The sequence below is a fragment of the Lissotriton vulgaris genome, unplaced genomic scaffold (genome assembly GCF_964263255.1).
Source record: "Lissotriton vulgaris unplaced genomic scaffold, aLisVul1.2 SCAFFOLD_721, whole genome shotgun sequence".
Classification (NCBI taxonomy): Eukaryota; Metazoa; Chordata; class Amphibia; order Caudata; family Salamandridae; genus Lissotriton; species Lissotriton vulgaris.
Window position 1 is genome coordinate 3360 of NW_028246456.1, and position 72089 is coordinate 75448.

The window sequence follows — 72089 nt, forward strand, 5'->3', positions numbered from 1 at the left end:
TGGGGAGTATAATAGGCATTGAATCAAATAGTGCACATATAACAGCTCCTTTATAAAAACCTGAGTGAACGAGGAGTGGGCTATATGATGGAGCATAGTGATATAAGGGGAGTAAGTGAAATAATCATATACAGAAGGAAATGACACAGGCTCTTCACCTACGTGTTATGCACATTATGAAAAATAAATAAGGGGTGATGCATTGCGCAGTTTTCCTAAACATCTAATACCGACTACTAAATGTGAAATTTCATGTGAGGGGTATGTTGTCGTAGCCTAAAGAGGCAGCTCACTAAAAAGTCCTTCAATGTCACACATAGACCTCTCACAATAAGACACCTGGGTTCAGATCGCTTCACGCTACACATTCTGAGATAAATAAATAACTCATGTGGCTTCAAAGTAACACATGGGTGGGGCATATTATCAAGGGGGTTTATCTCCGCTTTTTTGGCTTTAAAAGCCAAGAAAGCAGAGATAAAATTATCTCCCTATTACCTAGCTGTCGCCAACACCAGTTAGCGACAGCTAGTAGGAGATAGCGACCATCTTGGGCCCCACTTTGCATGTCAGTGAAATTTATCACGAATGACATGCAAAGTGGGCGTGCCAAGATGTTAGCGACATATATGTGGAGTTAGGTATTGAAAATCTTGACTTACATGTTGATACTTTATTTTCGTTATTGTATCCTCGATATTCTGTCCCACCGATATTGTGGGTTCAATATTCAGGTTGCACAACAGTAAAATCATAACTGCAGAGAAACTCAGTTACTACTAATCTCAGAGAAAACAAATAGAAAACGTTGTCAGCACTCCCGCATTTGCAAGACACATTTACACATGTGCAAAATTACACAGGCAGCTGAGTAGCTTGGTATTCAGCGAGAATTCCAGAACTATTCTGGGCAATCCGCATTTTCTGAGAATTAAAAACAGAATGACATTTCTTCCAAAGGTATCCTTCAGCAGCAAAATTCAAATTCAGATTTTTGTGGCTAAAATCCCTCTTTGTCCCTTTTGGGATTAGTGGTGGCTAGCACCAAGACGCCTTCGGATAGTTGTGCGCTTTGTAAGTTATTTTTCTATTTTGCATTCAACAATATTAAAGCTTTTTTTAAATCTTCTTTTGCTTTGTCTTTTTTTACTCCTTTCTCAGGGTCAGAAAATGGCAAACAGTGTACTCTGTATACACAAGTGGTGCAAATGTGTCAAGCGGCTTTGTATGTAAAGGGTACTACAGCTGACACGGGAGGCGCACCCAAGTCTGAGAAAGTCGGGCAGAACCATTGGATTTTGAACGGGGGAGTCGCACAATGCTGCAGATTAAACCGAATTTACTGGACTGTAACTCAGCATTGAAAGTCTGGGTGTCTGTGCAGCTGTAATTAATTACTGAAGGCTGTAACATCAAAGTGTAATCCTTGGGCTTAATGAGCCTATTAGGAGCCTGATTTCGAGGAGAGACCAAGGGTCGTATTTTTTTCGGACCCTAACCTCCACAAAGTTCACGACAGCCCATTTCTGTTGACAAAGAGCTGGAGGGAAATGAAGATTTTGCAAAGTGTTGGCAGATAAAAGCTTGGAGATTGATTGCAGACTTTACTTGAAGTTCTGTTGACCTCCTCGGAGCTTCCTGAAACTTTATGTGCTAGAGCGACAGCCAAGCAGAGGACTGACTATTCGACATAGCTGGCTTTGCTTCAGTTCGCACAGCTGATTGGATTTACTCCAATACAAAAAAAGTCGAAAAGGCAAGGTTCAAGCATCAGAAGACATACGGCCACGCTTATCAGGAGCATTTAGTGCAATAAGTACGCTGCACACGTTGCGTTATGAGTATGCCCGAACATAAAAATGGTATGAGTGCAAAATGTCCGATTATTGGGTTTCTCACATTGTGCATGATTTCTGTTTTGCTTATGATTATGCTTCTTGCCCCAGACAGATTTACTAACACTTCGCTCTGGATTTGTGTCACAACGTGACATAAACCGACACAAAGTGTTGAATTTGGATTCGTTTTTTGCTGGAAAGAAGATGTAAAGCAGGGGTCTCCAAACCGGTCCTGGAGGGCCTGATGTAAAGTAAGGCACACTAACGCTAGGCACTGCTTTGTGCCATTCGTGTGAAGGGGTTTGTTTACCTTGAGTGGCACAAGGGCGTTCATATGCATCCAACCATGGTGTTTGACTCAAAGCCTTATCTAATAAAAAGAGATAAACAGAGCTTAGTGCACAAATGTATGCCTCCTCGAGGCAGGCATAGCGGAGAAAACGTTTCTTTGCCAACTTTGCATATGTGCTGTACTTTACATCAGATTCACAAATTTGGAAGCGTTTGAAGCTATATCAAATCATTGTAGTTTATCCTGGAAGGGCACCCTTCCAGTACATAGCATATGCTAGACATCCCATACAGATCTTTGCACTATGGTTCAAGCGTGTGAGCATGCCACAAGGCAGTATAACCTTCACCAGTGCAGGGGGAGTGTGATATTTGGGGCATATTTACAAGCCTCATTCCCCACCGGAGCGTTACTTTTTTTGACACTCTGGTGGCATAGCGCCATTTCCCATATTTACAAAGTGGCGCTAAGCCACGTGCAGTGCCAGATTGGTGTTTGTTTCGTTAGCTTCCCGTCCCACCCCATTCATTTCGTGGACGCCCTCCAGGCCTGGATGGTGATTGTAGTTGCCGGTAGTAGACGTTTCCTACCATGTCCCCCATATAAATAAGAAAGGATGTGTCTGGGTGCTAATTTGTGGCGCTCTAGTGCGTATGAAGGGTGGTCTGCCTGCGCATGTAACCATTCATTTATCGGGGCCAGGTGTTCTGCCCAATAATATGCTTCCAGATTCGGGAGCGAGATTCCCCCACTATACTGGTGTCTCTGTAGGGTGGTCAGGGCCACCCTGGGTTGTTTGCCCAGCCATAGAAAGGCACGAAGGTCTGCATGTATCTTAGGGAAGACTTTTGGGGGGAGGGGGTAGTACTCGTTCTGGAGGGCATATAGGTACTTGTGGAGGACGATCATTTTGTACATGGCCGCTCGGCCCAGGAGGGTGTTCGGGAGCTGTCTCCAGCGGTCCATGTCCGCGATGGAGTTAACCATGATACGCTCAATGTTGCGGGTATATGAGATATGTCTATCCAAGGTGAGGTAGACCCCTAGATATTGAAATCCCCCAGTCGTAGTGAGCAGCCGTCCTGGAGGGCCGACCATTCCTCTCTCCCTGCGGGGTCGTATAGGACCGACTTATGCCAGTTTATTCTGTATCCGGCATATTCACCATTTAGTTCCAGTTCATGGAACAGCTGCGGGATCGACGTCTCCGGCGAGGTTACATATAGGAGGATGTCGTCTGCATAGAGCGAGATCTTTTCCTCGTTAACATCACCGCCGGTCCGCTGAAATCCCCTGATGGTCGGGTTCTGTTGAATTTTAGCCGCCAAGACCTCTATCGTTAGAGCAAATAAGAGTGGGGAGAGGGGGCACCCCTGCCTGGTCCCTCGTCGTATTTTGAATTCCCGAGAGAGGACTCCGTTCACACTCACCCTGGCCCTCGGTTCAGTGTACAGCAGCTGCACCCATTTCTGGAAGTTTGGCCCAAAGCCAAATTTCTGTAAGACCCCCTCTAGAAAAGGCCAGTGAACCGCATCAAAGGCTTTTTCCGCATCTAGCGATAGGAACCAGTGCGGGTCCTCCCTGACCCCAACCTCCTGTAACCAATTGTGAGTGCGCCTAAGATTCAGTCTGGTCGCCCTGTCTGGTATGAACCCAGTCTGATCAAGGTGGATCAGCTGCGATATCACCCGTCTCACTCTCATCGCCAGGATAGTGGCTAATAGCTTCGTTTCCGAATTTAATAATGAAATTGGACGGTAGGACTCGCAGAGCTCCCTCGGTTTGCCATCCTTGTGAATAGGGACAATAGTAGCCATAGTCAGATCAAGGGGAAGCCTTCTGTCTCGGAGGGCATCCTCAAATAATCCCTTCAAGTGTTTCACTAGTAGATCAGCCGTTCTTTTAAAGAATTCGGCCGGGAAGCCATTGGGGCCTGGCGTTTTCCCCGGTCTAAGTTTGGCCAGCGCATCAGATATGTCGTCGAGTGCAATTTCGGAGTCCATCGCTTTTGCGTCCTCAATGGACAAGGTCGGGAGGTCAGTTTGAGCCATATACTGTAGCGCCTCTTCCCGCGTCCCCAGCTCTCTAGACTCATAAAAGTGTTCATAGTGGTCTGCGAATGCCTCAGCTATAAGTACGTCTGATTGGTATGTCGTTGCCTGAGAGTCTGTAATCTTCTCCACCCACCTTTCCGCCCTTTCTTTTTTGCTGAGCCATGCCAGGAGCTTACCAGACTTGTCTCCTACATCATACAGGCGGTGCAGGGTGGCCAGTTCCTGGGTTTTCGCCTCTTCTGTCACCAGCTCTCTGTATTGAGCTTGTCTATCTGCGAGTCTCCTTAGTGCCCCTGGGTCTCTCGAGTTCTGGCATTCCCTTTCCCGATCCAATATGTCCTGTTCAATGATTTCGGCCTCAGAGTGGAGCTTTCTTCGCTCCTCCGCCAACCTATTCTCCGCCCTATCTCTCATAACTGTCTTGAGAGCTTCCCAAAAAACCACTTTCGACTTCACTGAACCTTCGTTCTCGGCAACATAGACTTTAATATCTGCCCTGAGTCCCCGTAAGACGTTTGGGTTCTGCAAATCCCACGCCGTTAAGTGTAAGTGCTGTCTATCACCCTGGCGTTTCGCCCCCAGTTTGACTAGCAGTGGGGAATGATCCGAAACCCCTCTAGCTTTGTATTCTGCCGCGTCTTGTATCGTCAGGTGTTGGCGGGCCATAAATACATAGTCTAATCTCAAGAAGGCCTGGTGGGCACCCGAGAAGAACGAGTAAGTCTGTGCCTCAGGGTGTAGCCATCTCCATATGTCTGTGAGACCTAGGTTATTTGCCCAAGACAACAAGGGGGTTTGCATCTCCCTCCTCTGCGCCGTGCTGGATCTATCCCTAGAGAAATCCATAACATCATTAAAGTCTCCCCCTACAATCTGTATGGTGTCGGCTGTTTTCAGCAGAATGTCCGCTACTTTCTTAAGTGTGTTAGCCTGGAGTTTCGGTGGTGCATAGACTGAGACAATAGTATAGGCGCGTCTGTTCCATGCCCCCTTGATAGCTACATATGTTCCCTGTGGGTCTGTCCATGTTCGTGTAGTGAGAAATGGAGTGGTCTTTTTCAGGATGATGGCGACTCCCCTAGAGTCAGATGTATACCCTGCGTGTGCTCGTAGCTTGAAACGACCTCTAGCTAGGAAGCCGCACTTGGTGCCTTTGAGATGTGTCTCTTGTAGGAGAGTGAACATCCGGGGTTGTACGTTTCAAATACGAGCTGACCAGTCCCCTTTTAATCTTACTGACCAATCCATTCACGTTCCAGGACAAGACACTCATCCCACCCCGGCTTTCCAGGTGTGTGTCGTGGTCAGCTAGCATGGAGTTGGCTTGAAGTAGTTAGGCGGGCGCCCCCCCCCATGTCAAGCGGCCCAGACCTTCATGTGATATGTCGAGGTATACCCAAGGGCCTCCCCGGGCTCGTGAGAATGACTTGCGGTGTGGAGGTGTAGCATAGAACACCAGGAAATTTGACTGCAGTACCAACTTTTTCCCCCCCTCCTCCCAACAACCCCAACACTAAACTGTTTGATCTTCCCAAACTCCTCCCACCCCCGCCCCACCTTCACCTCCCATCCCTCCCATACTTGTAACCAATGAAGCACAGGACTTTCAGGTGGTAAAGGTCTGTCGCCCTCCCTCTGTCCCCCCCAATTAGACTGAGACTAGGGTTTCAGCCGTTATCGTCCCGGGCTCAAGTAACAAGCCAACGCTAGGACGGGGATCCCCGACCCCGTAGGCCACCAAAGGCAGCAACTAGACAAACAAACAACAGTAGTGTCAGAATATACTCAAAGAGTAGTGGTTGTAACTTGCGTGTCCTCGGCAGCGGTGCCCTGCCGTCACGGATGTCTTTGCCATACTTCTTCAGGAATGCGAGTCCTGTGTGTCCATATCACGGTCATCAGTGCCTCCCGTCGCTCCCTGCTCCATTTCTAGGATCGCCGCCACCAGTGGGTGTAGCGAGCGGTCTGTCAAATCCTTCGCTTCCGACAGACGGTCACTTTCGGTATCCTCCATCCCTTTGACGGTGTGGTGAGCCAAGCTGCCAAATCTGGATCCCGGCGCCGGGTTTTCCCCCGTGGTCGTTTCCCGGCTACCTTCTCCTCTGATTATCGCGGGTCTTTCCGAATTTGTCGGTGAGAGTGTGTGTCGTTGTATTCTCGGGATGTGGGACCTTTGCGTTTTTGGTGGGCTCCTCCGGAAGTTGGCTGCCGCCATTTCGGTGCGGATCCTGCGACCCTCTTCCTCTGCTTCACGGAGCATCGGTCGTTCCTCCAACCACTGCCAGGCCTCCTCAAAACGGTTGAAGAAGAGCGATCTGCCCTTATATAGCACTTTCAGTTTTGCCGGGAAGAGCAGCATGTAGGATATATGTAAAGTTCGGAGTTTTGCCTTAACTGAGTCGTAAGACCGGCGCTGCTTCTGCACGTCTTGACTATAATCAGGGAAGATCATGATGTTTGTATTTTCCAGCCTGAGTTCCCCCTGTTTTCTCGCCTCCCGCAGGATGAGGTCTCTGTCCGCAAAATTAAGGAAGCGGGCAATGATGGGCCGTGGTCGGGCCCCCTCTGTTTTATCAGTAGAGCCCTGTGCGCCCTTTCTGTGATAAAACAGTTCGAGAATTGGGCTCGTGGGAACGTCTAATGCAGCCAGTCACGGAGGAAGGCCGCTACGCCATTCTTCTCAATACCTTCCCTAAAGCCCACGAAGCGGAGGTTGTTGCGCCTCGCCCTATTTTCGGCATCATCCACCCTCCAAAGCAGCTGTTTGTGTGACGCCTGTCGCTCCGCCATATCTTTCCGGAGCGTGGTAAGTGAGTCCTCCGCCTCACCAATTCTGGTTTCAGTGGCCGTCACCCTTTCTGTTAGATTCCGGAAATCCTGACGCAGCAAGAGAACCTCCGAGCCCACCTCACCTATTTTCGTCTCGAGTGCCGTCCTAGAGCTTTGAATGTCCACCCTCGAGGCCTGGATCGCCTCCATGATTTTGGCCGTGTCTGAACGCGCTTCTAGGGTCGGCGGGGCCGTCTCCCTCTGCGACCGTGTTGTGGCGTAGCTTTCGATGGTTTCCTGCCTAGCCGGCCTCGGCGGTGGATCTCTTTTCCCCATGTCAATGTTCGACCCTGGGCGGGAGTGTCTAGGTGCGGTTATAGTAGGCGGTGGAGGGAGAGAAACCCCCGGTCCAGGCACCTTCGGATTGGTAGGTCCCCCACGCAGGTCACAGCCCAAGAGGCGAGGGCTAGGGCGGAGGTGGAGGGGTATACAGGGCGCAGGCACACACCCTCCTGAGGATCAGAAAAATGGCCCCTTCTTTTTCACCGCGTCCACCACTCACAGCAGGGCCCTCCTCGTGGGGATGGTGGTGATGGTCGTTGGCCTCCACTCGGTACTCCCAGGACAATGTGGAAAGCACTACCGCGACCCCAGTCGCTACAGGTCTCGGATCGCAGCCCTCGGCCTCAACCTCCCTGGAAGAAGGGGGGGGAAGGGAGGCCAGATCCGGCCACGGGGCAGCAGTTGCCGGCGCTATCCAGTGCAATTCACGGGGAGGCCCAGGGTGCACAAAGTCCACTCTCCCCCAGTGGCCGCGGATCCCTCACCGAGTGGTTCAGGGAGTCTCCCCCACACCGCAGCGACTACAGGGCGCAGGGGGAGGGGGCGCGAGCTCAGGGTAGCTCCGCACGCCCGGCGGGCAGGAGCGCCAGAGCATCCAGCAGCAGTCTGTCACCGGAGCCGCCCTCAGTCCAGGCTGGTCAACCGCGGGCAAAGCAGGGCCGGGTGGAGCTGGAGTCCCGACTCCGGGGGAAGGGGAGGGGTAGATGTGTGTCCTCCCAGTGCTTCCAAGCTGGGTGAGCCCCCCTCCTTACCCGAGCCGCTGCTCATACAGGGCACCCCCGTCACCGATCTCCCTCCGGAGCAGCTCACCTCCGCTCTCTCCGTCCCCGGTCCGATGGCCGGTCCCCTTCCAGGTCTCCGTCTCCCCCCGTAGTTGTCCGCAGACCCGCACGGCGGGCACCGAGGGTCGGGAGGTGGGGGACGGGTCCGCCTCTCTGTCCGCTAGGCTCCGGCGCCGGTCCTGCAGATGCGGGAGGGTCCCAGGGGGTACAGACCTCAGGGCCTAGGCAGCGCTGCTTTCAGGCCGAAGGGCTCAGTTCGGCCGCCATCTTATCTCCGCTCCGCCGCGCCAGCCCAAGTTCCCATCTCGGCTCCGATTTCAACGCTTCCCCCTCAGGATTACGAGCGGGTCTGACTGCAGCGGTCTCGAGGCTTCTCTGGCTCCAAATTATTGGGTTTGTGAAGTATTTGGCACGTTTAAGACGACGGATTACAGCAGGACACCGGGAGCCCAGTGGAGACACTTCTTACTCCACCATGTCGTTGGCCACGCCCCGACTCAAAAGAATTTTATCCACCAAGGAGTCATTTGAAGAAAGCATGTAAAACACTATAGGTAAATTCAGAGACAGACTCTATCCTGCTAACATTTTGGTGGAAGCGGTAACCAAAGTAATCAACATTGAACGAGAACGATTACTCGCACCAACACAAAAACAAACAGAGGATCCTAGAATGACATTCATTTCCAAATACTCCACTAAAAGTTTTAACATCAAGAAAATCATTTAAAAACATTGGTCACTGCTTACGTTGGAGGAGGATTTTCATGGAATCCTTGCGAGACCACCAAGATTTGCATACTTGCGAACTAAGAACATCAAAGAAATTCTTGACCAGGCAGACAACACCAAAACGCAAGCATACACAGGGACATTACTGTGCCACAACTGTGGCAATTGCAATGCAATAATACAAGGAAATCAAATCATGCATCCTAACAAAGGAACACCCATCAAATTGAAAGTCCCAGCTACCTGTGACAGTAGTAATCTCATATACATGATCAAATGTCCCTGTGGATTGGCCTATGTGGGCAAAACTTAGGGGAAAAAAACACGCCTGATTGAACACAAAAGCAATGTGCACACAAAAAATTCCAAATCCCCGCTGGAAAGCCATTGCAACACCCATAACCACAATCCCAGCCAGTTACGCTTCCTAGTATTGGAACAAGTCAAAACACTTCCAGGAAGAGACAACACCCAGTATTTGCTGCATAGGGAAGCACACTGGATTAATTTCCTTAATACCGTTCACCCAAAAGGACTCAATGAACGTGTGGACTTACACTGTTTCCTTTAACCATAGTATCAGCGTTTCTGTACTTTCATCGAATATGTGACACAGTGTTTTTTTCAGCTTTGATGCATCCATTGACCACAGACTTATAGAAATTTACAAGCTGTTTTGACAATGTGTTAGTTATTATGAGAATTCGAGATTTTCTTTGATCTGTTCAGAAGTTGTTCACAGTACCCAGTTTGTACTAACGTGATAGCTTATGCTTTGACACATTTTATTTGATACATTGTATCGTACTTTTTGAATAGAAGTGTCTTTCTGTTGTATTGAACGTTTGGTCACCTTAGTGACACCTTCACCCATATATTCCAAATTTTTCCCTCTTTTTTCTTGCACCCTCGCTTTTTCACTGATTTAATTAATTTTATGTACCAAGTTCCGCACACCCGTGTTTTTTAATACTCGACCATGCAGGTTCATCATTATTCATATTGCGATCTTTTTTTAACACATTATTCACTAGTTTGTCAGAGTAAAATAACTCGCACAATTGAGAACTCTTTCATTTCCATTAATGTTGCATTGCCGTATGACAATATATACAGGCGTCGGGTTGCCTGGTCTTGAAAGAGATTGCGGGTCCCGAGGAGGAACGCTACTATACCTCTTGCAAGTAAGCATGAGTTTCTTTCTGTGAAGTTAACTGATAAGGGCACCGAATAATTCTAGACATAGTAATCAAGCATTTTTTCGTATTCTTTTTACTGGTTACAGTTTGTAAAACGACACCGGACGGTACGGAACCGATCCATTCGAAGAATACCTCCCGTGTAAATTTTTAGCATGCTCATGTCTCACTGGGATATTGTCACGCATTTGAAGTTATGGCGTAACCCTTGTCATCATACTCGTTTTCAGGTTTCTTGTGCACGCGTCGATAACTACCCTCGTGAACCCATTAGGAATACACGATCGGATTGAATTCACACAGTAAGCCTCTCTCAGTCACTTTCTTTTAATCAGTCACGTTTGGTTCACTTATTGATTTCGAACTTTTTATTCTTTACACCACCCACCATATCTTTCTGATGTTTCTGCACTTACCACACACCATGAAAAAGAATGATCACAATTTCACCAAACTTTATTAAACAGCATTCTGTTTTTTCAATAAGCAATTGTTTTTATTGAGATAAAATCATGGGCACTTAGACATACTGGAAAATACTGTTGTAATGTCTACTTAATTGGCTGTGTATTCTACGCATTATAGATATATAAAGTTCCCTGAAGAAGGGCAAGCCCCGAAATGCATTGAGCACACAAGGAAAGATTATGATGAAAGCAATCATAATGATGAAGAGTCAAATGCAGTAATAAAATAGGAATAAAAAAAAGAAGCATATCTTGAATTTTTTTGAATTGGACTGACCTTATTGAAAAGAACCCCAGAGTGCAGCTAGGTGACGTTGCCCACTGTTGGGATAACGCATTACCAGAGTTACTCACCACCCTCAAACTCAAGAGGGGCTACCCAGCCGCACCTACCAACATAATCACCTGGATTTACCACACAAATTGACCCAAGGAGTGTGATTGTTCATTCATATCTGAAGTATAATATGCCATCCATAATAGTCAGCCTGAACTTGGAATTTGCCCCGGTTCAGTGCGACCTCAAGTAACCCCTAAGCGCTATTTGCTTTTAAGCAATATATTGTTGTTTATTATTTAAAAATTCATATATCGAGTTCTTCTTATTGGATTTTTGTGGATTTGGTCCTGTTTTACTCATAAAAATAGTATTTCTTTTTTAAACTAGTGTGGAGTCTTTTTTGGTGTTTTCAATGTGTTACTGAAATGTTAGTGTTGCACAAATACTTCACACACTGTCTCTTAAGCTAAGGCTGACTGCTCTGTGCCAAGCTACCAGAGGGTGAGCACAGGTTAATTTAGGTTGTGAATCTTACCCTGACTAGGATTGTGGTTCCTACTTGGACATGGTGCAAACCTCAGTCAACTAGAGACCCAATTTCTAACAGCAGTCTTAAAAAAAGTGTTATTAAATAAAGTGCAGCTCAAGATCTTTGCTTATGTGGCTGTCTACTCTCCAATTGTGTGAATCAGACTATGAAAACAATTGAAACGATAGCAGAACAGTTCAGATATGTATCCAGATATAGATTAAATGTTGATAATAGCCAGATGGTGATTAATGATAAATAATATAATAATGAGTGTTGTATTGCAAGGAAGGAAACCTATCTAGTCATCAGAATAATAGCCAGGTGGATAAATTAATTGGTATCAACTATAAGGAATTATTGATGGACTGCATTTGTACATTTTAATAATTGGAAGATACTGCATTTACCAATAGTGGAAAAATGCACAACAGTTAAAATTATCATACTATCAAAATTCTTGAATCCTGTTTTGCACCATTCCGCCTCTGGTACCACATGTACGGTTAATAAAAAGGGATTCAGCTATTAATCAGTTTATCTGAAACTATCAAAAACCTGCAGAACCATCAGATTTTTGTAGCTGCCTCTAGACACATGAGGAATAGGTCTCTCTGACATTTAGTCATATTATTTGTCATCAATATTACATAAAATCCTATGCTTATTACTAGAAGACATGAATGGTAGATATCAACAAATGTATCAGATGAGCTTCGGCTTGGTTGCCCATTATGTATTACGTAGATATTTCATCTCAGGATATTTTCTAAGAGTGAGGTTTAAGGTTGCAAATACAGCACCGGTGAAGTGGAACACACCCAGATATCAGTTTCTGGTCCTTAATATCAAGATATATACTCCTCTCTGGAACCCTTCATCATTGCTGGAATTTTGTATGGATGCACATTCCCATACTTGGGCACTCCAAGGAGTAATAATATTCAGGGATATAGTTGAGAAGGAGATGCTATGGTTCTTTTCTGACTTACATAAGGAACTCAATTCCTAACAACAATTTTTTCAAGTATATGCAAATTAGGGAGTACCAGATGAAACTTCATTCTCAATACCAAAGATAGAGCTATTTAGGATACAATTGGGAAGGGCGACTATCCATAAGATATACCAATATTTGTCTAAAACATTTGAGGATGAATTTGATACAAAAGCAGAAAAATGGCCAAGTAAAGTAGGGCAGCCACTAATTCAGGAAGACATTGAGTTATCACTCAGAATGGGAAACACTACTCGCAAATGAACTCATTTGCTCATCCAGCATTATAAGGTGTTCTATATGCTATTTTATTTGCCAGAAAAAGCTTTATCAATATAAGTGACTTAGCTACTCTAGATTCCCTCGATGTCATCTTTAGGCTGCTAATGATATACATATGTTTATTCTTGTTTATTGGCGTTTTTGACAGAAATTGAAAATATATTATCTAACATGCTGCAATTTAATTTTCAACTGACAAAAGAATGTGTCATGCTGGGTACTGAGAACAACATTTCAAGGAAGTATAGGGAAATTGTTTTATTTCTATTACCATGACCAGACTATGTGTTGCCTGTAATTGAAGAGAGAATTGAAGAGAGAAAAATCCCCCACAAATTGCACAATGGTGGAATAGATTGTTGTAATATTAGCTGGAGAGAAGATGATTAGTCTTTGTAAAGGACTTTGGAAACCCATAATGGAACTATGATGATACTGAATGGCCATATCTGTACTTATTTTTCTGTACTTCCTAATAGGAAAATAAAATATATATATTTGGCAAACTTTGGAAGCTATAGATATAAGATGAAGGATGGGGGGGGGGACTTAGGATTTTGTAGTAGGTTTGATTTCATATTATTTATGTTTTCCCTCCAATTATACTGGAGGTAAAGAAATTAGGAGCCATAAAGAGAGTGGGTACACTATATCTCTCATTCACGATAGCCTGAACGAAGTATGGAAGTAGGGAACTAAAACATCATCCTAGGTATTCTAAGGGACAAGAGAGGATTTTAAAAGAGTAGCAGAGTAATTACGGATAGGTAGTGAGTTACTGTCTTCCACATCTGTAAGAGCTGGAATCTGTGGCAGTTGTGGTCATTCATTGATGAGATAGTGGACATGTGTGATTGGTTTTGTGCTCTTTCTAGTTATGTGGGTTTAAAGGCTGAATAAATCCCCAATCTTATTCTGGACGTCATATGTACAAGAAAGGTTGAATACTCGTTTGAAGTGGTTTTTTTCTTCTTTATTAGAGGTGTGTGCAGAGACAAAAGAACAGCAGACATGTGTTTCACCCAGAGGCTAATGGGCCAAGGTTTTCTCAAGGCAGTTGAAACTATAATATACAATAGAAATCCGGCGTAACGGGTGCGTCTTCTTCACGGAGAGTCAAGGCGGTCTGAATGAGATATTGGGCCAGATGTACATAGCTTTTTTGAGCTCACAAATAGCCCGATTAGCAGAATCTGCCTGTTTGCGACCGCAAAAAAACCTTTTTACATGTACAGAACCCTATTTTGCTATTCAGTAACCTATTAATGATTTGCAAAATGGGTGTGCGATGCAGTATTAGGAACGGGTGTGTTAAGGGCGCCTCTTTCTAATAGTGACACGCAGTGGTATGTGTGAATTTTTTGTGAACAAAATGCGGTCGCAAAGCATTTGTATTTAACCACAAGCTCCGAGTTGGTGGTAACCCATGTGCAAATGGGAAGTGGTCACCAGTGGGCCCCTTCAACTTTGTGAATGTTTGCCAAAACGTTTTTGAAGAGCAGGCAGGGGTCCCACGGCTCACTGCCTTCTCTTAAAAAATGAAAAGAAAACTTTTCATTTCTGTTTTTGAAACGCATCACATATTTCTTTAAGGAAAACGGGCTGCATTAAAAAAAAAGCATAGCTTTATTTAAAAGCAATCACAGAAATGTTGGTCTGCTGATACCAGCAAGCCACCTTCTCTGTGATTTTGGCGTTTCACAATGGTCTGCAAATACCGACCTACCTCATGAACAGCCGCGGCCGGCAGTGGGAGTACCTGCAGGGCATTGACGTGGGGTGGGGGAGGGGCAGGGTGGGGGGTAGTAATGTATGGATTACGAAGCTTCCCAGGCAAGTAAACATTTAAATAAATAAAACGAATTTCATTGAGTGCACTGCATACCCAAATGCGATGCAGTGCGCGCAACGAAATTCGTTTTATTTATTTAAATGTTTACTTACCTGTAAAACTCCGTAATCCATACATTACTACCCCCCACCCTGCCCCTTCCCCTCCCCACGTCCCCGCCCTGCAGGTACTCCCACTGCCGGCCGTGGCTGCTCATGAATACATTCATGATGTATGTATATTTGCTACCCACTGGGAATCGCAAACAGTGTAAAACACACTGTAGTACATCGCTGTTTGCAAATTGTGATTTCTGAATATCAAATCGCAAAAGTTCACTATTAGATAATCACAAACACAAACGTATGTACATCTGGCCCTAAACCGGCTACTGTACTGAAGAATGGCATTAGTGTGAGCGAAGGTACTTGGATAAATCTTTTCACATTCTTATATGTAAATAGGCTAGCAACTTTGTAAAGCATTAGGAATACTCATCCCAGATATTTTATTTGGAGAGGAAAATATCAAGCAACAAAAACAACATGTTCATACTGTGGTTGCCTCTAGCCCAATTGGCCTCCCAATCCCTTTGTTCTCAGCCATATGCAAATCAGTCTTGACCCTGCTCCTGTGGGAACAGTCCAGCCCGAACTGCTAGAGCCAGGTCCTCCCTGAACAGGAACACAAGCAACCCAGGGCTGGTTTCGCCCTAGTTACGCTCATCAGTCAGGTATAGCTTGGCGCCTGTGACCCAGTATGTATAGGACCCAGATCTAGGATTACCTGGCCTACGTAGGGTGATACCCTAAAGCAGGGGTCTTCAAACTGGGGGGCGTAACCCCCCCATGGGGGCCTTAACTAATCCCAGGGGAGACACCAGGCTCTGGTTAAAAGAAGCATCATCTTGATAGCTGTACTTTGTTTTTAACTGAAAAAAATGATCAGCAGTAAGCGCATTCAATAATGGGCCATTATTAACATTCTTTTTCATTTATATATGCCTGGGACTGTGTGTCAAAAGGGAAGGAACTCCAAGTATTCTTCAAACCTCCATGCCCCCATTTCGAAAAATCACGCTGTGGATACTTTCATACGTTAGTAAGGCCTAGCTAAGCAGAATATTATGTTTGACAATCATATATTTGGTTGCATTTTTGAAAGGTTTAACATAACTGTAATGTTTAAATAAGTCTAGGTATATTAAAACATTGCAAATTTAATAGAATAATTGTGAAATATTCTGGAGGATTCCCAATTATTTTTAGGTCGAGCCTGGGCAGCGCATGCGCTGCTCTGCGAGGCATGCTGTATTTGAGTATGGACTTGAAGCTCCACCCACTCTCTGCCCATATTTTTCATTGGCTTGTGTCATTATCCTTTGTAAATGCTGGCTTCTGATTCATTAATAGGCTTGTTAGTCCCTCTTTAGTACCGGCTTATCTTCATTTGTAACCTCCCATGAGGACTAGTCCTTTTACTTGAGTTATTACATGGTATGTGTTATTTAGTCTGTAAGCACTATTTCCGTTAATGTGTTTCTCCTACTGCAGGCATGACATGCTTTCCTGCAACTTTCAGCGCGCCATGCACGCTTTCACTCTCCAAGCAGCCCGAGACAATGACGGCCGAGGTCTCGCATTTACAAGAGTTTGAGCTATTGGCATTGTAAATGTTAATGCCTTTTATTTATGTGTTAATTATCAAAACAGATAAATAATAGGCATTGTCATTTACAATGCTAATAGCTTGAACTCTCACAAATGTGAGACCGATTGCTTGTAAATGTTTGTTTTTTTATACGTGGGAGGCGCAACATTAAAAAGTTTGAAGACCACTGCCCTAAAGTATACAGAAATATGATGGGTTGGATGCTTTAATTAAGCTCAGCCACTGGTACTTACTTGGGGATGCATGCCCATCAGTTTTTTGTAGACTTTAGTGTGTCGCTGTAAGTGGGACGGGTATGCCCAGACGTGGATCCTGTGCACACTGTGTCACTGGTACCAAACTGTACCCAGCTGAGGAGCCCTAACTAAGCCGAAACCAGCCCTGGTTTGTTTGTGCTCCAATTCAGGGAGGACCCGGCCTGGCAGTTCATACCGGACTGTTCCCATTAGAGCAGGGTCTAGGCTGATTTGGATATGGCCTGGTCAAAACTGAGGTTGCGTGGTGTGCAAAATAACAATGGATTGAGATTCACACCTGAGTGATTACCAGTGGTTAAGATTATTTGAAGCATTCCATCCATACCTTTTTGTATACATTTTGGAATACTCTAGTAAATCAAGCATTCCATCCATCACATTGTTGTTGCAGTTGACACCTTTAGTGAAATGGGTATGCCCAGACCTGGCTCCCGTGCTCACTGTGCCATAGGACTCAAGCGACACCCTACTGATGAGACCCTATTCGGGTGAAACCGGTTTGGGGTTACTTGTGGTCCCTTCCGAGGAGGCCTCCTTTGGCAGTTTGGGATGAATGATTTGCATAAGGCAGACCTTTGTGTAGAGTGGAGTGGTGAGGGGCTTGTCTGGCAGTTTGGGACAGAAGGTTCTCGTGAGGCGTAGAGTGGTACTGATTTGCATGGGGCGGGACTTTGCCCCGAGTGGCATGGTGGGCACGAAACGATGTACTGTAATGCAGCCCGAGATATTGCCAGTGGCTGAAATTAATTCAAGCATTTCATCCATAACCTTGTTGTTATTGAAGTTGAAGTCTAATTTTTATAGCAAAGGCTGACTGGCAGGCGAGTGCTCACCGGAAGTGTTTTGTTTCTGGTCTACAAAACAAGCATATCCTAATCACCTTGGCACGGTAGTATTCTAAAAGTTGTGTATTACTTAAAGCCACCAACTCTAGAGTTCGCATCATACTGCCTTAACAAGCTGAATGACACATACCATAACTATCACCGCAGCATCCAAGCTGATGGAAATGATGTGAGAATAGGCCAGGAGGTCATTGCTGGAGGTGGTATGGATTCTGTGAAGTAGCTCTGCTACACGCCTACCATTAATAATGCATGCGCCTTTATTGTCCTTTTATCTAAAGTGCCTCACATATTTTATTTGAATCCTCAGAAGCTGGTGCCATGTTTTTGTACCTCGGAGGTATGACGGGTGAAGTCATCCCTACTGGGACTCGAACCCGCAATCTTGACGTTACACGCTTCCCTTAAATGGCGCTTTAACCAGCCAGGCGTTATTAGCCACATGTGTGTAATGCACACTTCTTGCTTTAATAGCGATGAGGGGATGTTTCCGGGCTGTAAGTGACCAGCTATAGAAGTTCTATTCCGGCTCTAATGCTGACGATCCAGGGCAGGAAATGACTTGTAGAACAGTCATTAGCCGAACCGTAAAGCGGCCTTTATCGTTCCTATGTCTGAGCCACGTGCTTCCAGCACCGGAAGCATTTAATGTGAACAGCCGCCTTGGCTGCTGAGAAAACCTCTGCAAAATCAGCTGTCAAATCCCCTGCCCTTGATGTGCATAACGGAACGAATTCATTTGTGTTGTTGGGAAAGTATACGATTTGTTATGCTACATATTGTTTGTGTAAAACAGAGTTTCATCATGTATGGCCTCTTCCCGCTTTTCAAGGGGACAGGGCACAGACACGTGCATGTTGGGAGCTCCCTAAGGGATGCAGTCTGGTGACCTTCAGGAAGGTTAATCCATCATAATGCGGGGGCACCACAAGCGACAGCAGGTACCCTTGACTCCAGGGGTATCTCGATGTTGCCCAAAGGGCCACTCTTAGCTCATCAGCGGAACTCTTATTTACTTTAGTGGGATTACAGGAGAGGTCAAGTAACAAGCATTGAAAATGCAATATGTCTCGCCTTTGCTTTGCTATACAGTACCATTAGCAAAGCAAATGGCTTTAACTTAATCAAAGGCGAGCCCTATTGCATTTTCAATGCTTGTGTGTGTCCAGCACACGTTAAACTACTGTTTGTATTGCATGTCAATTGTTCCTTACCCCTTCATGGCAAACCAAAACAATGTGTATGTAGGTGTGAACACATGAAAGCACATTGAAACATGTATCCTTGGAAATGGCCAATCAGCCAATAATTTTTCAGTGGTTTATGGAAAACAACAGAGCTGAGAGATGCTGTACGTCAAGGATGTCCAAAAATGACGAATCTGGTCTAGTTTACTCCGATTACTCTGAGGGGTCGAGAACAGTCACCTCCATCCAAATCGATTGTGAACTGCAAGACTTGGGATTACAGTGAGGAGTTGTGGTTGATGCCCACTTCTCTCATCTTGCAACGCCTCAAAGTAGCTGCCTTTTAACAAGCAGAGCAAGCTCTAGTCTCAGAGATGCGCCGTGTGAGGAATGATCAGGTATTGGTTGAAAAGGCACCAGTATTGCTAGATTGCCTTCACGTGTGTCCAATTCCAAAAATGATAACCTGACATATGGAATGGAACATGGTGGTCTAGGAAATGTAATGCAGCACTTTTGGAGAAGTGTGAAATGTAACCACAACATCAGTAAAGAGGAGGAGGTGTGTAGTCTGTGAAAGTGGGATTTACAAGGGTCTCCTCTTGCAGTTCAGCAGGGCAGCAGTGTAAACAGAAGGAAGGATGGGCCAGTTGGCTAAGGATTTCTGCTTCAGGACAGCACTGGGTTCAAAGTAGGCTATTCCCTAATTGTACGTCAACCAGCGTTAGATGTAGAGCAGCGACTTAACACTGAGCTCCCGTCGGACATGGAAGTATGAGGTGTTGCAGACTCATGGGCAAACTGTATGCCTTTGTACTGCAGCAGACTTCATCCTGGAACACCCTCAATCCCTCAGCTTACATTACTTCTGCGTTGAGGCCCGCGCTTCTACAGATAGATCAACTCAAAGGGCGGGCTATACACAGAGCATGCTTTCTTGCTCTCTTCACTTATGCCCATCCATGCTTTACTGATAAACATAACTTAGAACTATGGTTAATCCTCCACAAACAGAAAACCGAATTCCAGAAAGGGAATGCTTCTTAGTCGCAATTTTATTATATATAGAAATTCAACAATATTTTATAAAATTCATTTTTACATTTGAGGAAAAAACATTAGGAGAAAATCAAAAATGAGAACGGACACATGAGAATACAATCACTTGGAACGAACCACCATTCGAAACTGCAATCATATCACATTCGCCACACATTCAACACATACAGACTTAGCTCAAACATGCCATATATACATTATCTACAAGGGAAAGGTATATAACTGGAAATGCCTTAGTTAAACAAAATATTCAGAATGATTGATTGAGAAATAGTACAACACCAAAAGACTTTACAATTTCAAACAGTCATTGCAAATAAATGGAACTAGGTAATGTACAACAAATAGCAAGGAGTCTATAGGTGGACGTGACTCTTAAACCCAAGGGCAGACCAGTAAGCATTTTGTTTCAATAAAGGAAAAGCCTTTTTTGAAAATAGGGTCCTCTTTAAAAGTTACAGGGATGTTTTTTATTTGGAGGCCACTTGGAATAGTCCCTTCTCTCAGGTGTTGTAGAAGAAAGTGGCCGTGCAAATCAGTCCTAATCTGCTTTTTTTTGAGGCGCAAAAGTCTTTCAGATTCGTTCTGCGAAGTGGCAGACACACTTAGGGAGACTGAAGAGAAAACTGGGGGGTCACTGAGGAGATTCTTGATATGATCTTCGCTATATGCAAATGTGTCCTTCTCTGCCATTCCCAGAAAGGAGTGTACAAATAAAATGATAAGTGAGACAATAGACAGAAGAAAAAATGACTAAAGGAAGTGTATTAAACTCGAAAAGTAGAGAAGGTAGACAATCACAAGGAATCAAGAAGGCGTCAAATAGATCAGCCTTAGATCTTGAGAGGGAGATCGTGGTATTCAATACACACTGTATCCAAAATGAATGGAGTCACAAGAATTACCTCGCGGACAACCGTCCGCTATCTAGAAGTGGGAACAAAATAGGGCTGGCTCTAATAAGCAAGGCTGAGCCTATATCATAAATAACAAAAGAAGGTGCCAATACTGATAAACATAACTTAGAACTATGGTTAATCCTCCACAAACAGAAAATCGAATTCCAGAAAGGGAATGCTTCTTAGTCGCAATTTTATTATATATAGAAAATCAACAATATTTTATAAAATTCATTTTTACATTTGAGGAAAAAACATTAGGAGAAAATCAAAAATGAGAATGGACACATGAGAATACAATCACTTGGAACGAACCACCATTCGAAACTGCAATCATATCACATTCGCCACACATTCAACACATAGTGGCCTCCAAATAAAAAACATCCCTTTAATTTTTACAGAGGACCCTATTTTCAAAAAAGGCTTTTCCTTTATTGAAACAAAATGCTTACTGGTCTGCCCTTGGGTTTAAGAGTCACGTCCACCTATAGACTCCTTGCTATTTGTTGTACATTACCTAGTTCCATTTATTTGCAATGACTGTTTGAAATTGTAAAGTCTTTTGGTGTTGTACTTTTTCTCAATCAATCATTCTGAATGTTTTGTTTAACTAAGGCATTTCCAGTTATATACCTTTCCCTTGTAGATAATGTATATATGGCATGTTTGAGCTAAGTCTGTATGTGTTGAATGTGTGGCGAATGTGATATGATTGCAGTTTCGAATGGTGGTTCGTTCCAAGTGATTGTATTCTCATGTGTCCGTTCTCATTTTTGATTTTCTCCTAATGTTTTTTCCTCAAATGTAAAAATGAATTTTATAAAATATTGTTGATTTTCTATATATAATAAAATTGCGACTAAGAAGCATTCCCTTTCTGGAATTCGATTTTCTGTTTGTGGAGGATTAACCATAGTTCTAAGTTATGTTTATCAGTATTGGCACCTTCTTTTGTTATTTATGATATAGGCTCAGCCTTGCTGATTAGAGCCAGCCCTATTTTGTTCCCACTTCTAGATAGCGGACTGTTGTCCGCGAGGTAATTCTTGTGACTCCATTCATTTTGGATACAGTGTGTATTGAATACCACGATCTCCCTCTCAAGATCTAAGGCTGATCTATTTGACGGCTTCTAGATCCTTCTTGATTCCTTGTGATTGTCTACCTTCTCTACTTTTCGAGTTTAATACACTTCCTTTAGTCATTTTTTCTTCTGTCTATTGTCTCACTTATCATTTTATTTGTACACTCCTTTCTGGGAATGGCAGAGAAGGACACATTTGCATATAGCGTATATCATATCAAGAATCTCCTCAGTGACCCCCCAGTTTTCTCTTCAGTCTCCCTAAGTGTGTCTGCCACTTCGCAGAACGAATCTGAAAGACTTTTGCGCCTCAAAAAAAAGCAGATTAGGACTGATTTGCACGGCCACTTTCTTCTACAACACCTGAGAGAAGGGACTATTCCAAGTGGCCTCCAAATAAAAAACATCCCTGTAATTTTTACAGAGGACCCTATTTTCAAAAAAGGCTTTTCCTTTATTGAAACAAAATGCTTACTGGTCTGCCCTTGGGTTTAAGAGTCACGTCCACCTATAGACTCCTTGTTATTTGTTGTACATTACCTAGTTCCATTTATTTGCAATGACTGTTTGAAATTGTAAAGTCTTTTGGTGTTGTACTATTTCTCAATCAATCATTCTGAATGTTTTGTTTAACTAAGGCAGTTCCAGTTATATACCTTTCCCTTGTAGATAATGTATATATGGCATGTTTGAGCTAAGTCTGTATGTGTTGAATGTGTGGCGAATGTGATATGATTGCAGTTTCGAATGGTGGTTCGTTCCAAGTGATTGTATTCTCATGTGTCCGTTCTCATTTTTGATTTTCTCCTAATGTTTTTTCCTCAAATGTAAAAATGAATTTGATAAAATATTGTTGATTTTCTATATATAATAAAATTGCGACTAAGAAGCATTCCCTTTCTGGAATTCGATTTTCTGTTTGTGGAGGATTAACCATAGTTTTAAGTTATGTTTATCAGTATTGGCACCTTCTTTTGTTATTCATGATATAGGCTCAGCCTTGCTGATTAGAGCCAGCCCTATTTTGTTCCCACTTCTAGATAGCGGACGGTTGTCCGCGAGGTAATTCTTGTGACTCCATTCATTTTGGATACAGTGTGTATTGAATACCACGATCTCCCTCTCAAGATCTAAGGCTGATCTATTTGACGGCTTCTAGATCCTTCTTGATTCCTTGTGATTGTCTACCTTCTCTACTTTTCGAGTTTAATACACTTCCTTTAGTCATTTTTTCTTCTGTCTATTGTCTCACTTATCATTTTATTTGTACACTCCTTTCTGGGAATGGCAGAGAAGGACACATTTGCATATAGCGAAGATCATATCAAGAATCTCCTCAGTGACCCCCCAGTTTTCTCTTCAGTCTCCCTAAGTGTGTCTGCCACTTCGCAGAACGAATCTGAAAGACTTTTGCGCCTCAAAAAAAAAGCAGATTAGGACTGATTTGCACGGCCACTTTCTTCTACAACACCTGAGAGAAGGGACTATTCCAAGTGGCCTCCAAATAAAAAACATCCCTGTAATTTTTACAGAGGACCCTATTTTCAAAAAAGGCTTTTCCTTTATTGAAACAAAATGCTTACTGGTCTGCCCTTGGGTTTAAGAGTCACGTCCACCTATAGACTCCTTGCTATTTGTTGTACATTACCTAGTTCCATTTATTTGCAATGACTGTTTGAAATTGTAAAGTCTTTTGGTGTTGTACTATTTCTCAATCAATCATTCTGAATGTTTTGTTTAACTAAGGCAGTTCCAGTTATATACCTTTCCCTTGTAGATAATGTATATATGGCATGTTTGAGCTAAGTCTGTATGTGTTGAATGTGTGGCGAATGTGATATGATTGCAGTTTCGAATGGTGGTTCGTTCCAAGTGATTGTATTCTCATGTGTCCGTTCTCATTTTTGATTTTCTCCTAATGTTTTTTCCTCAAATGTAAAAATGAATTTTATAAAATATTGTTGATTTTCTATATATAATAAAATTGCGACTAAGAAGCATTCCCTTTCTGGAATTCGATTTTCTGTTTGTGGAGGATTAACCATAGTTTTAAGTTATGTTTATCAGTATTGGCACCTTCTTTTGTTATTCATGATATAGGCTCAGCCTTGCTGATTAGAGCCAGCCCTATTTTGTTCCCACTTCTAGATAGCGGACGGTTGTCCGCGAGGTAATTCTTGTGACTCCATTCATTTTGGATACAGTGTGTATTGAATACCACGATCTCCCTCTCAAGATCTAAGGCTGATCTATTTGACGGCTTCTAGATCCTTCTTGATTCCTTGTGATTGTCTACCTTCTCTACTTTTCGAGTTTAATACACTTCCTTTAGTCATTTTTTCTTCTGTCTATTGTCTCACTTATCATTTTATTTGTACACTCCTTTCTGGGAATGGCAGAGAAGGACACATTTGCATATAGCGAAGATCATATCAAGAATCTCCTCAGTGACCCCCCAGTTTTCTCTTCAGTCTCCCTAAGTGTGTCTGCCACTTCGCAGAACGAATCTGAAAGACTTTTGCGCCTCAAAAAAAAAGCAGATTAGGACTGATTTGCACGGCCACTTTCTTCTACAACACCTGAGAGAAGGCACTATTCCAAGTGGCCTCCAAATAAAAAACATCCCTGTAATTTTTACAGAGGACCCTATTTTCAAAAAAGGCTTTTCCTTTATTGAAACAAAATGCTTACTGGTCTGCCCTTGGGTTTAAGAGTCACGTCCACCTATAGACTCCTTGCTATTTGTTGTACATTACCTAGTTCCATTTATTTGCAATGACTGTTTGAAATTGTAAAGTCTTTTGGTGTTGTACTATTTCTCAATCAATCATTCTGAATGTTTTGTTTAACTAAGGCAGTTCTAGTTATATACCTTTCCCTTGTAGATAATGTATATATGGCATGTTTGAGCTAAGTCTGTATGTGTTGAATGTGTGGCGAATGTGATATGATTGCAGTTTCGAATGGTGGTTTGTTCCAAGTGATTGTATTCTCATGTGTCCGTTCTCATTTTTGATTTTCTCCTAATGTTTTTTCCTCAAATGTAAAAATGAATTTTATAAAATATTGTTGATTTTCTATATATAATAAAATTGCGACTAAGAAGCATTCCCTTTCTGGAATTCGATTTTCTGTTTGTGGAGGATTAACCATAGTTCTAAGTTATGTTTATCAGTATTGGCACCTTCTTTTCTTATTTATGATATAGGCTCAGCCTTGCTGATTAGAGCCAGCCCTATTTTGTTCCCACATCCATGCTTTACAGCACAGTGACATTACCACTGACCTCCTTCAATATACATTTATAAAAAAATAAAAAAACAAGGAGCCCAGGCATTTTCAGCAGAGACATCGAGCTACTTGGGATCATCTTTGGGGAATTTGTTGAAATATTACTTTTTAAATAGTAAGGAATCATGATTAATATGTGGTGAACCATTATCTGCTATGTAGCACCAGGCTGCTTCCTTGCACGTGTTCCTCAGTACGAGAAACCTATAAGATACGTTTTTCTCTCCATATATAACCAATATGATGCATGCAATCTGCCATTGCCAAGCTGCAACAGACATCAGGCTCACCCTTGACCCCACCACGCCCTGAATGTGCTTTAGTTTCACAATGCACTGCTACTGATCCAATATAGCACAATTAAACAGTTTTCCTCCTGTCAATCATCAATGTTAAAACACGTAGTAACTCTCTGAAGATGCCCACAACGACGTAACTTACATCAATATATTTAATACAATGATAAAAAACACATATCAACATTTTCAGGTGGCATTTGTGATACAATGTCACAGACTGAGCGGATAATGTCCCCCAAGGTCCCAGAATGTGAACATCTGTAGTATAATAAGTGGGGATCACAGTGATGGGAGTTTTATCATCTCTATGGGCTGACGCAGAATACGACACAAGAGGCTCCGTTTCCAGGAGGGGGCCTGGGTGCATGGAGTAGAGAGGGATGCTGCGAGGCTCTGCGTCCCCTCGCTTCAGCTGCTGTAGAAAGTGTGTGGGGCTGAAAATGACACATGGAACCTTTAACCTCAACAAACCCGAAACAGCAGCAGAGATGGTGGTGCAGGTAGCTGGGCAAGGCCAGACTGGCCAGCCTGGCCCCTGGCAAAGTGCTCAGCCGCCAATCCCCCCCCCCCCCCCCCCCCCCCACTATGCTGCAAAAATGGCCTTGGAACAAAAGCGGTCCCCAGGGGCCCCAAACCGGCCACCCACTCCTGCAGCGCACCATTCTGCAACATTTTAGCATGTTCAATGTGTCACGGAGACGTCTAAAGTGCAGCCCGGGCTGTAATCACCAGTAGAAGTTCAGGAAAGCCGAACGTCTCGAAAATAAACTATACTTCAAGACAACCCCCTAATTGTGTCACAGTATTGGAATAGTGTTAAAGGCGCCTGTGAAGCTTCAACAACACAGATCTCTGAAACTGCATGCTACATCAGGAGTAAAGACTATCTTCAATCTCGCTGTTCATCTCCTCTCTAACACAGATCTCTCTCAAGAACAAACAGCACCAAGAAACGAAAAAAAAGATGAGACCTTCAACATCCAGCTACTCAATACGATGACCGACAATAGCTACAGCCACAGGAGCACACGGAAATGACGCACGACAAGGCACATGCACGAGCAACACCGCCATCATAGAAACATAGCACCTATTGGTGGAAATAAATAGGAAGTTCGCGACTTCAAAATGGCAGTTCATGAATGGCTCACGGAATATAGCAACTAAAGAGATTGTAACAAAAGAAGTACAACTGCGCAACCAGGAGGAGGGACAGTGACGTCTCTATGGAGAGAATGCGGCGTGAAGGCAGCGTGATTTGTAATACATGCCAATCACAGAGCCGGACTGGCACGAGCAGGCAGTGTGATTGAGAGCCGTCTTGAAGACTTTTCTTATCTGCTTGTTAAATAAACAAGCAGAAAAGAAAAGTCTTCATGACAGCCGTGAATCAGGCGAGCCAGTCCGGCAAAAAGCCAAAGGGAGGCAACGAAAAACCCTCCTTTCCAAAGGGAAGCCAGCGTTTACCATAAACGCTGACGCTACCCAATGGAAATGAGGGACAGGGCTCGAGTCCCCTTCTCGAAACTGATTACCTAACTATAGCTCTCACAGGCGAGGAGCGCATGTGTGCTCCAACGCCAGGCGAGACCTAATAAACGAAATAAAAGTAGGACTCGTTGGCCCCATCTCAAGTGATGCAGAAAAACTGTACCTGTATGTAACCCCGTATCAGGAATTACCGCTACTATCTGGCTTGGCAATTACGGATTACATTATTAACACACCATAAGAAGTTTTCACAAGAAATTTGGAATTAGTTCAGAAGTTTGCATGTTGCAGAGATTCTGCATTTTTGCCCAAAATTCTGGTCAATTCTCCAGGGATATTTTCCGCCAAGACGTGTCAGTGGAAAACCCAGAATATTCTCTCTATCAAATTTACTGTAATACGGCTTTAGGTGGAGAATCCATTTATGATGAATTGCCATTACAACTCAGCTTGTAATGTGGGTCACTGAGCATTATCCACTTTCTGCTACACTGCCTTCAAAATGTTGAGGTTCTGTAAATTCTGAGCCTGGGTCATAAAGGTCGTGGTTCTGTTACGATTTTGGTAACGGCGAACCGTAAACAGTGAGCTCAGCAAGTATGAGTGTTTTCGTCATGTTACACCGATGGATTCACTGTGTATTTGAAGATTTTGTTCTGAACCCTTGGGTTCCATTTTGTGCATGGCAGCCATTTTGTGGTTGCCCTCACATAGGCCGATGACTTAAGCTGACTTCTGGATAACCTGAGTGAACTGACCCTTTTGCCTGAAGCTGACCTTGTTAGACCAGTTCCTTGCCCAGTAGCTGATCAAGATTAAGGATCAGAGCACAGGAGATTGTAAAGTTTGGTATGCACATACACACCCCTTATCCTACTTCTCATCTGTTTCTGTTCCTTCTTTTATGGCTTGTTTACGATATGGGTTGTGGTCTTTTATTATGGGTTTGTCCGGCTTGTGTAAGAAGAAATGTTGGGCTTTTTGCATGCTTGCAAAAGCTAGGACTGCCCCTTACTTTTATGCTGAGTTTTGTAACCCTAAGCAAATAAAAGGCCTCTGTTCTCTGTATTCCTCAGACTGCCTCATTCAGTTGCTAAGGCAGCTGGGTGACGTAGCCTCACTTATAGAAAGTTTAATAAAGATGTCTTTTCATATTTCAGCTTCTGTGCCAAGTTCTTTATTGATATTAGTAAGACCCCTGAGAATGAAGATTTTTCCATTTCCTCAAAGTGTGAGACCCAGGGTTAGGAGGACAGTGACATATGAATGAAAATGCAAAACTAAAGCTACTACCACTGGCTACCCCTAACTGACGACAGTGCCTTACTGAGTCTGTCTAATGGAGGCTCTGTTGTAAGGTGCTCTATTCTAGCTGAATATGAATCATATAAACAAACAGTAAACAGATTACATGGCATTATGTAAATCATAACAAGGTTTCTTATACTTTTCATTGTGCAGTTTAATATGCTACCTGCACAGGTGTCACTTTACTCCCTGCTTCTGCGAAGTCCATTTCAGGTCCATGCTTCAATAGTGTGTCTTGTTCTGCACAGCACAATGTAGTAGGTAAAACAAGCGCCCACACTGACAGTGTCCAGTCCCTGGCATCTCCGCAACACAGAGGCTAAACCAGCCTTGAAAACATCTCAGCAGCCAACACTCTGCCCTTAGCAGCCACCACAACCACTGCAGTAAGGCCTTGATTACAGATGGGGCTAAATACCGACCCCTACCTCACACTCGCACAATTTCCCCCCTTATGAATTCCGACATCTCAATCCTACGGAAAAAACAGGTGGGAAATTCTGATGAGTGAGGAATTTGGAGTAGAAAACACCAACCAATTCAGTGGCCCTGTTTGTAATCAGGACCCAAGACCGAGAGAGAACACAGGGACCCCAGGACAGCGGGGCATGAATTTGGGCTATACATTCTCAAGAATGGGTCACGCATGGTCAGTTTGGGCGAGAGCTCACTCTATTTACTCACAGTGAGGTGACACTAAGATACACTTACACACAATACTGGGTAGTCATGGCTAGGAGATAATGGCATGCTCACTATGATCTGCACACAAGACCTAAAAAACACACCTACACAGGTTGGTGAAACATCGCATCACCTCACCCATCAATGGAGGTATATATTGGAATGACACACATCCCACAGACAACAGGCATGCCAACAGGATGTGTACAAAGAGAGTGAACATAGATATCCTTAAAAGTCCCTAAACAACTGTAAAAAGAGTACACAGACACAGAGCTGTGAATGACCCTCAACAGGGATATGTGATACCTGGGCAAATAGGTTCACAAAGTTTGGTGAAAGATCACAAGACTGTACCCTGTTGAGTATGTACCCCAAGTCCCCCCCAAATACTAAGAGACAGTAAAATGGTATGTGTTGTGCTATATAGAAAAGCAGCAACAGAGTATAACATCAGTCTAGATTATTATAGCCTTATAGCCCGCCGTAGAGGGCTATACCAGCTATTAAAGGCCTAGGCTCGGGCCTTTAACAAGGCAGAGGGTCTTTAATAGCCGGTATAGCCCAGCTACGAAGGGCTATTAGAACATTCTGCCACTAGAGGGCACAATGTTTTAACAAAATAAACAAAGCCTTATGGGAGAGTGAGAGGATTGGAATTCCCTCAGGCTCCCTGAAACCTTTGTTCACAGCCAGAGCTGTGAGCAAACAAACATTGGAATGTTGGAGCTCCAGGCCTATACCAGCCATTATAAGCCTGGAGCACTCCATTGTTTTCAATGGAGCTCCCAACATTCCAATGTTCTAATATGTAATAACCTCTTAAGCGCTGCTGACGGCCAACGGTCGTCACAAGCGCTACCTCCCCAGTGCTGCGCACGACCATTGGACGTCCATTCAGCACTAGTTCCAATAGACAGCGCAGCACTGGGGAGGGATATTTGCGAAGCAGCTAAGGTGTTAAGAACCATGACCCAAAAACTTGCAACAGATATTCATAAACAAAAGATGAAATCTACTAGCCGGGGTACAAGATGGCTGCGAGATCAAGATGTCACTCACACTGAAACACCAATACTTTTGTCCGCCTGTGAGGCCTGGTGAGTCCAATGATAATGTGCCTAAACTAATGAGGCATCCGGAGAGTCACTTACATTTGTAACTGGTGTTTCTACAGGGTTGCATAGCCTGAGATCTCTGAGGCGTCCTCACTGTGGGTCGAAATGCACTGACAGGAGGCACTGGCAGTGGAGCACCCAGATTGTATTACCTTGTTTAAGAATGTTTGACCAACAGCTAACCCAGAAGAAAAGGTTGACCAAAACCTAAAAAGCTCTGGGTTCCATATAAGAGTCCATCTATTTTTGTAGGAACAGAATCTCAAGTTCCTACATAAAGTTCCCACCTAATGCAATATTACCCCCTTGAAACTTCATTAAATATTTGCAGGGGATTTAAATGTCCAAGGAGAATGGGTGGCCCAGAAAGAACACATTTAGGACACTTTTAAAAATTGGACTGCTTTCCTACAGTAGCTATAATCAATCCTAACTATTGGATTGATTCAGGTCTTTTCACTAGGAGTACATTATATAAAGATAGAAAAGGTTTAAATGATATGCATACAATAGATGTTTGCGGTCCGCATCCCTACTGCTGTAAGTGGAGTCGCACAGAAGAGTGGAGAAGCACACTTGGAGGTAAGTTGCTCCAAGTAGTGGTGGCACAGATGTGCAGTGTGCTGCACTCACAAATGAAATAAGCACTGGCAAAGCCAACAGGTATGGCTCTAGTGTCTAGTGTGCAAAAATATGGAAACAGCAGATGTGCGGACTTATTGTCTTTGGTAAATCTTGATTATCTGTGAATATAAAACACTCTTAGAAGCATAATGTGAATCTTGACTAAAACATTTAAAACCCTGCCACAGTGAAAAAAAGCAAACCAAATCATGTAGGGCCCCAGTCACACAGATAAGTACATATGCAGTGACCTCCGCAAGTGAAGGTCTCCACCTACACCTGGGTGGAGATCTCCTCGTGGATGTAATTCACATAGCTGGACTGAGATCTCTGCCTAGAATTAGACCTACATGTCTTTTACCCTCTAATGAAGGGATGGAACCTTATACTCCCAAATGTACAACAGTTAAGTTAAGTTATTGTTAATAATTTCTAGCTGTTTGTGACCATCCCCGATAATTGTGCGGTGATCTCCATATATAACTAGTATGGACAATTAATACATTTAAATAAATCTTAAAAATTAAGATACATTATTACAATTAAAAGAAAATGTGTAATCACCCTTTCCTAATTCCTCTTCACCTAGGACTAACAAGACTCAACAAACCAGCTCAAAAACATATTTTAAATTATAATCATTACAGTGGTAATTTCACACTTTTCCCTCACAGTATCAGTTATATGAAATGTATTCCAAACTTGAATCTGAGTTACATTTTATGTAAAAAAATATTTTTCAATATTTTTAATTTGAATAACCTTGTACCTCAAATAATTGTCATTTAATGCTTAAAAAGTAAGTATTTAAAATTACCATAAAAATATTTTAATTAAAAAAGTAGTTTGACTCTGTATTACGTACACTAAGGCTTTGTGGCTCAGCTCTACAAGTCTTTTTCATCCCTTCCCCCGAGTGACCCAAGTGTCCTTAGTTCAATGCACCAATGCTTAAATGTAAAAGACAGGTTATTTTAACCCTGCAGAACCTCACATAATACTTAGTTGAAGTGGAGTCAATGCTTTTGGGTTACTAACAGTCCCTAAACAGGGTTCCATGGATGCTGTGGTGATTGGAAACAAACATATTTCAATCTCCTCAATGTCACACACACAAACATCACTAAGAAAAAGATACTTTAACTAAAAAGCACTTAATTTCAAGAGGCTCATTCTGTTGCTTAGCACATCTAAAATAATCACACAAAATATCATAATAACAGCACTAGTAATGTTGCAAACAATACTAATAAAAGAAACATTTCTACCATAGTTAAAATGTCATCTAAATACCTAATACCCTAAAACCTACTTCTATGCACTAGGCTAGGAGAGCATGGAGTAGTATACCTTGTGTCTAAAGTTTCTTAGGGAGAATCAGCACACTGCATATCTGTTTATAGCAACACGATGTAGTTGTCAAAAGTCAGGAAGGCAGTGTTCCCTGCGAAAGGTAAAAACACGTTGCATCCCCTCCTTTCCTCCCAGACTTGATGGCTTGATATCAGTTTTCAGTAGAGCTTGCGAGACACCAGCATCTCTGGCAGTCAAGTTCTTCTCTGGCAGTATCTTGGAGATAACCTGGAGTGAAGGACCTCTCTTAAAATGGTTCAAGTGCAGGCCTTTTATATTGTATCTTATTTAAGATGGGAACTTCTCATGTAACCTTAGGAATGTCTGGCATCCATCAAACAAATAAGGTAAAAACACGTGAATTCAGACTATAGTGTTCTGGCTTTTGTTCTTGTCTGGCCCTGAAATAGAAATAACAAGGCACTTGTTCCAGTCTGATTTCGCATCAGGTGGCTTATCAATGTCATTGGCTGAGTGACTTGACACTTTTCACAGGTTCTTGGAAAGATAAGAACAGATAACATCTGCGTTAAAGGCAGATGATGATTCTGCAGAAATAGAGAAAATTGAGTCTTTGCCTACTCAAGATAGAGTCAGGCCGTATGGTATTTACGTCACCTGAAAATATTTTAAAATAATTTAAACCTAAAATCTAATTTATCTTATTTGTGTTCCTATATGTTGATAGTGTTATTTCCTGCTTCTAATGAGTTCTATGGGCATATCCTGTAGCAACAGTGGTTGACCATGCATTATGCTTAACTTACTCCAAGGCTAGGCTGCAGTATGTTTGAGTTTATTTTGTCAGCAATATTACTGTAGGAGATGAAGTTGTGTAGTTTGTGATTTGCAATTCACTCACTCATTTGCAAGTGTGTTTTTGTACTGGTATCTCCCTCCCTAAACCCTACTCATGTTTACTGCTAAAAGCTATACCTCCCTGTTGGAGAGATCCACACAGCGGCAGCTCACCATACAGAAAATATAGGAGAAGCAGAGGCGGCTCTTTGGCTGGAGGTTTGTGAATGGCATTTCGGAGAACGCAAAATAGTCCTACTCTGCATACTCCAAAATTGCTTTTGTAAATATTACCCATTATTTGTGGTGATTCAGTGTACTTTTGAGATGTAAAATACTCCCTCATGTGTCATTATGCCTCCATAGAAGGCAAAATGACACATCAAACAGTCAATAACAAGAATTGTGACCGAAATATTCTTCTGGGTAGACCCAAAGCTCACCCTATGCATATTTTATAGAACTAGTAACAATAGCTCAGAGACACAACCCCACTGTCAAGCAAGACTGGAAAATTACAAGAATGGAGGGTGCGATAAAAAGTGCCTGAAGTTCTCCCTCTATCACAGTGTACACTTCATTAATGTGCAGTCCATCTAAATACCTATTGGTCTCAGCAAGTAAAAAGTTATAAGGGTAGGATAATCTGCTCGCTGTATGGTCAGACAGCGGAGGGTTGGAATTGTTTTAGCCACGTCTCACAAACTCGGCAGCTTCTCCTCCTAAGCATCCCAACCCCTGTATGCCATACATCTTGATAATACAATACTGGTTAAAAATATATTCTTTAATTATTTTGATGCTCTCTAGCTTTCTGCTTTTGCCTTGGAATAATGATGGGACAACAGCTCTATGATTTATGGATGCATTATGTATGCCTTAAGTTACCCTATGGAAATATAAACAGATCCTTTTAACTCTTGTGAAGGTATGAATATCTTGCTAATATGCAACTCTCTTTTTCAGATTTCAAAATCTTGGACTGCCTTTTCCTTGTGGCAACATTATCAATAGTTTGTTACTTGCTTCCGGGAAAACGAATTGACCTACACCTATGAGCATTTTAAAACTGATCAATTCCATAAAAAATTGTTTTCTGTCAAGATTTCAGCTAAAAAGTCATTTTTATTGGTTCACATATATTTCCAAAGCACCTTAGCAGCAATCTTATAGAGCTTTGGTTCAAGGAACCTAAGAAGGTCTTCTATCCTACATCACTGTTGAACTCTCAACCCACATAATATCTCATCTACAACATCAACCTTATCAATATAACCCAAGGTTAGACTAGGTGGTTAGATGTGGAGTTCAAAGTATATGCTTAGGTTGACAGTGCAGAGGGAGGTGATAAAGCAGTTGTAATAATATTGTAAATCAGTATTTCAACTGAATGTAGTGTCATACAACCACCTAAGAAGCTCCCTTAAAAGCGTCATGTTTCCTATTCTCTTTCTGGTTATTGTACAGATGACAAGATGCACCACACGGGTAATAATGCCTATTACTGCTTAGGAGGAATAAACAGAGACTTCCATCCTTGGAGACCTCCAATTTGTCAAAGCTTTCCCACACTTCAGGGCTTTACTCTTTTCTCAGAGCATACCTGAAAAGGTACTCCCTGTGCTCATGGGATCCTCCAAAGACTGCAATCCGCATACCATTAATTCTGCACTACCAGCCAGCAGTCTGGAAGCATTGTGATTCCACCTATTCTGTAAAACTGATAAGGATCCTGACAATTTATTAATAATTATTAACTGTCAGAATACCAGGCCAGGTCATGAATATGGGAGCCAGGGACCCTTCTCTTGGGGCCACAAGTAATTCTTTGAACAGCACTGCTGTGATGTTTTGAATTGGTTCAACTCCTGCCCTGACCACATGCAATAATATGTTGCAACTGAAAAGCAATATCAAAGCAAAATGAGCATGCCTTAGGTTTTGGTCTTTGCAATTACAGTCCATGGCTCATATACATGTAGTTGCTGAGTGACCACATGCACTACTACGCAGATGATTCACAACTTTATCAGGGAGCCCTTCTCCATCAGTATTTTCAGCATGTACATTCCATCTTGAGGAGCTTCATATCTCTATGCCACAAAACCTTCTCATTCTCAACCCCCAAAGAAGGTGGAGGTCTAGATATTTTCTTCAAAAAATTTAAAACAAGCTTCTCGCTGACCTGTTCTCTGCAATCCATGTCTCTAGAGTTTCTTCTTATCTCCCACCTCACCTTGGGCATAATTGTCAAATACACCCTAAATGTGGGAAACTACCTCACTGTGTCAAAATAGGAAATCCCACTTTCTTTAGCATAAGGAATTTTGAAATCATGCTAGATTTAGACTTTGGTGTTACAGTTTGCACTGGCCTCACTCAAAATATCTTGAGTTCTCTGAAACATGTTCTTCATGTAGCCAGCTTCTACCCTAACCCACCACTAAGAGGGCTTTATAAGCTTCCCACTTACCAACAACGCCTTTCACCTCTGCAAATTCACCCTGGAGCTCTGGAGGTTCTAAAATGCTAATAAACCTAAACCTTGGTGTAGCAAAGTAGGATCTGCTTCAATGGTTACCCCCACTTTTTGCTTGATGTTGTTATTGTTATTTTAGATTTATAGCGCGCCCAATCACCTGCAGGTCTCTAAGCGCTTGGAAATCGATGTTATTACAATAACTTGGCTCAACTCCTCAGAGAGACACAGCTACAAGACTACATTGCGATCAGGGCTCTTCCGAACAGTAGTGTTTTCAGTGATTTCCTGAACCGTAGGAGATTCACCTCCCTGCGTAGCCCCTCAGGCAGCTTGTTCCATAACTGGGGGGCCAGAACAGAGAAGGCTCTCCCTCCCTTAGTCACTAATTTGTAGCGGGGGCAGACCAATAGCTGAGAATCCAATGATCTAAGTATTCTCTTTGGCTTGTATACTTTCAGACGAGCTTTGATGTAGGCTGGAGCATGGCCGTAGATCGCCTTGTGCGCTATACAGAGGCTCTTAAACTCAACCCTCTCTTTAACAGGGAGCCAATGAAGGTTTTGGAGTAGAGGGGAGGCCTTTGTTCGTCTGGGCAATCCGGAGATCAGTCGTGCGGCGTCATAAATTACGACCTGGAGTCTGTTTGTCATTATTTTTGGGAGGCCAAGATACAGGGCATTCCCATAGTCGATCCGTGAGATGACGGTTGCTGCTACAATTGAGCGCATCATAGAATGAGAGAGGAAGGGGGCTAGCTTTCTCAGTTGTCTGATGATGTTCGTGCAGGTTCCAACAACGGTGGAAATTTGGCTGCACATTGACAGATCACAATCTAGTTTAATCCCCAAGCTCTTTACGTTGGCACTAGGCTTTGGGGCTAATCCAAGCTCTGCAGGCCAGTACAGATCACTCCACGGTGAGGTGGTAGATGGAATTGCCAATACCTCGGTCTTATCCGGGTTGATCTTTAGTAGGTTTTCCGTCATCCACCCTACGGTATACCTCAAGATGTTTTGAGCTTGGATTTGTGCTGTCCCTGTGTTATCGATACTCAGCACAAGCTGAGTATCGTCAGCATAGTTGAAGACTCTACAGCCCATCTCGGCCAGGGATGCAATCAGAGGCTGCAGGTAAAGATTAAACAGAAGTGGGGACAGTGCGGAGCCCTGTGGTACCCCGCACTCTAAGAACCCCACCTCAGATATCGAATCCCCCAGTTGTATCCTCTGTGTCCTTCCCGAAAGGAAGGATTGCAGCCACTTAAAGGCCAAGCCTTTGATCCCAAAGGCCTCCAGTCTTCCCAGGAGCAGGTCATGGCTGACGGTATCGAACGCCGCTGACAGGTCTAATAAGATCAGGGCGCTCGGTTTTTTGCTGTCAGCCATGCCTCTCAGTTCGTCTAACACCGAGAGCATTACTAGCTCGGTGCTATGGTGTGCTCGAAACCCCGCCTGTCGCTCATGCAGTAAGCCATGGGATTCGAGGTATAGGGACAGGGACTTCAGCACGTGTTGCTCTAGGACCTTTGCAAGGAAAGGCAACTGGGAAATCGGTCTGTAGTTCTTCAGGACAGCCGGGTCTGCGCCTGGTTTCTTCAGCAGGGGTCTAACTCGCGCCTCCTTGAGGTCACCTGGTAAATACCCTGTTTCTAGGAACCTATTGAGGAGAGAGATAATCTGAGCTTCCAATAGCGGCCGTGCCACACGGAAAACACTCGGGGACATGGGTCCGCTGGGGAGCCAGATTTGGTTTTACCCATTAGCTGCTCTAGGCTCAGCTCATCCAGCTCAGGGAACTGTACTATAGAGCAGTGAGCAGGATTATGTGCCTCAGAATGTATAGTATCACTATTCACCATACTATTCTTAATTTCCAGGATGATGGTCTTTACTTTTTCTAAGAAATACCCCTGAAAGGTGTTACAGTTTATGGGAGACTCAGAATTCTCCTGTTTTTTACTCAACTCCGACAGGATTTGAAAAGTCTCCTTCTGGGTATTCCTAGCCTTCTGTAGGCGAGACTCATAGTACTCCGCCTTAGCGTGTGAGATAAGTTTTTTATACAGATGGAGTGAGTTTTTTATACAGATGTGATGCTGTTTTTAAATATTCTGACTGGGATCCTGCTAATGAGGACCCCAGTCTATCTGCTTTTTTTCTAAATTGTTGTGGTCAGTACTTAGGTACCTCCCAGATTGGATTCTGGGGTACCCTTATAAGTCCCTAGTATATGGTACCCATGTACCCAGGGCATAGGTACTCCGGAGGTCTCCCATTGGCTGAAGCAGGTGTTATGCCACCCATGAGAGACCATTCAAAATGGAACTACAGGCCTGCCATTGCACCCTGTGCAAGTTGCTGCTTACACCACTTACTAAAAATATAGGTTTACTATATCTAGGGTCACTGCACTTAAAACCTATAAGACACCCCTATAGCTGGCATTTGCAATCATGAAGGTAGGGTGCTTCGTTCTAAGTGAGAGGGTGCCCCTGCATGAGCAGGACACCCCTGCAGCCTACGGAGTCCATTCTCCCGGGCTATCAGTGAAACAGCAATATACTATATAGAGGGGCACTGCGTAATTACGCAGTGGCCATCTCGAAAACGGCTGCTATGAATCCTATCATGTTTGGTATCAAACCAGTTGAAATCATACTCCCACACCGTAAACAGCGTGTGAGGTATGATTCCAAGCACTGGAAGAGCCTCCATTAGGCTCTTAGCGTTCCCAGTGCTGACCTTTTAGCCCCGGACAGCACAAAATGGTTGCTGTCAACCAGAGACACATTTCTTTCCTCCTACTGCTGAGCCACGCTCGAGCAGAGGAAGGTGGAACAATAGGCATCCTGTCACAGGGAAGTGTGACCACATCCCAGACACAATTTAGTGTATTGGGACTGGGTGGGTGTGCTTGCCAGCACCAGAGAGTCTGCATGAGGGGCACATTTGGTGTCCCTGTGCGTAGTCCAGTTCAAACATGTCCTGGGAGCCATTTGCTCCCGCTCTGGCACGAAAATGGATAAAGGACATGGGAGTAACCTCCCCTCTGTCCAGACTCTTCCCTGGGAGGGTCCCCTGGATTGTCCCAACCCTTTCCCTAGGGTACTAAGGGCTTACCTGGGTGTAGTTCCCTAGATTAATTGTGGGACACGATTCAATTCCATTACCACTCCATCTTCGACCATCTGGACACTCTGGACTTCGTAAGGGCTTGACTTCGTGCCCCTGCTTGTCTGCTGCATCGAAGGGCCGGTGCTTCATACAGAAATCCTCCAAGGCCTGTGGAGCATCAAAGACACTTGAAGGAATCTCCCTTGAAGTGAAGGAGTCACTTCTCTGCATTGGCACGCACCTCAACACTGCTGACCAATCTGCTGATCTCAAGCTCTTGCAGACTACGAAGGGTTCAATAACACAGGTGGTGGTTCTCTGTGTCCCTTGAGGCCTGCGCTGTCTCTTCACCTAGTTTGAGGCCAGTATCCCTTGTGGGGGCTGCAATAACTGAACACCTGTGCATTGTGTTCTTTTGCAAGTGCAAAGGCTTGTTGGCAACTTTGCAACAAGTGCATTGGGCTCCAAGTAGCCCCTTCCACCAAGATCTTCACCCGCACCACCTCGTGGACACTGTGGCCTGCTTCTTTGGTGAGCTGTTCAAGGTCCTCTCACGACTCCAGTGCCTACGACCTGTGGGTCCATTTGTGGTTCAACTTTGTTTCCTTTGGGCTCCTCTAATTGCTTGGGGCCTGCCCTAACTCCCTTGCTTGTGTTGAGACCCCTGGACCTTGCTGGTCCCAACTTTGCACCTTCTTGACTTCCTGCATGGGCTGCATTTACCAAGGCTTGCTGGTGCTCCCGCCGGACATCTGCCCCTCAGCACTTGACATCCTTTGGGGGACAGATTGTATCCAGGTCCTGGTCTTCCTCAGCAACACCTGGTCCTCACAGCTGTAGAGTCAAGGTCCTTGACAATTTTATGTAAGAACTTGAATTGATTATAGGCCACAATCTGCACTATAATGATAAGGTGTCCAGCCGGACCCTGTTTATTAGTCAATGTACAGTAGAAAGGAGATTTCAGAGCACACAACTTTACAGTGGGACACAATCCTGCATCCAGGACACAAAACAATAAAACATGACAAACAATATTTACAAAAGTATATCTCAGGCAAAGTTAGATAACTAGTGAGCCGCTAATGAAGTAACAAAATCAATCTAGCTGTGCTCAGGTAGTACAACACAGTTGGGTCACACGATGGAGAGCTAGTGCATAACTACATCAACTGTCGACGGTGTTTCGATCCCATTAAAAGTAAGGGATCATCATCAGGACTGACAATGTTTGCCTGAATTTATAAGCCTGCAAGGGAACAGGGAGACAAGGAACATAAAGAACATTTGTTTAAAACCTCTCCTAGAGCAACCTCTCTGACCAGATTTTCAGACCATACTTATAGTGAATAACTGCCATACGTGAGTGTGCAAAACGTGTGTTGTGACAGGCACACACTCACAGTGAAGGAGTTAAAATTGGTGAGTTTGGTGAAACATCCGTGGTGGGAGGTGAGGGTCACTGGTGTGACTATTGAGGAGGAAGGTGAACATGGGTGACAGGGCTAGCTACTACTCTAGAGGGTGAAGAGAGAGTACAAAGTAAAAACGGGTACCTGGACAGTTGTACAGTTGTACTTAGGTGTCCAAGGCGCATGGTATCGGGCGTTCCGAGCCATGGAGTGGTTCTGTGAAATAGAAGGAACCGAGTGAGAACTAGGCAGCCCTGGTGGGTCTGGAGCCCAAGTAGTGGAATCGACGTACATACCTATGCATAAGTTGGAGGCAAATGGGACAGGTATCCAGAGGTTTCAGCCGGACATCATGGTGTCGGGCAATTTACGTTAGTACCAAGGGTCGTGGATGGCCCAGGATCAAAAACAGGGGGAAATTTGACACTGTGGTCGTATCTGGGGAGGAAATAAGGCTCCATTAATGGTGCCAAAAAACACTGCTGGTTCCCGTGGGTTATAGGACTGAAGGGTAGACATACCTGCAATTCCCACGGTGGGGTACCGTATTCAATGGCCGGGAACCGCTTTTAGGGAATAGTGTCTGAACCTAATAAGACAGTGAATAGGACACGCTGTGGGGCTGGCCTCGGAATTATCATATTACGCAATGGCCTAATCTAGTATGGTGACTCACCTAATAGTCCAGATCAAGGGGCCATGCAGGGCAGGATCGCGCAGGTCAGAGGAACAGTTCCATAGTGGACGACCGGTGTTTATAAGTTGGTCTCAATGTTACCGGGGGCTGAAGTGCCGGCTGGATGGCTATGGTGGCCATGTTGCGTGGGGAGGAAGAATTCCCTTGGAACTAGGTCGGACATCTTGGAATGGTGTAAGTGATTATACACGTCCAAGGTAGTGAGAGGAATAGAAGGGATCAGTGCAGTGTATAATCCGGGGGTAAGGATATAAGGAGGGGAGGGGAGGGGAAGTGAACCGAATTAAGAGTTCCGAATTATGTGCTACTAACCGTGATAAAAGACCAGTTAAGTTAAAAACAATTGGTGCAGTGAACATGCGAGTGACTTTATACAACTGGCAGCTGTAATGTTAGACAGACATGGGTTTACAGAAGGATGAGCCACCGCTTTACAAGAGTGAGGTCCAATCCTCATTGCGATTAAGTGCACTTCTTATACTGTCCAGAAGTATAATCATTTTTCAATTCCTCTCTGTTGAGTAGGCGCGCCGTGTCGCCTCCACGCGGAGCCAGTCTCAATGATTTCAAGACAGTCCATTTCAAGTCATCCTCGGTATGTCCCTTTTCCATGAAGTGGTCAACCAAGGGGGCATTTGCAGTCTTACAGCGGATTCTGCTGCGGTGCTGGCATATTCTTGTCTTGATTTTATGCACGGTTTGACCAACATACACCATTTAGACCTCCTTCTACCTTTTTTCCAACAGCAGGGATGATACTTCTGGACAGTATAAGAAGTGGACATATTCGCAATGAGGATTGGACCTCACTCTTGTAAAGCAGTGGCTCATCCTTCTGTAAACACATGTCTGTCTAACATTACAGCTGCCAATTGTATAAAGTCACTCGCATGTTCACTGCACCAATTGTTTTTAACTTAACTGGTCTTTTATCACGGTTAGTAGCACAGAATTCGGAACTCTTAATTCGGTTCCCTTCCCCTCCCCTCCTTTTTTCCTTACCCCCGGATTATACACTGCACTGATCCCTTCTAATCCTCTCACTACCTTGGACGTGTATAATCACTTACACCATTCCAAGATGTCCGACCTAGTTCCAAGGGAATTCTTCCTCCCCACGCAACATGGCCGCCATAGCCATCCAGCCGGCACTTCCGCCCCCGGTAACATTGAGACCAACTTATAAACACTGGTCGTCCGCTATGGAACTGTTCCTCTGACCGGCTTGATCCTGCCCCGCATGGCCCCTTGATCTGGACTATTAGGTGAGTCACCATACTAGATTAGGCCATTGCGTAATATGATAATTCCGAGGCCAGCTCCACAGCGTGTCCTTTTTCACTGTCTTATTAGGTTCAAACACTATTCCCTAAGAGCGGTTCCCGGTCATAGAATACGGTACCCCACCGTGGGAATTGCAGGTATGTCTACCCTTCAGTCCTATAACCCACGGGAACCAGCTGTGTCTTTTGGCACCATTAATGGAGCCTTATTTCCTCCCCAGATACGACCACGGCGTCGAATTTCCCCCCGTTTTTTTTATCCTGGGCCATGTACAACTGTCCAGGAACCCATTTTTACTTTGTACTCTCTCTTCACCCTCTAGAGTAGTGGCTAGCCCTGTCACCCATTTTTACCTTCCTCCTCAATAGTCACACCAATGCCCCCCACCTCCCACCACGGATATTTCACCAAACTCACCAATTTTAACTCCTTCACTGTGAGTGTGTGCCTGTCACAACACACGTTTTGCACTCTCACGTATGGCAGTTATTCACTATAAGTATGGTCTCAAAATCTGGTCAGAGACGTAGTTCTAGGAGAGGTTTTAAACAAATGTTCTTTATGTTCCTTGTCTCCCTGTTCCCTTGCAGGCTTATAAATTCAGGCAAACATTGTCAGTCCTGATGATGATCCCTTACTTTTAATGGGATCGAAACGCCGTCGACAGTTGATGTAGTTATGCACTAGCTCTCCGAAGTGTAACCCAACTGTGTTGTACTACATGAGCACAGCTAGATTGATTTTGTTACTTCATTAGCGGCTAACTAGTTTTCTAACTTTGCCTGAGATATACTTTTGTAAATATTGTTTGTCATGTTTTATTGTTTTGTGTCCTGGATGCAGGATTGTATCCCACTGTAAAGTTGTGTGCTCTGAAATCTCCTTTCTACTGTACATTGACTAATAAACAGGGTCCGGCTGGACACCTTATCATTATAGTGCAGATTGTGGCCTATAATCAATTCAAGTTCTTACATAAAATTGTCAAGGACCTTTGTTGCTTTACAAACCAATACCCCTGGTCCTTGGTTACTCAGTGGGTTCCCTTGTTCGCTTAAAATAGTAGAGTCAAGGTCATCATCATCTTACCTAAAGCACCAGACATAGGAGGACATTCATCTTCCAAGTCTCCTGGTCACTCCCGAGGGACATTAACTCTGTCCTCTGCTTTCAGGTACTCTTCTTCCAGAATACACATTTGTATTCCCACAGACACTTTCTCCTCTTTCAGCAGCAGCACATTCCTGAAGTCCTCCATTGGGTTTGACGGCGGTTACCTTCCCTGGTGTCGGTAACGTGGGTACTAGGGTATCCACGGGTGGGGTGGCTCTCCAACCTTCTGTCTCCCACTAGGTTTCTTCAGGGTCCACTGGGAAGGGTCTCTAATCTTTTAAAATCAAACCTCAACTTGCACATAGACTTGTAGGGAGCATGCAGTTGTGTTCCAACACTGCACACGCTTTCCGTGGGGTCCCTATCTACCTTCCCTGGATGGTTCTGTGGGTACTCAGCAATTCTACATCCTCTCAACATCATCCTCACCCCAGTCGTGGTTCTTATACCACTTTCTTAATATATGGTTTGAACCCAACCTGGGGTCCAGCTGTGTATAACATGCTGTTAACTGTGTTTCCTGCTAAACTATTGTGTACATTGTGTGTATCTACATATTGGAGATACTTGAACATTCTAGAGCGTATTATATAATAAATACATATTTTTATAAATACTTGGTGTGGTTCTTTTCACTTAATCTATACTATAAGATTGCATTCTGGTAAAACAATATGCTTTACACTCCTTCTGGTCTAAGCTTGAAGGCTGCTCGCCACAGCTACTACTTAGAGAGCTTTCCAAGGTTGTCTAAGACCTCTTAAATCACTATAAGGGTTGTCTGGACTGGTGCAAGGTGTCCACTTCCATAAGTGTACATCATATACCAGGCCAGCTTCTCACACTTGGCCTTACAGAAAATTCCAATTTTTTAAAATTTGTTCCTCGTGCAATCATTTCCATGATTTGCACCTACCATGCCGAAAAACTCTCACTTGCGTTAAGTGTACTATTCCTAGACATTTTTATTGCTGTGGAAAATGAGATTTTAAATTGTTAAAATTTTAAATAACAATGTATTTTTATGTGCTTTTATGATTATCGTTTGTAGAAATCAAATAAAGCTAATCTATCTAAGTAAATACTTTTCCTTAGTGACCCTCCTTTAAAGTCTGAAAAATGTATTGTGTTCTAACCTTGGTAGCTGAAACACATTTCAGACTGTCCTCGCCTCTTAGGCATAACAAAAGATTATCTGTGCTGCTTCCCTCAACCTTCCCCTGTCTCCTGTGGAAACGGTATTTCACGTAGGAGACCATTTCACCCACCATCTAGTGGTACATCTAACACTGACTGTTACCTTGTTGGTTCAAGTGCATAATATATGCAATCAATAAATAGATGCTTCTGGGTCAGGCATCTCGGTGGAATACATTATTACACTGCAAATCTGCTCTAGCTTCTAGTCCAGGATCCTGTACACAAGTTGCATAAGAATCACCTCGTGAGTGAGTGCATGTACGTACTCCCCATATGCAGCTCCTACATCAAAAAAGTTTTTACCCGTAGGATATTCTTAAGATATTAAGAAAACTTCCTATGTCAGAAAACTATCATGTCCATTAAATCTATGGTCCTAATTTCCCATTGTATCTATTTCGACCAAGTTAACCCCTTCGATGCTGATGACGAGCTCAGCTCGTCATCAGCCACGGGGGGCGTGTGCGGATGACGAGCTGAGCTCGTCATCTAACGCAGCTTTTTGAAAAAAGCCGCGTAGCGTAAAAAATTACCGCCGCAGCGATGCGGTTAATACATCTAAACTTTCACCAGGCAGATTCATTAGATCAGGACTGCTAACCACAGAAAGCAGCAAATGATGTCTCCTCTGATAGCTCCATTTGTATGGGAGCTTCCTGCCCCACATGCATGCACCCAGCACTGATGGTCGACAATTACTACTGTTGGAAATGTCCATATATTACACAGTGGGCCTTTCTTATAACGGTTGTTCCAAGTATCCTTGGTCAGTTCTATCTATGTATGGTGGCTGTAAATGATTGCCTTTTATTCTGTGATGACAAAATAAAGGTGAGTCAAGACTTCCTTGAGTTTTTCACAACACACATCAGTGGGTACCTCCCAAACCACAGCAAAGCACAACTCACTTCACGCATCAACTCACATTGAAGTTACAGGCGGACACATTTGTCGCACCAAAAAGATGATGTTCAGCATCTGTGAAGATCTTGACATAACACAACATTTTGGGCTATATTTACAATACCCCTGTGGTACTTTTACGCTGCCGGAGTGTCATTTTTGTGATGCTCTGGAGCCGCCATGTGCCAGCCCATATTTACACGGCCACGCTAAGCCACGCTGCGTGGCTTTTCAGGACCTTATAAATATGGCGTAAGGCAATGCCTTACTCTGCAAGGAAGGGGCGTTCCATGGGTGTTCCCATGCAACACCCATGGTTTTTGACACTGCCCTACATTTACAACATAGCATAAAATCTGGGGCAGCAACACAACTGTCGCCTTCCCAAAGCAGGTGTGACGAGGAGAAATGCTTATATTTCTCCTTGTTTTTTCCTCTTTCGACATGTGCTGCATTGCGCAGCTCACATAGAATGAGGAAATTGCCCCCTTTGATTGTTTTTCTGCAGAAAGGTGTCCCTTCGTGCACAAAAGGAATCATGCCAACAACACAGACAGCCTTGCACTGTGGTGCAAGTGTGCCTGCGTTGGCACTGGGCTGCAGTATGTGCGCCCGCACAGAAGAAAAGCAGAAATGCGCCGTATCTTGTAGATACAGCGCATTCCTGCCCTTTTCTTTTAACATAGGGTAAAGCAGCTAGAAGGCTTGTGGCGCTGCCTTACGCCAATATATTGTAAATATGCCCCTTAGTGGAGAAATGTCTGTATCTCCTAGGGATTTACTAGTCAAAGCTTTACTTTATTAATGGAGATAAAAAGCAGCTTACTATGTTTCCAGTGTGCATACAGTCACTCTAATAAATAGCATTTACAGATGGCCTTTGTGTACCCCAGATGAGCCTGCCATGCACAAAAAGGCTTTTTATAGGGAAGCATTAATGATGACAACATCATTTTAGTCAAATGGATAAAGAAAAGGAGCTCATCACTGATGCAGTTCCCGACAAAGCTGCTGCCCTGGACCGGAAGCTGCTGCTTATGAATAATGGAAGCCTGATGACATGGAGCGGATAGACAACTTTTATAAGTCAGTCGTATCAGAAGCGCAGCAGAAGGGCCATAAAAAGGACGCAAACTGCTGCTTAATCTTATGGCCCAAAGTAAAACGCTGGTATTTCCAGTGACTGCATTTTTTAAATGAACTACCTGATGAACTTATTTTAAAAGCCCCAGGAAAGGTACAACGTGGCTTTGTTTGCTCTCATGAAACTAAACCAAAAGAAGTTTTTACAACAAACCAGCTCGCGAGCAACAATACTAGAATAATTGGATACTTGGTACAGAGAGGACATTTTTCCTGGACACACACCGCTATAATACACCTACTCGTAAACATACAGTCGTGGCCCGTGCAGGTAAGCACTGTGTGGGGTGGGGTGGTGGAAATCAGCATACGATGGGATAGTGAAAAAGAACTAAATAAATAAAACCACTTACCTTGCGCCCGCCGAAATGCCAACTCGGCGATGCGGCAAGCACAAGGTTAGTGGTTGTATGTATTTATTTAATTCATTTTCACTATTTAATTCATGTCCATGTCCCGCCCGCCCATCCCACAGCTTACCTGCAGGGGCCGCCACCGATGAGGGTTCCGTATTATGGTCTTTTCTATCATCTGGTGTGACGTGCATTCGGAATGTAATTGCACATGTGTATTTAAGTACACTACAATGCTGTGAGCAACCAGTTCTCTGCCTGTTTCACTTTCTGTAACAGCAATCAGGGTAGTGGTACCTTTCCTGAAGGGACTTTTTTGGGTGCACCCGTCCCACACCATGGAAGAGGTGAGATGACACATTGGCTGCAGAAAGGACTTCTGTTTAGTGGAACTATTTCTCAATAAGGGCTTGAGTCGGGGTACCACGTGGGAGACAGCGTCCCCCCAGTTATTTTACCGGGTGGACGCTGTCCCCCTGCCAAACAGCTGGACTTCACTCTTTGGCCTCTCTGGGATGAGATCGGAGCGCACATTTCGTGACGTCACTTCCGGCGACAGCGCCCCCCCCCTCTCTTTTTAGGACCTCGTGCCCTGATAAGGTAACTGCATGTCGAAGTAATTGGTTATTTTGTGTTATGTTCTTTTATGTCACGCGATATGTATTTGTTTTATTTGGAGGGTTTATATAGCGTATAAAGCGCTCATATGACCAGGATGCTACGGAGTGCAGGGAGGAGGCTGGGAGGAGGGAATGCAGTCTCATTTATTGGTTATTCAGGGTCAAACGCTTGGCAGAAGAGGTGGGTCTTCGGTTCTTAGTAAAAAGATCTGATGTTGCTTTCCCTGCAGTGGTCCCCTGGTACAATGCTCCAGGAGGCGCTTTGCTGGGGTAGGGACCCCCAGCCTGTTTGAATCTTCATAGGAGGATTATTTAGAGCCAGTGGGGGACCGCCTTAGGCATCTCTTCGGGCGAGATGGACTGAATACTTCAGTGTTGGCTCAAGTCTGTGCTATCAGCGCTATTGGACCAAGGAGAGAATCTTACATTCAGTCCTAAGTTTCACTGACAGCCAAAGAAGTGATGTTGATGCTTAGGTGACGTGACCAGAGCCTGTCAAGTTGAAAATGGGTTGGGCAGCACCATTGTATGATCTTTGAAGCATGTTCTATGTTTTAGCTGGCAGGCCTCATACACTATAAGAGTTCCTGCATGAGTGGGCTATGGCAATGAAGAAAGCAACTGGGTCTTGTGCTTGTAACAGTTGAAGTATCCTACAGAGCCAGCAGTCACAGGAAACACATTCCTGGTTACATAGAGATATAACATTCAGCATCAAAGATGACTCTGAATCATTTGGGCAATGCAAGTGCAACACGCGTCGGCCATGCCCTCATTTCCAAACATGGTGGAAACGTAAAAATCACAATGGGTATCTTTCTGTTAGCACCACAACTGGACCTTCACGCAGTAAGCATTCATAATGTGCATAAACAGGAAACGTGTGCATCTCCATGAGCAGAGATCAAACTTATCAGTGATCATTTTCAGGCAGTGCGATACATGCGTTCCATGCAACGCAGCATACAATGAGGCTTAGGTGAACACAAGTGGGGAGTTAAATGCACTTCATGCATCATTTTATCTTATAAGGCAGAGGTCTTCAAACTTTTTTAGGTTGAGCCCTCCCAGCTGAATTTATTTAGATGTCGGGCCCCCCTACCACTTGACAAAAAATTCTAGAACCTGGTATTCTACATAATCAACCGTCATCCGCATTTCCCAGTCCATATCTGGCTAATAATGTTAAACACAGTAAGAGTGTTTAGAAAACTGCAGGTTTGCGAGTTGGTGCGGTGAAATGACAGAGGCTTACTACACAGTCCAAAACTAAATTTTTCAAGATAAAATGTGTGCATATTGTAACGGGTTCTCCACTTAATTCTTGCAAAGCCTCCTCAAAGAAACTTCTGTGGTCAATAAAATGAGTACCATTTAAAGACTATGCTCTCCACTGAGAAGCACTGTAGAGTTACATTTATTTCACCGCATTTTTTATTTCACCGCATTTATTCAGGCCGTACTTGCATGTTTCCAAAGCCTCGTGCTTGTGTTCGGCATCGCAGGAACCTCAGGAACAAAGCCTCGTGCTTGTGTTTAGTTTTTCATGCCGTACTTGCATGTTTTCAAAGCCTCGTGCTTGTGTTTGGCATCGCAGCATCCATGCATCCATTCACCCACCCACCCATCCATCCATCCATCCATCATGCACCCACCCATCCATTATGCCCCCATCCATCCATCCATCCATCCATCCATCCATCCATCCATCCATTCATCCATCATGCATCCATCCATCCATCATTCATCCATCCATCCCCCCATACATCCACCACCCACACATCATGCATCCATGCACCCATCCATCATCCATCCATGCATCCATCATGCACCCATCTATCCATCCATCTATCATGCATCCATCCATCATTCATCCATCCACCCATCATGCATCCATCCATCCATCCCCCATACATCCACATGCACCCATCCATCCATCATGCATCCATCCATCATTCACCCATCCACCCATCATGCGCCCATCCATCCATCCATCCCCCCATACATCCACCAGCTACACATCATGCATCCATGCACCCATACATCCACCCAACCATCATCCATCCATGCATCCATCATGCACCCACCCATCCATCCACCCATCATGCATCCATCCATCATGCATCCATCCTTCCATCCATATATTCCATCATTCATCCATCCATCCATCCCCCCATACACCATCCACCCATCCATCATCCATCCATGCATCCATCATGCACCCATCCATCCATCATGCATCCATCCATCCATCCATCCAGCCCATCACCCATACATCCACCACCAACCTCTCGGCACACAATAATGTAATGCAGAATTATACTTATTTCATGCATAATTATAGTTATTTCACAAAGCCTCGTGCTTGTGTTTTGTTTTTCATCCCGTACTTGCATGTTTCCAAAGCCTCGACCAGAGCAGGAACCTCTTGTGCATTACAATAAGTTGACACTGCAGGAACCTAGCCTCGTGCTTGTGTTTGGCATTTATAAAAAAACAAAAACTCCTTAACCTGCACTTTACAATCAATTTCTATTGTTGTGTTGTATGAAGCAATAAGATCCGGGTCAATACTAGTGACCTTTTGAGAAAATATAGAAACAGGGTTAATAACACTCCGAGAAGATATAAAATAAACAAGCATTGGAAATGCAATAGGTCTCGCATTAGAAAAGTTGGAGCTATTGGTCTTGTAAATGACAAATATTTTATTTATGTGTTGGTTTTTAAAATAGCTAAATTGATAGCTTTGTCATTTACAATGCCAATAGTTATAACTTTCGCGAATGTGACACCTATAGCATTTGTAATGCAACATGTTTTGTATTTACTTGACTTAGATGGCAGCTCTGGTCGTTAGGCCACATCTCTAGAGAGATGTACGAAGTACTGAGGAAGACAAGATAAACTGCACTTCAATAATGATGTCGAAATTAAGTTAGTACTTCTTTGATCGTTTTACTGCAAAATTGTGAAAATTAAGAACAGTTCGAATTTAGCTGTAGGACAAGGCAACCCAAGAAGTGCCAGTGCAAAGTCTTGGAAGTAACTGTGGCCAAGCATCTACTGTAAACAGAGGCCACGTTGTCAGTAAACTTGGGAAAATATGTAGCCTGGCCCAACATTAAAAGTGTTGCATGGACCCTGGGTGCCCAACTTGCAAATGGATGGATGTTACTATCCCCAGAGTTACCATGCAGTGCCCCATATCAGCAACACTGGAGAGCGGGGAAAATCCAGTCCATTTATTGGTTCATGCATAGTAATTGCTCAAGATCACAAGAAGAATCATCAGGCTGTACTTGTACTGTAGCGAGTCTGCTCTGAATGGGAGGGCTTACACAAGAGTCGGCTTACAAAGACGACATTACTTGGAAATTGCTGCAGGAATGTAGTGTGGACACAAAAACTTCGCCTGTTACCAAATGCGGAGCTGGCAGTCCTCCCCAAATGCCTTTGCCCAACCCAACATGTGTCGAAGCATCAGACATTCTTGTTATGGCAACAATGTCGGCTCTGCCAGCTGCAGGGTTATAGAGACACTTCATTAGTTCAGGCGGCCGAGGGCCAGATTTGATAACACGGCACGATTCACTGTTCCAGTTTACTACGGATTCCACGTTTGGACAAAAGGCTGGCGCATGGCGTTCAGGGAGGAAATGATTCCCAATGGGCGAACGCAAAGACAATGCACGCACTGCCCTCCCAGTCATAAAGCCTCTGGTCTACTATTATAATTAACAATTGTTCTGTAGTTACATTCACATAGCGCTATCACTGGTGAGGCCCTGGATAGTTTGAAAACAAGCAGCACGCACGCTACTCCGTGGGATACTAATACATTAAAGACTCAGTCGTGTACATGGAGTTTCAATTTGTCACACATCTGTCACGCCTGTTGTAAGCAGTCTGCAAAGCAATTTACCACAATAAACTGGGCACGAACTGTCCCGCAATCTACCCTGAGGCAATGAGATGCCTTACGAACAGGGCCCGCATGTTAACCCGTACCTGTAATCAATTATCACGGATTCATATACTTTCATGCTGTAGTGCCCGTCCCATTCCCACACTGCAGGTCACGTGCAGATTGTGGTATATGAGAGGAAAGATGTACGGCCTTGTGGTTAAAGCTCCCGACTATGAAACCCGAAAACCAAGTTCGAATCCCGGCCTCGGCTCAGCATTTTAATAAAATAAAACGACACGGCCTGCCTGCTGTGAAAGTGAAAGTACGGCCGGCCGGCTGTGAATAATTAGGGGAGGAGCAGCCAGGAGAAAGCAGGAGCGGAGGCGCCAAGCTGGGGAACAGATGGCTGGCGATTTGATGATGTGCACGTGCATTTTAGCTCAATGTGCTTGCGCATTGACCTAAAAGCGCACGGGCACAGCTTCAAATCGCCAGTCGAGGTAAAGTCTGTTTAAGCCCCTATAGTCTCCCTCCGCTCAATGCGCATGCGCATTGAGAGGCCGAGACCTAAAAAATAAAGGGATGAGGATATAAACAGAATATCTTAACAATAAAGTAGAACCTATGAAAAAAAAACATGATAAAAACTCATTACAAAATGGCCGCCGTGTTTACAACGAACACCGAGGTCCAAGTTCGACTAGTACTAATTATCATTAAGGCTCCCGGTTTTCCGTTTAAACGGATTTCTACATATAAATACAGACGGAAAACTTTTATTCCTTGGTCTGTATTTATAAATAGAAACGGAAAAATACTTACTAAACTGGCTTTATGGTGTGCGCACAGGGGTTAGGAAAAGAAATCTGAAACTGATACTGCGATGTCCTGCAGATTATTATCCCCTCTAAATCACTTAGCCCGTCTGAGCTGAGCACTCTGTTGCCAAGTGAGACTGATCTGTTTATGCACGAGTCTCTCTACCTCCCAGACAGCAGCAGGCCGAGAGCGCTATTTGGCCTTTATCAATACATCACACCTGTAAAGAACATGCCATGGGGTTAATTGCCCCCCCACATCCAGGTAACACAATGACTCTCGTCATGTATCTCATTCTCAGCTTGTAGGAACTGCCTGTCCGGCGGCATAGTTTAAAGTGCAAAGAAATGGGCAAGCAGCAGGACAGTGATGTTCTCATTGTCTCGAAGTAATGGTAAAAGTGCACGATGTGGTGGGGGGGTGGAGTCAGCAACTCAATTGTTTGTCAATCTACAAGTAAAATGAAAGGCCCATCAAGATAGCTAGTTTAAGGAGGGCCTGGCACCACAGCGAGGTTACTCCCACATCCCAAAATGAGTATGAAACCAGTATATTGGGGGTTGGTGTGAAGGGGAGGGGGGAGGAGGCTTAGCTTCCTTTAGTGCCCGTGGCACATTTGCTACTCCATTCTCCACCACTAAGCAGCTTCAGTAAAGAGAGATATATCGGGCGGTGTCTGCGACTTGAACTCAGAGCGCTATTGATTGAACCCCGAGGACGGCAGCGACACATCTTAAATAAAAGTGCACATGAACATTTGGGCGTCTTAGATATAACAACACCTGGTTCACAGCTAGAACCCAGAGCCAGTGAACCACCCGACTTGCCTTGTCATCACTGCTTTGGGAGAAACATGAAGAAATCAGGAAACTAACAGCCCTGTTTAGATTCTGATTTCCAGTGGGAAAAAGCTCCCCTCCACGACACGCAGACGGCGTGGCCAACCAACCAATGGTACAACAAGGATTCACAAGGAACTGGTTGCAAAGTGCCATTTACGAACTGAGGAAGACTGACACCTTTTTCTCACAAGACGGTGTCATGGGTCTATTAATATTCATGCATGATTGATGAGGACAGTTCGTAAATGAAGAGATTGCATAACCAGTATTTGTTTGTAATATCAAAAATTGAATATGGTAATTGTAATATTGCAATTTTTAATATTAATAAAACTGCGGCCAACAACGACCACTACTTTAACCGGCATTGTTGGCTGACATTATTGCAAGAGATACAAGTGGGGCGGGCGGGTGGAACGACGGGGTGAGTTACTATTTGGCAAACACGGAATGGGCACATTCGGGGGTTATTAACATACAGGCTCAAGTCTTGGGTTTGGCTAACCATCCCATGATTCTGGCCGAATCCCTTAATTTCCCAGTGTCTGTAAAAATGAAAATGACCTTGTGTAATCAAACTGTTACTCATGTAAAGCACTTCATTACCTTTGGTGCAAGGTCACACTATCAAAAAAACGGCAAAAAGTGTGCATTGTCTATTAAAATAAATGTGAAAAAATACTAGCTGCAGCGTCTTCTTTTGCTTGCCACAAAAATAAATGCGGATAAATACAGATAAAATGATAAAAAAATTAATATGGATAAATACAGACGGAAATATGAAAAAAATAAATACCATAAAACCGGGAGCCCTAATTATCATTACTAGCGAATTCCCAGTAAATTGCAAATGCCGGGACAATAATATTCTGAAGAGGTATATTATGAGAGAAGATGAGGCGTGTGAATAATCAAATAGAATATTCACACAATAGTGTACAAGTTATAGACAACACAAAGGTAAAAACTCACTATAAAATGGCCGCCGTGTTTGCAATGAGCACAGAGGTTCAGACTCGCGATGCAGACAATGAGGCCAGGTGCGAGTAATTATCCAATTAAGGGGGTATATAAACTAGCGATCTCAAAGAGGGAGTTATTCACAGTTATTCACAGAAAACGCATGAAGAGGGAAGACGCCGTGCAGATCAGCCACCACAAACAAGTAAGGAAAGTTTAGATAGTTGAACTTTGCAAAAGTAGCAACAGGCACAGAATACTGCCTCACTAGTGATACGTACATTGTTTAACATCTCTCCACAGTTGGCAGTAGATTGATAATACTCCATATTAGTGGTCCCTGATTTCATATTTAACAAAAGAAAAGGAGGAAATTAACCCATCAGCAGACCACTACTTATTAAGTGAAGGTAAGATCGCCCTGAAAAAATGAATTGAGCAGCATACATCAGGCTTAAAATAGTTTTATATAAAAAAAAAAAATGTTGAAGTTTAAATTGTAAAATTGCTTTATAGAGAACAACGATAAAAAAGCAGCAAGTGGTAGCTCCCAGAGGCGTTCCCAAATTTCCCATGACATCAAAAGGAAGGATCGGTAAGGCCCAATTTTAAGATAAACTGGTAGAGATAGCCCATTTTGAGTCTGGAAAATGCACTATAGACATTTCTTTCTCACATAGGATTGAAAATGGTCCCTATAAAGCAACTTTAACTGAAACCTAGTGAATCAAACATCAAAGGTAAATCTACCATTTATAAAAAATTGGGAAAGAGAAAAAAACTTAGCAAATATACTCTAAATTCAGGGAATTTGAAAATGGGGCCCCTTTTGATTTTCCCTAGTACACAGAAGAGAAAACAACAAACATCTTCTGCTGATATAACTGGAGACTACTTGCTCCTAAGACCGAAAAGGTGTGCCAGGAAGAAAATAGAAACCTGGGTAAGAACAGTGTTCCTTGTGGGTGGAACTTTGTGACCAAGAGGGAATAGAGGTTTGAACTGCTCCCCTTTCTTTGAAAATGAATTGCAGCCTACTACAATTGTGTCCCATCAAGCAAGTTGAGGACTAATCATCTTGGTGACAAGTGGAAAAGTTGCTAGGTATGTTTTTTTATTAATAATGCTAAGGTGTAGGATCTTAGTATAATTGGGAACTGAAGTAAGATACTCCCAATTAGGTCTAGCGGGGTTACCAAATGATAGGGGAAATGTGATAAAAATGTAAAACATTTAATGTGCAATTGTCAGACTGAAACAGGATCTAATGGAATTTATTGTAACATGTCTTTTTTAGATATCATTGTAATGAACAAGTCCTGAAGAAGGTGCAAGATTGTCTTTGGCACCGAAACGCCGCGTCGACAGTTTGTTTGTTCTCTTTTTTTATAAAATATGCTACAGTGAGATTTTTATAAAATATGCTACAGTGAGATTTTTTTTAACTATGCTGAGGAGCAAAGTTTAGAAATTCAAGTTTTTAAACTAAGTAAAACAATATTTGAAATTGATTTGTGTAGAACAAGATGTATAATGTAAATGAGATAATGTATTGTTTTTTTTTAAATATATTTTTAATAAATGAAAGAGAACTTTTTAAAAAAAATTGTGTTTGGAAATACATTCATGTTGAACCTGGTCTGACATTTATAAAGCTTGTAAATTTGGTAACCTGCGCATAGACAAGACCCCTTCTCCCACCTGGGAAATGTCTCTTCATGAGACACAACAATAGAAATTGATTGTAAAGTTCAGGATAAGGAGTTTTTGTTTTTTTATGATTGCTGACCCAATCCTTTTTTCCTGATAAAAAGGGTAACTCCCTCCCTAACACAGATGTGTTTGGCATTTGAGACCGCATTACAATAAGTTACCGCATTACAATAAGTTGACAGTCGCGGTAAGCGTTGTAATCGCATGCGATGTTAACGGCATCGCGCCGTTGTCGCATGCATAGTGAATGCATGCGATTCAAACGATACTGCGATGTAAAAGTCGTGGTATGATAGCACGGCGATCTTTTGACATCGATGTAATGGGTGTTTCCCGTCTTTAAAAGACCTTTTGACATGTTAATGAGGTGTTGATAGTCTTTACCCCTTCTTAGGGCCCCTGCAGCTCCACTCTGCCTCGCCGCCGTGGGAAACAATGAAAGGTGAAATTTTATGGTGCTGGTGGAGTGCACGCCCCCCCTGAGATGGCGTCGCGCCCCCCCAGGGGTGCGCACCCCACAGTTTGAATAACTCTGTTATAAGGGATATGTAACCTACTTATAGTGCAGTATCTCTTTTCGACATGGCTACTAAGAGGGGGGCAGAACCTGTAGTCACACACTGAGGAAGTAGAAGCGTGTGAAGTATTTATCAAAAGAACCCACCCCTACTTACTTCGGCAAGGTTTGGCGCCCCTATATTCCTTTTTGGTCCTCCAAGCTCCACATGTTACTCAGCTCCTGTCCTATAAGGACTAAATACAGTTACCGGCAAGGGGGGAGGACATCCGTGTGTGTGCATGTCGGCGCACTTCAGCGTGTGACGTCAGCCAATGGACTGGCGTTCGCATATTGCTGTGTGTGGTGGTCAGTGTTAGAGGTACGGACTGCGGACATGCCAATGTGAGTTCAAGAATTGACTAGTTCTAAGTGCGTCTGATTCTCTACCACTGTCTATCCCTTCTCAAAGTGGCATAATGTCTAAGGCGTATTTAGGTATTAAAATCGTACTCATTTTAAATGTGGCAAGGTTAAAATGTTCTGAATGTTATGTGTGTTTGCATATGTCGGGCCCACAATGGTAATGTGTCTATAGTGGCACGCAGAGAAAAGGGAAGGGCCTTTTGATTCAAATCATGTTAAGAGACCCTTGGGTTGGTATGTTATATGGTAATCTGTTGGTACACGCCAATTGCAGTAACCTATACGAGATTATGGTTACACACATCTAAGGTGGTCATATTCTTACAGAAACAGTCCAAATTCAGTATTTTCAAATTTATTTTATGAATTACAGTTGTATGGCATACCATGGTATATCGTCATTTAGGCCTGATTTCTGTGTTCATAACCAATATATCCAGCGTTGTTCCTTCTCAAAGAGGAGCCTTTCTGGGTTTCTCATGCTGTACTCCAGTTGCTCAATAATTTGTCGTATGTCCCTCTTTAAGGAAGTAGTCAGTCATTTTAGATTTATTTGTTTGCACCAGATGTTGCTTCGATGCGCACATATTCTTATTTTGATTTTTCTACTTGTCATACCCACAAAACGAATCCCATAGGGACATGTTATGATGTAGATAACATTAGTGGAATTACAGTTAGTGTGTTTTTTATTGTTCCACACTCTCCCTGATTCCAGATCCAGGGTTTTTGTGGTGCAAGTCAGGTGGCAAACACTACAGCTATCACATACATAATGACCTATGACGTTCGGTAGACACCAGCTGTTGAAAACTGTTGCTCTTATTTCCGTGTATTTCTTGGGGCAGGTGGACACAAGATTGTCTTTTAGGCTTCTTGGTCATTTGTAGGTAAATAGTGTTTTTTCCCATTTCAGATTGCCTGTCTGAAGAATGCGCCAATGTTTGTTTATGGCCTTCTTTACCTGGTCCTAGGCCGTGTTGTAGGTCGTGACATAGCTGAGATGGATTCTAGTGTTGTTACGGGCATGGTTCTCCAAAAGTGCCTCCCTCTTTTGGTTTCTGGCCCACTTGTGAGTGGTTTTTATAATAACCTCTGGGTAATTATGGGCCCGTAATTTATCCGTGAGGGTTTTTACTTGGAGGTTAAAATCTGTTGTTTTGATGCCATTACTCCTGAGTCTGAGGAGTTGGCCATTGGGAAGATTTTCTCTCAGAGGTCTAGGATAGAAGCTGCCGAACTTTAGAAGTATGACAGTGGGTTTGTGATATGTATTCGTATGTAGTTTGCCCTCTTCGACAAAAATAGTGACATCCAGAAATATAATAGACTTCTTATCCACTGTATGTGTGAATTTTAGATTGTTTTCACGATTGTTGATCCGGGTGAGGAAGGGGTTGGTAGAAGTGCTATCTCCTTCCCAAGTGACCAGAATGCCGTCCATGTACCGCTTCCTTAGCACTACGTTGTTTTTGTAGGGGTTGTTGAAATATATGATATGTTTTTTCAAAGGTGAAGACATACAACCCTGCCACACTAGGGGCGAAGGTGCTGCCCATCAAAGTGCCAAATGTTTGCAAGTAGAGGGTTCCTTCAAATTCGAAAAAGTTCCTAGTAAGAGCTAGGCGGGCACACTCAAGAACAAAAGACGTTGAGTGGTCTATTCCCACTCGCCTTGTACTAAGGCTTCTTTAATAACTTTGAGAGTCTCCTCCTGCGGGAGGCTTGTATACATTGCCCTCCTTTCCTTGATCGTTTTGCTTTTTTGATCGAACCACTAGCCTTAGCCATTTTGAAAGATAAAACTATGCAGCCTCCTATTCCTCAAATGTCTTAAATTAAACTATATGCCGATGACAATATGCTGTTGCTGTCCCCAAAAAAAGAAGTACAGGAGACATTATTTGAAATTATTTCACAATTTCAAATTCTGGGAGGATATCAAGTTAATGAATTAAAGACCATTAATATTTTAGGTAAATATCAGGTAGGGGATTTGTTGCCAGAAGTACGGAACTGTGTACATGCCTGCCCAAGTGTTATTTAGGTTTCTTTCAAACACAGGATATGGGAGATATGAATGATTTCAATGATATTCCTCTTCTGTGCATATTTAAAGCATTATTAACTATGGGCCTTATTAGGATGTCAGATCGACCGCCACCGACTGGCTGTTGGAGGCAGTCCATCCGACATCCAAGGCATCGGTCCGACCGCCGGAGGGACTGACTGCCACCTCTGACACGAAGTCGGGTCGGAGACCTAATCCCTATAATGGAGGCGGTGCCTGCGGAGGCACCACCTTAGGGATTAGGATCCCCCTTTCCAACATCCTTTCCACGCCGGCCTTTCTGACATCAAAAGGCTATTGGAAAGTGACTTTAGGGACCCCTAGCAGGGCCCCTGTACTCTCTAGGCCTCCCCTGTATGTTCCTATGCACTGTGTGCCAGGCACATGTAAACTCTATGATCTTGTGCATTTTATGGTGCAGTTCTAACTCGAAATTAACACTAAGCACTTTATATAGGCACACAAGGCAGGGAGGTTTGGCTATTCCAAGTGTAAAGTCATAATATGTTGCACAATTTGCAAAACATGCAAATAGGTTTAGTAAGACTTGTATTGTACGCAGCCATTTGCAGAACGATTTATTAGACATAATGTTAAGAGAATATCAAATTAGAGATATTTTAAGGCTATCCAAGTCTCACCAAAAAGTTGCAATGTAAGACGCTAGAAGGGTTGTGTAATAGAAGAGCACATTTTTATAAAATGTATGATATTCCCTATCTGAATTCAGAGACCTATTTAAATCAACTCAAAATGGAGAACGGATGTATGATGGACTCTGCAATCGAAGCTAGGTGGAAAGTTAACAGTTTTGATAAATTAGCAGACTACCTAACTAATGACAAGTGAAAAATCTGCAGTGAGATTGTTGCACAGATCAGGAGTGATAAAACATGACTGCAGTGGTCTTAGAGGGCCTTATACAGTGTTTTACAGCTTAATAACCCTAAGACCTTATTAGATAGAAAAGAGCTGGTAACACATTTAATCAACGCCCCGTTTGAAGAAAATAAGACTGTGGAATATAAGTTTGCTATCAGCTGAAGGAGAGGATGTGTATGGCGGGATTTCTTCTAAATGGCCAAAAGACCAGAGTGGGGATTGACTGAGAGGGATGGCAGAAAAATAATGAGTTATATTTTTCAACTCTAAGAGAGGTCAACTTTCGTAAAATGCAATTTTTGACAAAATGGTTAGTATAGACGACCCCTCAGTTTTTAAGTAGGCTAAACCCGGAGTACCCTAATCAATGTTTTAGGTGTGATAAGATCAATAGTGGGGATTGGGCAATCAGAATATGGAATTGCAGCAAATTTAGGGAGTTTTGTGAGTGCATTTTTAGTTTTTTAGAGATTCTGCTTCAAATACGAATTTACAAAATCCAATGTTCATGCTGGTGGGCTAATGCCCTTGTTAGGTTGTTCCACAAAACATCAGAAATTGCTATTTACTTTGATGCTAGGAGCATGATCGTTACTCCTACAAAAGTGGAGATCCAAGCTGGTTCCCTTCTTTTCGGAAGGGTGAAAGAAAAAGAAAATGGCTAGAGAGAGAAGGTGTTCTTTGTCAGATCGGGTAATACGAAGCAATTTTTATAAATCATGGGCTCTTTCTGCTGCAAATTAAGGATCAGAGAAATTTGGAAACTCTTGAGGTGAGAATATTTGGAGTTTTTCTTTGTTGATTGGGAGGAAAAGTGGAAATTAATTTGTAAAGGTTTGCTATAATTTATTGTATTCATTGTGGATGGGTTATGTTGTACGCCGTGCAAGGGGTATCTAATCTTTTTTTTTTATAAATATCTGCTGTTTTTAATGAAATGCTGCATTACACCTTCAACTAAAAATGCAATAAAATAAGCTACCATAAAATAAACACAATCTCATAAAATAAATTGAAGATAAATTAAAAGGATACAAATAGAAAAAAGAAAGAAACAAGCAGCTATATAAACACAGCAGGAATATACTTGCAATAACGAAACGAAAGTAGCTGCGGGTGTCTGTGGTTTAGTGCTTTAAACTTACAGTATGGCAGCTAGGTTTAGAACCAAAGTTGACCATCTTTGAGTGGTGAAACAATATTACACTATGGACAACAATATTCCATAATAGCCACCTGGTTTAGAAGAAGTGGCCACCAGAGATGTGGTGCACTGCAGATGGAATGAGTGGCCGTCAGTCGGCCCCTTAGCACTGGCTGGAGAGTTGCAGTACCCTTTTAAGAAAAAATACAATAAAAAGAGAAGCAAAGAAACAACTGAACATCCAATCAGATACTGAAGCACAGATATTCAGGAAGATGTGAACATGTGTTCACAAAATACGGGCATTCAGAGGGAATCAGAATCAAAGACTGATGTGGACTGAACTAGAACCCCATGGCGTATGCTGTCATGGATGAAAGCAGAGTGTAAATGACACTCAGACAGACCAATAGCCTAAGAGGGCTCACCCAAAGTCCTTCTATCTATCTATTTGGATATATATTAATATATATGGATGAATATATTTTTTTGTTTTTTATTACAAGACTGTGCAGACAGCTAAGCCTGTTAGATTTTCCAAAGACATTCTACGAATTAAAGTGCAATTGGTTCCAAACCAGCCTCAAGATTTTTTGCCTCACAGTGAGACGCCAGGGGTTCGAGTGAAGCAGTGGATCTCTTAAATGTTACATCAGTTTCTTCTGCTCCAAAGCCCCCTTTCCAGCGGGCACATGCTATGGATAACGGTGTTCACGCCTCCTCAGTGCAAATGGAAGTTAAGGGTGAGAAGTGAGAATTAAGATCAAGCTCGGTGGATATTACGAAGTAAAGTGTGATTTGCACTGATAGGGTTCTTGGATTAGAAGATCAAGCCATCACAGAGGCTGCTCAAGTTTTCTCTAAAGAATAGCCCATTAGGTGCAGCACAGCCCTAAGCAAGGGCTCGCTGGTTGAAAACCGTATATACTTCAGGATTCCTGAAACCACAATGAACAATGGTTTGACTACAGTAGAGCAAGGGGATAAACCCATCTAGTCTGTCAAGGGGATAAACCAATGCCTAAATCCTTCTCTATAGAGGTAATCTGTGTTATCATGTAACAAAATACCCAGCTACAGGGTTTAACATGTAGCAAAAACAATTCTCCCTAATTGGCTTTCACAGATGTGTTACACAGTAAATAAATCAATAAATCAAGCCTATTACCTGTTTTGTAACTTTTCTTTATAACAGATCAGACCTAAGGCCTTTGAAAGACCTTTTCCTAGTGAACCAATCAGGGCTGTAGCAGCTATTATTTGCTTGTCGTGATACACATTTTAGGCCTACTGTATTGAGATCAAGCCTTCCCACAAGGCAATCATCAGGTGGACAGTCAAAGAATTACAAACGTATACAAAACTACAGTTGGCTAAAAAACCCTACTATCGCTCTTGAAAGGGCCTAACAAGTATTCTCACAGAGCAAATTTCCATAACTATGGTTAGTCACAAGGGGTAACCAAGACTAAAATCCTTGTCTAATACAGTAATCTTGAGATTCCATGTAACACAATTCTTCAACACAGGCGTTCATACAGAGTGATAACAATTCGGCCTCAAATGGTTTTATCCTTATGTGTTTTTCACAATTAATATGTCTGGCCCACTGCTTTTATTGCAACACTTCATATAGACAGATCAGGTCTTTATGAGTGGCTTTTCACCATATCCAACTTAACACTACTGTATTGAATGTACATTTTGCCACAAGCTAACCAATGCGATACAAACTCTCTTTTCAGTAGAGGCACACAACTTTGGCTTTATCAAATCCTATAATCACACGAACCAAATGTTGACTGTAGCCCAAGGCCCTCTCTCAGTATTACTCGGAAAGGTCTTTTTTTGTTGATCACATATGGTCTGATCACAGCAGCGCCTTCAAGCAAAACCTAGAAATGCATGTAGCTGAGTGCAGCACTGGGCATCCCATACTGTTCTCAAAACACACAACTGCTCTCTGAAGTCTAAACTTAATGATGGGAAGGGTAGTGGCGGATGAATGGCCTGGAAAACACTTCTCCTGGTAATTGCCCTCCTCGCAGCTGTGCTCAAACCAGAGAAAAATACACCATAAATTGTGTACTCATCTAAGTTACTTTAACAGAATTTCAGTCCCATGTGTGTGCACCTAAAAGGAGGTCACGGTCCATCTTATTGTTGACTTGGTGGTTTGTGAGTGTTAGTGAGTCTCCTGTAATGTAGCTGGCACAGGCAGCTGGATAACCACGCAAAAGAATCACAGCTGCTTGGAGTAGAAGCACTTCCTTCTATGGAAGCTCACAACTTTCCAACCCAAGCATGTACTACTGTCCACCAACATGTGGGCGGAGCCAAAGCCCCTCTCAGTAGTACTTGAGGAGCCACTGGTCTTTGAGGGGTTTGGACACAAACTCCCACCTGACTTAGAGTGCTGCCCAGACTGTTAGTGGACCCATGGACATCCAAGCGGGGACTGCACCACTTGCAGGATACTCAGAAGCCAGGTGCCAAGCACAGTCTGACCATCACTAACATTGAGAGATCCCACCTCAGCTTCTGCCACTTAGTGACTGGTAAATGGTGTGTTATTGAAATAAAAAATAAATAGTACTAAATACCATGATATCTGTCGCCTATCCTCCCTTTAACCTCAATCATATAGTGCAAGGCAAACACTCAAAACATCATTGCATCAAATCTGTACCTTGGTTCAACAAGCATTTACAATGCAATGGTTTCGCCTTTGGAAAAGTTTGAGCTATTGGCATTGTCAATGACAAAATTTGTATTTATGTGTTGGTTTTGAAAACAGATAAATAAATGGCATTGTCATTTACATTACCATTAGCTTAATCTCTCGCAAATGTGAGACCTATTGTACCCTATGGACGAGCTCGGCAGACAGCAATTACTACCACACAAACACACCCAGAGCCAGCCACACACACCCACCCAGAGCCAGCCACACAGACACACCCAGAGCCAGCCACACACACACACCCAGAGCCAGCCACACACACACACACTCACCCAGAGCTACACACACACACACACACACCCAGAGCCACACACGCACACACACACACACCCTCAGAGCCACACACGCACACACACACCCAGAGCCACACACCCAGAGCCACACACACACACACCCAGAGCCACACACACACACCCAGAGCCACACACACACACACCCAGAGCCACACACACACACCCAGAGCCACACACACCCAGAGCCACACACACACACACCCAGAGCCACACACACACACACCCAGAGCCACACACACATACACCCAGAGCCACACACACACACACCCAGAGCCACACACACACCCAGAGCCACACACACACCCAGAGCCACACACACACACACACAAACCCAGAGCCACACACATCCACCCAGAGCCACACACACACCCACCCAGAGCCACATACACACTCCGGGGGAAGGGAAGCAAGCACAGCGAGGGGGCAGGGAAGCAAGCACAGCAAGGGGTTTTAGGCTATGTAAGATACACTATAGGGTAGCTTTTCCTCAACACAGTATCTAGAAACATGACTTGCCCCTGTGTCACTGTGATCAACTTTCCACACAAAGCACAAGTCACTTTATACTGTTTTGCCCCTTATACACTGATTATAGGCAAGATTTTCTAATTTCTGTTTCAAAGAATTCTAATTCAAGAATGCATAAAGAGAACTTGACCTTCTTAAAGAAACTTTCTACCCATGAGATATACTAAATTTGATAAGAAACGTCCCTGAACTAAGGAAATATATGAAATGCTGGCATTATGAGTAACATTTGTAATTAAGAATTTTTAACCTTGGTATAGTGCTGGTGATGTAATCTGTTTGAGTTTGAGTTTTAGAAAATAACAAAATATTGTTGAATTGCTGCATTATGAGACCATGTCCATTTTTTAGTAAAATGTGAACGAATTTAAATGCTTAATAAACAAGCAGCAGGCAACAGAGGCAGACGCAAAGCCGAAGCACAAGTAGCAGGCAACAGAGGCAGACGCAAAACCGGAGCACAAGTAGCAGGCAACAGAGGCAGACGCAAAACCGGAGCACAAGCAGCAGGCAACAGAGGCAGACGCAAAACAGGAGCACAAGCAGCAGGCAACAGAGGCAGACGCAAAACTGGAGCACAAGCAGCAGGCAACAGAGGCACACGCAAAACTGGAGCACAAGCAGCAGGCAACAGAGGCACACGCAAAACCGGAGCACAAGCAGCAGGCAACAGAGGCACACGGAAAACAGGATGTAGTTTCCGTGATGACCTGGAGTGAGGTGGCCACCCTATATAGGACTGTGGGGGTGACCAGTAAGATCACGAGGCCTAACGGAACGTTGCAGCTGCTGTGAGAGAGAAACCGAGGAGAAACAGTGAAAGAGAAGAGAGCAATTTAAAAAAAATGCAGACTAAGCTACACAAAGAGAAGAAATAAGAAAGACGAGATGGGTAGAGAGAGGAGAGATAAGGAGACAGGGAGAGAGAAAAGGAGACCGTTTAGTATAGTGTGAGAGAGAGGATCTATAGAAAGAGAGAAGGATAGGGGAGATAGATTGAGAGAGAGATGGACTCTAGCACAAATATGCCCTCACGAGCCTCCGTGGCTCTGAAGACAAATGCCTCCGGTCGTGGGAGTCCCTCGTGGGGGACTCAAAAGAAATGCCCCGCTTTGGAAGAGCCTCGTGGGCTCTGAAAACAAAATGCCCCTAAGCTGCTAAGACGCCCGCACTCACCAGGAGCTTCTGGCCGACACAGAGCTCTTCTGCCTGTATGCTCCGTGGCTCTTCCTTGCTCCAGGGGGGATGGGCTCACGGACAGCGGGAGGGGGGGACGGGCACACGGACAGCCTATGCTGGTCTAGACGCAGAACCGCTGCCAGTGCGCCACACTGCACAGAGTGCACAGTATTAATGTGCTGTGTTGCGATAGACATGCAGTGCCAAAGTTGATGAAAAATGCTGCACTGCGTGTACATTGCTCGAGTCATGTCTGGCGAAACAGCCAGTACTTCTTCTTACGGGTGGGTCACTGGCAAGGACTCGGGGCAGTCCAAGGACACCTCCAGAAATCCACCTCGGATTAACTAAAGTGGTACATTCTAGACTAGAATTACCGGGATCCCGCACCGCGTTACATCTTCCACCCGAGTGTCACGGCGCAATCCATTCTACAGTGGAGAACCACAAAAAGGTACCTTTTACATAGGCGAACCACAATGCAGTGTCTTTTATTCCACAGCCCCACTGACCAGTACATTTTTCAGCACCACGAGATTCTATGTTTTACAGAAGGCATATTTAGCAGAGTCTTTACAATACACGGACAGCTGGAGGGGGGACGGGCACATGGACAGCGGGAGGGGGGACGGGCTCACGGACAGCGTGAGGGGGGACGGGCTCACGGACAGCGGGAGAGGGGACGGGCTCACGGACAGCGGGAGGGGGGACGGGCACACAGACAGCGGGGGGGTACGGGCACACAGACAGCGGGAGGGGGGTGGGGACGGGCACACGGACAGCGGGAGGGGGTGCGGGAATGGGCTCATGGACAGCGGGAGGGGGGGGGGGGTCGGGAACGGGATGAAAAAAAGTATTAAAATATGCCGCTTACCTGCTAGCAACTCTTGGAAAGTGAAATCGCGCAGCCCACCCCTGCAAAGCACACGTTGGTAATGAAACCAACATGCCGATACGAAAAAAAGAGAAACAACCGCCCACCGCCGCATGACGCCTGAAAATGGGCGGGATGAGTAAAAATCGCCGGAACGCCGACAAATCTGCTCAGGGAATGAGTGACGCATCTCTGTTCCAATGACTAGCCTCCATTTATGGAGCTAGCCAATGGAACAGAGAGGCGGAACAAAGCCCCATACTTGTAAAAAAAAGTTTTCACCTGCACGAACGCTGCTGCGCAGCGCATCGCCAGGTGAAACCTAAAAAAGTCACAGTTCTAGAGGAGTATATCTTGCTTCCCTCACAAGTGAAATCTCCCAAGCAAGAGGAGAGGTGTATGGTGTACCCCAACCTGCAGACTCATACAGTTAGGTAATGTAACTCAAAGTATGAATTGTTCAGTGTACAATTTCCAATAGGCATGGAGCACTTGGTTAAAAGGTCAAGAGTGTTTGAAGATGTCAGGTTCTATGGAGTATTAGGCGGCCATGGGCAGGGCTGGGGTAGATGCAGTCGCATCTGGCTGTTTGTATGGGTGACTTGCTCACCATGGACCTGGGAGGCTTGCGGGATCTATCATGACTATGCAGAAGGGGCATGGCTGGGCAGAATAAATCAAATGCCAGACTAACCCAGGTGATGTGGGTTGAGGAGGCTGAGCCTCCTATATTTCAGATGTTCATTGACATTGGCCTGAATGGAGCTCCCGCACCTCAGGGGCTTGTGTTATGCCCTTGTATTCAAACACTTCCTGGCAGCTATAGAGGGGAGTTCTCTTGACAAAGCTGTGATCATTTGGCGATTATGGATTGCGCATTGCAGCTGATGGCAGCAGCCAGGCCCAATAAACACAAGGGAAAGAGCAACAAAAGGCCGCCATTGCTGAGCAAACCGCCTCTCTCTGCGACTGGCAAGCGGGCAAACAAAGCGCCGAAATCAGGAACAGGATTAGAGCGTTTTTTAAAGGGCTAAAAACAAGATCAAAAGAGCCGAGGGATGCAAGCGGACCCCGGAATGACACGTTGGAAGTGTTTCCCTAATTCCAGGGCGACAGATAACAAGTCGCACATTCCTTATCACATGTGGATTCAATCCGGGCGGGAGGCTCTGATCAGAATCTGGTAATTGCCCTGACATGTCATTTGGAAAAGAAAACACAATTAACGGCCCTTGGAGCGCAGCCTCCCCAGGGCTGGGCAGGCAGACCCCAGGGTTTACTGTCATCTTCGACCCGGCTCTTGGGAAGCTTCACTACCCAAACACTCGTAAAAGGACGCCCTGACGTGGCTCCACGTTTTACCATCTTATGTTGTCGCAAATTAGGACTGTGCAAGCCATTCCTGGTGTTTTAGTGGGTAGTATTCTTTAAAACCTCAATGAGAACAAGTTTACCAGATGACTGGTCGCAACAGGCACCACCTTTTCCAAGGCGCCTTCCTCTAAAATTGTTATACTTTTTCTAGGGCGCTTGGCTCTAAAAATGTAATGCATTCTGGGAGCTATGATGTTTGTTTCAATTGAACTAGCCCGGTGATTTGTAAAAGCAAAGCACGTGATTGGAACTTGGTATGAGTAGCTAGCAAGGATACTATTGGCCCTGGTGCAAACAAGGGAAATGCCTCATGTGACTGCTGTTGTAGCACTAAAATACAACACTTATCAGGGTCGTGTGCCCTGGTGCCACTGCTGCGCCAATGGTGGCAATGTCACTGTATTGAGCCCATTAGGACATAGGGCAATCAGGTAATACAAAAAAATAACAGCAACAATCAAATAAAATAAAAACAGAACCCTACCTGCAGTTGTAAAACATTATGATGGAAGTGTTCTGTGTTTGAGACGGGCTCTAGGTCCCGGTGCCACTGCACCTGGTGCACAAACGCTAGCGATGCCCCTACATTGTGCCCTTTATGGCATAGGGCAGCTGGTAACTAAAACTAAAAAAAAAAATACAGAAATCTAACTGCAGGTGTGAAGCATTCTGCTGGAACTGTGCTGTATTCGAGACAGGCCACCTCGTGTGCAAGGCTGCGAAAGAGCACCAAAACATTAAGCAAATCCTGACAATTCAGCCAACGCCATTTTAAGTATGAATTGACCGATGTACGCGTGAGTTTAATATTTCCAATAGGCACGGAGCACTTGGTTAAAAGGTCAAGAGTGAGTGAAGGTGCAACACGCTCTATGGGGTATTTGGCAGCTAAGCGGCAGGGCTGGGGACGTTGAGGTCGCATCTGGCTGTTTGTAGGGTGATTTGCTCACCATGGACCTGGGAGGCTTGGAGATCTACTGTGACTATGTGGCAGGGTGGGCAGAGCAAATGCCAGAGTGACCCGCATGTAGTGAAATTGGGAAACCTCGCGCAGACCAATAATTCTGTAATATGGCGAGGCTCAGTCGGTCATGACGCCCTCTTCCGGTGATATAAACGGGACTCGGAGAAACATTGGTAGAAAGGGTCTCTGAGGTGTCGGTAGAGCTGGGGGAGTTGGGTATATCACACATGGCTTTAAGGGGACCAGGGCAGGATCACCGTCAGTCATTCCCGGCTCTTGTAGGGCCGTAGTGAAGTCGGGTGAACCTGTCCGAGGCCTCTACAGAGTCAACAGGGCTGGGGCACAGTCCCTCACAAGAGTGAAACCGACCTGCTGCATCTAGCACTCAGAAATACTGCATATTTGTCTGGAAGCCACGTCACGTTCCGTTGTTTATATCGGCGACTTGTTCTGAGATAATGGCGTTTAGAAACTAGGACGAGACAGATTGAGGACAGGGGGGGGGGCGGGAGAGGACGAGGGGGGCGGGCGGGAGAGGACGAGGGGGGCGGGAAGCCACGCAACGTTCCGTTGTTTATATCGGCGACTTGTTCTGAGATAATGGCGTTTAGAAACTAGGACGAGACAGATTGAGGACAGGGGGGGGGGCTGGAGAGGACGAGGGGGGCGGGCGGGAGAGGACGAGGGGGGCGGGAAGCCACGCAACGTTCCGTTGTTTATATCGGCGACTTGTTCTGAGATAATGGCGTTTAGAAACTAGGACGAGACAGATTGAGGACAGGGGGGGGGGCTGGAGAGGACGAGGGGGGCGGGCGGGAGAGGACGAGGGGGGCGGGAAGCCACGCAACGTTCCGTTGTTTATATCGGCGACTTGTTCTGAGATAATGGCGTTTAGAAACTAGGACGAGACAGATTGAGGACAGGGGGGGGGGCTGGAGAGGACGAGGGGGGCGGGCGGGAGAGGACGAGGGGGGCGGGAGAGGACGAGGGGGGCGGGAAAGGACACGGACGTCGGGAGGGAGGAGGGAAACGTGGGGACGGCGGGAGGAGGGACACAAGGCAGGACAGCAGCAAGCACGGCCGGCCGGACCAGACACGGGGGCGTTCCCGGCGTCGCGTGACGTCGGCAAAAGCCAAAGAATCTCGGGAACGCCCCCGTGTCTGGTCCGGCATTGACGGACGCCTCTCTGTTCCAATGGCTAGCCTCCATTTATGGAGCTAGCCAATGAAGCAGAGAGGCGTGTTCAAGTCACCCATACTAGAAACTACAGATTTCGCTGGAGGAGGAGCCTAACGGCTCCGCCCCCCAGCGAAACCTAAAAAGGGCATTCTGAATGTATTTCCCAAAAGTATGGCTTCTCAACTATAGACAGCGATGTAGAGATAATAATGCAGTACTGTTGAAGTAACATAGGAGTGAGTCTTTGGAAGATGATTAGCAGCTGATGGAGTACCCCAAGACTTCCCCACCACTGCTGCCTGATCATAAAGGTGCATCTTTCAATCCAGAGGGGCCACATCATGTTGACCCTTGACCTTGCCAGGTAGGTCACTGCCCCCCCGCTGCAGCTCCGCCAGCGCTTGAGTGCCTCTGTGCCCGGTTGCCCCAGCTGCTCCTTGGTGCCCATTTTTTCCCTTCTGTTCCCCGCTCCCCACCGCAGTTCCTGCCGCTTCTGCCCCTGCAGCCTGCCCCCACGCCCATTCGCTCGCCCCTGCCACTGCCTCCCAGCTGTTCCTCCCTACCAACTCCCCATAAAATGGCTGCTGCTGGTGCGCCGAAGGTGCGCCTAAGGCAAGCCCGTCTGCGACTGGACCGTGCCCAGCGACAGAACCCCTGGCCCCCGCACCAGCCCTGATGACCGCCTCCGATACGACCGCCAGCACCCTCAACGCTCTCAACCCAGGATGAACTCCCACCTGCTGCCGGGCCACCCCAAAGTGCACCCACGGTCCCTTCGCCTGCCAGAACTGTAGCTTCTCCTGCATCGAAGACGCAGAGAAACCCGCCACGACAAAACACAACCAGCTCCGTTGCATCCTGATTAACACCCGCTCCGCACGCTAACATGCCGTCGAGCTCTGGGACCTACTCGACACTGCATCTTCAGACGTCGCCTTCGTGACCGAGACCTTGATGAACGAAGCCTCCTCCCCAGATATCGCAATAGCAATCCCCGATGGATACAAGATCGATCGCAGAGAGCATCAGGGTCTCAACAAACACCGACGACACTCTCAGCACCGCCGAACACATGCACTTACAGATCCACACGGACCCCAAGACCACCCTAAGAGGCACCCTCATCTACAGAGCACCCGGACCCCGACCACAATTCTGCGTCACCATTGCCAACTTCATCAGTACGCACGCACTGACCTCCACCAACTACATCCTCCTCGGAGACCTGAACTTCAATCTGGAGAATAACAACAACAGCAACTCCTCCACCCTGGTAGAAAACCTCGCCAACCTCGGACTTGAACAGCTCATCACGTCGCTGACCCACATCGCCGGACACACGCTCAACGCCATCTTCTCCTCAAGCCCACATGTCTCCTTCAGCCACGTCTCCGAACCCACCTTGACCGACCACCACTGCATCCACTTCACCTTCCGGAAACCAGTCGCACATCACCGCACCCTACAGATCCCCTGTCGCTGCTGGGGCAGAATCACCGAAGTAGAACTACAGACAAACCTCGCACTCAACCCACCGACCAACTCCTCCAACCCCGACGATGGCACGTGCACCCTCAGACGATGGATGAACGACTGCGACAACACCGTAGCCCCACTGAAAAAACAAACCCTCAAAGACACCAGCAAGAGAGCCAACCAGTTCACCCCGGAACTCCTAGCGTCCAAGCGCACCTGCCGGAAGTTGGAGAACATATGGCATAGCGAGAAGTCGCTTGGCAGCCACGCAGCCCTCAAAGACGCCATCCGCAACCACCACCACCTCATCAGGACCGCCAAGAGGACCTCCTTCAAAGACCGCCTCAACAACAACGCACACAACAGCAAGGAGCTCTTCAATGTCGTGAAGGAACTCTCCAACCCCAGCTCCAACATCAACGACATCCCACCGTCGCAAGCCCTGTGCGACTCCTTCGCCACCTTCTTCCACCGCAAGATCACTGACATCCACAACAAAGTCAACCCCCGGATGGCCCCTACAGGCCCCAACATGCAGGAACCACCACACACCACTGACTACGACCCCCTGACAACCTGGGCCAACGTGAGCATCAAAGACACAATCAAGACCATGGGCACAATCCACTCCGGCTCACCGTCTGACCCTTTTCCACACCACATCTTCAACAAAGCTGCCAGCTCCATCGCACCTCACCTACGCAACATCATCAACCTCTCCTTCGAGACCGCAACCTTTCCTGAGAGCTGGAAGCACGCTGAGATCAACGCCCAACTGAAGAAACCCAAGGCAGACCCAAGCGAACTGAAAAACGTCCGGCCCATCTCCCTGCTTACGTTCCCAGCTAAGGTCATCGAGAAGATAGTCAACATCCAGCTCACCCACTACCTCGAAGACAACAGCATTCTGGACCCCTCCCAGTCAGGTTTCCACAGCAACCACAGCACCGAGACCGCCCTCATCGCCCCCACAGACGACATCAGGGCCCTGTTGGACAATAGCGAGACGGCAGCCCTCATCCTTCTGGACCTCTCCGCCACCTTCGACACCATCTGCCACAGCACACGACGCACACGACTCCACGACGCAGAACCCTGAGAGTCCGCCTCCGCCCGTTCCGATCCGAAGCCTCCGAGATCATCTGCGGCGTCCCGCAGGGATCCTCCCTTAGCCCAGCGCTGTTCAACATCTACATGGCGCCTCTCGCACGCATCACCAGACAGCACAACCTCAACATTATCTCCTACGCCGATGACACGCAAATGATCCTCTCCCTCACCAAGGACCCCCTCACCGCCAAATCCAACCTCCACCAGGGAATGAAGGCCGTCGCTGAATGGATGGAGCATAGCCGCCTCGAACTGAATGCAGACAAGACGGAGATCCTCATCCTCGGGCCCAACCCCTCAGCATGGGACGACTCCTGGTGGCCCGCATCACTGGGGACACCCCTGCACCCACTACCCACGCACGCAATCTGGGAGTCATCCTCAACTCGAAACTCACCATGACCAAACAAGTCAACGCTG